Source organism: Elaeis guineensis, chromosome 11 (genome assembly GCF_000442705.2).
Source record: "Elaeis guineensis isolate ETL-2024a chromosome 11, EG11, whole genome shotgun sequence".
Lineage (NCBI taxonomy): Eukaryota > Viridiplantae > Streptophyta > Magnoliopsida > Arecales > Arecaceae > Elaeis > Elaeis guineensis.
Genome location: NC_026003.2, coordinates 99,326,749 through 99,398,837, shown reverse-complemented (window position 1 = coordinate 99,398,837; position 72,089 = coordinate 99,326,749). Strand labels below are relative to the sequence as shown.

At 40.0% G+C, this 72,089-nt stretch overlaps 2 protein-coding genes across 6 annotated transcripts; one reads left to right on the top strand and one right to left on the bottom strand.

The window, feature by feature from the left end:
- The first annotated feature begins 9,020 nt into the window (after positions 1–9,020).
- On the top strand, positions 9,021–11,058 carry LOC105053586 (uncharacterized). Its single transcript, XM_010934811.3, is given in 4 exon segments — positions 9,021–9,441; positions 9,984–10,069; positions 10,242–10,665; positions 10,668–11,058. Coding segments are annotated over 4 exon segments (918 nt in total). The 5' UTR covers positions 9,021–9,249; the 3' UTR covers positions 10,884–11,058.
- A 13,756-nt stretch (positions 11,059–24,814) lies between these two features.
- On the bottom strand, positions 24,815–51,729 carry LOC105053585 (probable protein phosphatase 2C 68). 5 transcript variants are annotated; one of them, XR_012135263.1, is made up of 6 exons: positions 51,085–51,729; positions 50,034–50,369; positions 49,519–49,624; positions 27,693–28,052; positions 26,802–26,970; positions 24,815–25,076 (listed from the first exon to the last, which is right to left on the bottom strand). XR_012135263.1 is itself a non-coding variant. In XM_029267169.2 (5 exons), the coding sequence occupies exons 1-4, from the start codon at positions 51,610–51,612 to the stop codon at positions 27,706–27,708; spliced, it is 1,317 nt and encodes a 438-aa protein (XP_029123002.2). In that variant the 5' UTR covers positions 51,613–51,729; the 3' UTR covers positions 26,741–26,977; positions 27,693–27,705. The 5 variants fall into 5 exon arrangements, 4 of the variants coding, with proteins under 4 accessions (XP_029123002.2, XP_010933108.2, XP_073101511.1 ...); XM_029267169.2 differs by lacking the exon at positions 24,815–25,076 and having other exon boundaries at positions 26,741–26,977; XM_010934806.4 differs by lacking the exon at positions 24,815–25,076 and having other exon boundaries at positions 26,741–26,970.
- Between the last annotated feature and the right edge of the window lie 20,360 nt (positions 51,730–72,089).

Here is a 72,089-nt window from a genome sequence, read left to right as displayed (position 1 = left end):
TTGAATTATTATTATTTTTATATATTTCTAACAAGCTGATTGATTGTTATAGCTGATGAGAGAGGAGATGATGCCCACTCATAGCATCATCTTCCGATCCAGTCGTATGGATAAGAAGGGTAGGCCGATGAACACCACAATCGAAAGAATTTTTGTAAGTAATAACTAGAGTATGATTAGTATTATAGTATTTTTTATGAGATTTTATTTGAATTTACAATTATAGGAATAGTTAGATGCACTTGCGAGCAAAGGCCCAGACATCTCTGCCCCTATGATCATTTGTTTCGGGTCTTAAGATCTAAGCACTTTGGAAGGATTCATTACAGATTTGGACATATGTCGACGAGCTACTGATCTGAGACGAGTGTCTCCTCACACGCTTTCGAGGTCGTCAATCGAAAGCAGCTTGACGAGATCTTGATGCAGGCAGCTTAAGCTTAGGAGCGCACATCTTAGGCTAAGGAGCACATGTCTCAGCTACAGAGCATCATGTCCACTAAGATGACACAGCTCTCGCTCATCTTGGAGTTGATTTTTTGAGTATTCAGGATATGTTGGCCAGTATTTCAGCTCCAGCCCCTCCAGTTCATGCTCCTACCCCTCTCTATGATAATGAGATGCTTGGAGAGGAAGATTTAGATTTAGTAGATTTTTAATATATTTTATTTTTATTTAAAAATAATTATAATACAATTTAATCAGTAATAAAATTTAAGTATTGGAGTCATATTCCTGCATTATTATTAAGTTTCATATGAAATTTTTGATTTTTTTAAATTTTAATTTGAGTAATAATATATTAAACTACATTTATCAGGTAAAAAATGATAAATTTATATATTTTTTACCGTCCAACAGCCTATGACAGCAATTGCACAATCAATATCATATTTGTGCCAACCGCTGCCATATATCCGTGCCAACAACTATTATAATTTATGACAGTGGTTACAAAATTATTGTCGTAGAAGATATAGGAGTGGTTGGCACAGATATATGGTTGTCTTTCCTAAACTGTTGCTATAAAAGCTATAGCAGCGATTCCTAAACCATTGTTATAGAAGCTATAGCAGCAGTTTAGGAACCACTGCTATATATGCTATAGCAGCGGTTTACCAACCGCTGCTATATACCACTGCAATAGATCAGATTTTAGCAGCAGTTTAATAATCGCTACTATACCCCTGTACGGTAGTGGTTGTAGTAACCGCTACAATAACCACTGCCATAGACCTACGGAGACAGCGACAGTAGCAGTGGTTGTAAAACCATTACCGTAGGCTGTGGTAGCGATTTTTTGGATTATGACAATGATTTCGAATCGCTGTCGTAGCCCTATCCTGTAGTAGTGGGAGGTAATTCTTTTGTTAATAAAATTGATATAAATTGACAATGATATAAACTAAATACAACCAATATAATCTCTCTTTTTTCTCTTTTATTTTTTAATGATATATATAATTTTTCAAAAAATTATAAAATCCAACTTCACCATATGTTTAAGAGTAATTCTACTAGTAACAATCACCATTTACAAATGACTGAGACTTTGCATCAGCTATCTCGCATCCCATAGGATATAACATAAATCTCTTATAGAAAAAATATTTTAGAAGACCTAGTTTACCACTTGTAAAAATATTCTTATCAAGCAATATCATAGTAGATTAATAATAAACTATTGATCCATATATTACAAAATTTTTACTAATAGTCTGGTGATTTGTTAGGGAGACTCGACAAAAATATATTGTTTCAGCATTTTTCTAGCTAGAAATATCTTGAGGATGGTATATTGATTAGTTGGATTGATTACTTGGATGGTATATTGACCATGAAGCACTGAAATATATCAATAGTCAAAAGAAGCTGAGCCGCAAGTATGTCAAGTGGATGATTCTAAAACACAAATCTAATGCTCAGAATTGAGTGATGGATCCGCAAAGCAAGGTACAACAAAGCTTCTAGATATTCTTGAAATGGAGGTGGTTGGCTTTGATATTTTGAGAGACTTTTGTACCAGTGATCCAGACTTTGCGACCATTCTACAGAAGGTTTAGACTGATGATTGAGTTGACTACTACTTGCAAGATGATTTTTTTTAGGAGTGTAGTTCTGTATTTCAATTGTTCTTTGTGGGAGAAGATCATACAAGAGCTCCATGCAAATGGCCACTTCAGAAGAGATAAGACTCTCACGTTGATTTATAGCAAGTATTATTGGTCAAAGATGAAGCATGATGTGATCTGACATATGTAGCATTGCCAGATATACTAAGTGTCAAAAGGTATAGTGACTAATGTAGGATTGTATACTCTTTTGCCTGTTTCTAACCACCCATGAGAGGAGATTAGTATGGACTTTATGTTGGGACTACCTGTGACCGAAAGACAATGCGGTTCAGTACTAGTGGTGGTGGATCAGTTTTCAAAAATGATACAGTTCATAGCTTGTCGCAAAACTCTAGATGCCACTAATGTTGCTTAGCATTTTTTTAAGGTGATTGTGCATCTCCATGGAGTGCCCAAGACCATTACATTCGATCAAGATAAGAAGTTCATAAGCCACTTCTGAAGGAGTTTATGAAAAGGGTTGGGCACATCTCTGCAATTTAGTTCAGCCTATCATCTTGAGATGGATGGTCAGACTGAGTCCGTTAATAGGAGCCTGAGGAATTTATTGAGTCTTGCTGGTGAATGATCGAAGTAGTAGGACTTAGCCTTAGCACAGGTTGAGTTTGCCTTCAATGATTCAATAAATCGAACCATAGGCTACAATCTGGTCTAGATAGTTTATGGATCAAATCCAAATAGTATTCTAGACTTGACTCCAATCACTTCTAGGGATGATCTAATGTGAAGGCTGAAAGCTGGGCTGAAGAAATCAAGGCTATCCATCGGTCCGTCAAAGAAAAGATTGAGGACAGTAATGCCAAGTATAAAGAGGCTGCTGACAAGCATAGAAAGAAGTTAACTTTTGAAGTTGGTGATTTCATATGGCTGTTCTAACTAAGAATCGATATCCCATTGGTGAAAACAATAAGTTGAGCCAGCAAAAAATTGATCCTCTCGAGATAATCAAAAAGATCAATGATAATACTTATCAGTTGAGGCTACCTATTCATCTTTGTATCTTTGATATGTTCAATATGAAGCACTTGGTTCCCTACACAGGTGATTTGTTAGAGAATGAGAAGACTTCTAATTTGAAGACGAGTTCTTTCTAGTATAGGGAGGATGACATAGATGTCTTAGTTGGTAAATACATTGATTTGATGGACTAAACTCGAAAGGATGAGAAATCAAGCTGATGCACCAAATCCTATCAGGTTTTGACCTCGCTGTGTCAAAACGAGCATAACTCCCTCATCTAATGTCAGAATTACTTATAAGATCCTAATTCGAAAAGCTCTTTTCGTGTTCTATGAGCTTGATGGCTTTGCCATTATAACCAATTTTGGAGTCAGATTCTATCATTTGATAGGTCAATAGGAGCCAAAGAATTTTAGATGAATTAGAAATCGATCTTGATTTTTTTTATTTTATTTTGGATTACTATTTTATTTTGAATTGCCTAGGCATTAAGTTAGGTTATTTTTATTCTATAAATATGGCCCTTTTTGCCAACATTGTAGTCAGTCTATTTTCTAGATTATTGAATCAAAACTCCAGAAGAGAGTTTCTTCTTATTTTTGCTGTTCTCTTTGTTTTGTGCGTTTTCCTTCTCTCTTTTTCGTCGAAGCATGGCTTTAGCTATGTCAACTTCCTACAATCATAAATGAGTAATTAGAACTCCAATTGACAAAGTCTGCTCTTCCACGAGTCTATTATCAAGCACACTATCCTCAAAGTTAATCTTGAGGAAGCAAAAGAATCGTAGCACCCATATAAAATGATTTACAAGAGAAGATAAATATAGAAGCTACAGAATAAAGCCACAACTGTCCTTATTGTCACAGATTGCCATAGATTTCCCTTACTATTTAGTAGCAATAGCTCATTTGAGTTATGAAGCTTGTAGAGAAGCTTTCATCAGAGTTAGCCTAGACTTCAATGAGTACTTTAAATTGTATACTTGTTTCTAGCTAACCAGATATAGTAAGCAATATGATATATAAAAATTACCTCACTTCTATCCTTTCTTCTTGAAGATTCTCCTTTAGATATTGAATAAGGGTTTCTAATGAGAAATACTAGATTATGGCTATATTAAGGATAGAAGCTGACATCTATACTTGTGCCACCATTTGACATTCGATGGAGATGTATGTACTCAATTCCTCTCCACCCGAACAAAGAACATAAAGAGCGGATATATGCACACTATATCAATGAGAAAAGTACAATAAGAATGATTTTATCTTATAATTTTTTGAAAAAATGATGAAGTCTTTCAGTAAATATCCATCTTCTAAACCCAAGTGATACTCTAGACTGAGGAAGAGATGAATTAAAAGAAGTGGTAGAAGTCTCTCACTTTTACAGATGTGTAGGAGGAAGTACCAAAATATATCAAAATTATCAAAAATTAAAACCACCATTGACAAAATTTTGCTTGCAAGTTTTTCAACAAGATCCTGACAAATAAACATAGTGTTCCACTGCCTTTCTCCTACAATAAATAGCTCTTTTAATTGATAAGATGTCCAGAGTGCTGACATCTACCATCATATATGGATCATGTCGAAAATCTATGGATCATGGAGGACATTTATATATAGATCTCCCATCTCTTGTAGATCATCTAAGGTTGGAAACTATATTAGATGTACAAGAGCAAATTATTTTTCATATAGAATAATCATTCTAGGCTGACGAAGGAGAAGAGGATGTAGACCAAGAGCTATACTTTGCCCTCAGAAATAAGTACCATAAGTTATCCGCTTCTAGTATAAATCTAGCTATCTTTTGGCTATCAAGTCCTCATATATCACATCCAACAAAGGTATCATTGAGCCTCCAAGTTGGGTTGATAGAAAAAATTTAACTTAGGCTAATAGATGAACTCTTTTGGAGTTGTTAGTGGAGCCCCGTAAAAATTTCTCATGACTTGGTTAAGCTTCTAGAGAACATCTTCAGATATAATAGAGCTAACCATCAAATAGGTGGATAAAGCAAACAATACTGACCTGATGAGGATAATTCTACCCGTCATTGATAAAACTTCTCATTTGTGATACTTAAGTATGTCAAGAAACTCCTGTAGTAGTAGATTACACTTAGATACGGTTCACCTCTTTTTAGTAATAGGTACTATTAAGTATTGCTAGAAGTTGTTGGATTCCATAATTTGCAAGTAATTCTTTATTGATGCTCCACCACTAGATTTATTCTTGGCCTAAATCTCATTTGCAGATTTGGTTAAGTTCACTCATTGACTAGAGCCTTCATAGTAGTACTCTTTGACAGTGTCTACTAGCATTATGGTATTATATATAGTATCTCAAGCAATCAATATGGTGTCATTGCAAAGAGAAGATATATAATCTAAGAAGCAGAGGGAATTGGTTGATAAGTAGATGAAGAATTATTACTTATTATAGGTTTCAATATATAAGAGAGAGCATCTATATAAATTATAAATATGTATGATGATAAGGGACATCCTTGTATCAAAGCAATGGTCAAGCAAAAGATTCATTTTCATGTCATTGATTGGTAGAGCAAAGGATGAGAAAATCATGAAACCATGCACCCATTTGATCTAGTCTTCATGAAATCTCATCCATTGAAGAGAGTTGAACAGGAAGTCCCATCTAACTCGATCACCAATTTTATAGCTTTTTAGCTTCACCGATGATGAGCTTTGTCCAATTTATGCATTATTTTATGAGCTAGTAGGATGTTATCAGATATACATCTGCTCTCGATAAAAATCCATTACTTTGAACTAATTAGAAAGTTTGACACTAAACTGCATTTTATTTATAAAAATTTAGCAATGATGGATCAGATGAGAAGAGAGGAGGTAATCCCTTCATTAAAAAAAATTGATATAAATCGATAGTGGTATAAACTAAACACAACTAATACAAGCTCTCTTTTTCTTCTCTTAATTTTTAATAATATATATAATTTTTTAAAAATATGTAAAATCCAACTTCACCCTATGCATGAGAGTAATTTTACTCAACAATTACCATTACAAATAAATGAGACTTTGTACCAGCCATCTCATAATAGATCAACGATTATCTATTGATCCACATATTGCAGAATTTCCACTAATAGTCTGGTGATTTGTTAGTGAGACTCAACAAAAATATATTATTTCAGCATTGCTCTTGCTAGAATACACCTTGAGGAGGGTATATTGATTACTTGGATTGATATCTCCTCTCCTTTCTTCTTTTTCCTTCTTCTTCAAAAATACCAATACTTACATCCCAATTAATGGTGAGGTAGCAATAGAGTGAAAGAGGTGGACTAAGGAAAGAGATGGAGAGAGAAACAACAGAGAATTCTTACATGAGAGGAGAGATGAAGGTTTGGATGTCTTGGTGTTAATTAGAAGGAAAGAAGGAAAAAAGAAAGAGAGAAAAATAAAGAGAGAAGGGAGAGATGATGGAGGAACAGAGCACTTCATACCCGGTGTGGGATTAAAAAGATAAACAAGGAGAGGGTAGAGTTTGACTTAGGTTCTTGGATTTTCCATGCCCCCATTCATCCTTCCATAAGAGCAAAAAAAGGTGGAGAAATTTGACCTAGGTTGGAGTCCTCCCCTCTGCTGCTCATCTTTCTATTTTTATTTAAAAATTATTGTGCCATCTAACTTCATAACTATGAATAAAGGTAAAAATAAATGTGGATCTGATTTGTATAAAATAAAAATTTTATTTTGGAAAGATCTCAATAAAGTTGTACATAAATTGGGTTGGACTATAGATACTGATAATCCGTATGTCTTACCACAACCCTGCAATCCCGATGAAAAGTCTCTATCTCCCTTAAAGAAAAAATATTTTAGATCATTTTTTTTGGATAGGTTTTCCTTTGAGGTTGGGAGGGGTGGGGGGGGGCGCTGGGGGCGACTAAGGGGTTGGTAGAGCAGATAATTATGTTCAATCTATAAAACTTAGTTATGATAGAGATCCATTTTTATGAGCAAGATGGGTTTAGATCCAACTTCTAATTTGAAGCAACGAGCCACTCTATTGAAAAGAAAAAAAAAATGTTTCGCAAATTTGGTCTAATGTGAAAAAATTTAGAGAGAAGAAAAACTTGTATCCATAAAGAGCAAAGTTTTACTCTTCTATCAAAAGAAAAAGAGAAAAGTTTTACTTGTAATAATTCTTAATAAGAAACATAAACAAATTAAGATATAATAGGATGGTTGCAAGGAGTTGATAGCTTATTTGACAGGAGACTTTGTAAGGTGGGCCATTATAAAAGTTAGTCCACATAGAGAGCATGGTCTTGCTTGTTGATTATGAGATAGCATTGCTTAAGGAGTTGATACAGTATAAAAAACTTATATTGTAATAAGCTAACAAGGCAGAAATTTACCAAGCACAAAAATTGAAGATGTTATTTAGAACAATTTATGGATGTTTAAGAAAAGATAGAGTGATCGTTGAATGTATAAGGGAAATTTATAAGACATCAGTTTGTTGCTAAGTACAAAGTCGATGTGAATCAGATTCACAAATCAAATATGTTTATTATGCGTTCTTTGAGGGCCAGTAAGTAGGATGAATAAATGCTCCTTGGTGATCCTAAAGTTGTTGTAGGGTGGTTAAGTAGGAATTTTCATGATGTGTTTTTAGTGGCAATTGGCATGACAGTGGATCTTGAATCTGGCATTTACAACAGGCATGCATGTTGATTAACAGACCACCAGCTATGGGATAATATTTGCATCTTGAGCTCATACCCATTTCTAAGATGGTTTCAGTTTCAAGAATTCATAGTACATTACTAGTGAAGGTGCGAGTGGGTTGTAGCCTAATGTCTCAAGTGGGATGGCCTTCAATTAATGAGCAAGCTTAGGTGGGTCTGGTAGGCTATTATGTTGGGCCGAAGGTTGTTGCACCATCAATGACACCCAAGTTTAAGAGCATGGTGCAAGTGCAAAGGCAAAGGATGCAGATTAAAGTAGAGATTTTAACCCATTTGATTTCTTGCAGCCCATTTATGCCTTCACACTTATCATCCCAAAGTATCATCTTTAATCTATAGCGGTTAACATGTGCAAAATTGCAATAGTCTGAGTTGGTCTCTATGGCATGAACTAAGAACCTAGAGAATAGCTTTAGAAATATTTTTACGAAACTGAATATGTTACGACTATCATGCAACCTCGTCTTATCATTGGGACATCAAGGTCTAATAAGATACCATTTGATTGGGAAGAATCCTATTTTTATTTCGATTTTAGAGCGGAACAAAAATGTCTAAATCTCTAAAATACAATGCAGACTCCCATCTAATATTCAAATACCATTTCGATTTTGATTAAAATTTTAGTCACGAACCAAATGTATCGGAGAATATGACAATTCTGATTTTCATTTCAACCCATTCTGATTTCAATTCTGAATATAACAGTAAATCAAATATATCATCAATTCAATAATTAGTAGAAAGAGTTTCACAAACCATAGCTCTCAATTTGTAGAATTAATGGAAATTAGAACATCATATGGGCTCATGATGCAAGCAAAAGGAATTTCCGATATAGAGAACTTCAATATCTTAATGTTAGTGTAGGTAAATGCAATGGCTTTTGTACAAAGCAGGTTTGAGTTACGACTTATGAGCTCCCTGAATCACCCAAATGGCCAAACAAAACCAAAAAAACCTCCTGGCCACAGCCGAAAGCAAAGAGGCATGCACCCAACCATACCCCAAGGTGCTCAGCCGTTGCTTTGGACCGTAGTAGCTGTATGGTTTCCACGCGAAGGACATGGTGTTGGGAGGACATTCCCGTAGTTTCTGCCATTTTCAAGGGCATTTCTCCAACCCGCCCTCGCCTCGCCTCCGAGTCTATGCCCAAACCTAATAAATCGTATACAAACACCAGCGAAAAGGGTGAGAAGAAGAGGCTCCAGAGAAACCAAAAAAAAAAAAAAAAATCCTTCCTTCGCCAAGCCCCTCCCCTTACCATCGATCTCCCATCTCGTCTTCTCGCTCCACCAAAACCAGAAGGAAACAAAGAAGCCATCAGATCTCCACTTCCTTCCATCCCACTCCCTCGCTCTCTTCTTCGTGCTTCTCTCGCTGCTATCCATCTTCGTTCGAGACGAGCATGAGGATTAGAAAGTGCGCTTCGAAGCTTCTGGGTTCGGCGAACGCGTACGCTTCGCCGCCGCTCCGGTCGCCGTCGTCGGAATCGTGGGACTCGCAAGCTTCTGCCGCTGCCGGGCTTCTCTGCGAGCTCAACCGCTCGCCTTGGGATTTGATACCCAATCTCCACGACAGTAGCATCATCGCATTCCAGGTCAGATCTCGATCGATCCATCCCCTTCTCCATGCTAAACTATTTCCTTCCTTTCCGCTTCTCGCTCGCCCAACTGCTGTTAAGCTTCGTTTCGTTCTATTTCTCTTTCTGTTTGGGGAATGCTTCATGCCACTGTTAGGGTTTCGCAAGAAGCACCCAATGAATCCATGGAAGACATGGATGCTACTCGATTTGAGCTTCCTAATTCTCTATTTCTCTCTGCCTGTTGTATATCGGCTTGGTTTTTGAATTCTGGCGAGAGTGTTAGGGTTCGCATCCATATGGACGAGGGTGGTCGGAGAGGAAATAAAGAAACCTCGATATCGATCGGTCGATCGATCGCAAATGGGGGGCGGGGAGGGCTTCCCTCGCTGCTTCGATTCAGGGCTCATACTTAGCCCCTTTTTTTTTTTTTTTTTTTTTTTTTTTTTTTTTCAAATCACTTATCTTTTTTTTTTTTTTTTTCTTTGGCGCTTCTTTTTATCCCTATTTCTACGGGCATTTGGGACTCGAATCCTTTCTGGGTCTTGTCTTGTTAGCAGGAGGAGGAGAAGGAACAAGGGTTGGATAGGGGCATTATGGGAAATAGCATCAAGCTTGAAGAAGAACCCATCCCTCTAAATAAAAGGTAATAAGCCTGTAACTCTTCTTCTCCTTTTCATTTCTTTCCATTCCTTCTCCTGGCTTCCCACCCTCCCCTTTATATCATTCGAGTTACTGCCACCAATTCCAAACCCACCCAAAGAATAACGAGAAGGAATAGTTGGAGAGCAGCAAGTTCTTACTTATTATATTGACAGTAAGGAGGAGATGGAGGAGAGAGAGGAGAAGGATAAGAGGAAGAAGAAGAAGATAAGGAGGAAGAGGAAGGAGAAAGAGATCGAGACGGGCTCTACGACGGCTGCTGAGACCACTGTTAGCTGTAAGAAGAGTGATGGTAAGGGATGGCACTGCAAAAGACCGGCGAACCTACCCCACTCCCTTTGCCTCTACCACCTCGCGCAGCTTCGATCATATAGTTACAGCCATAGTAAAGTCGCCAACCCAAGAACCGGAACCCAGTTTAGTGTTCAGAATAAGAAGGGGGATGCAAGTGGTGATGGTGGTAACTTGTATTACTACTACTACTACGCTGGGTTCGGACCTTGGCGAGGAAAGAGGAGAGGAGATAAAACTGGTGATGTTGTTAATGGCGACGATACTGCTATCGAACCGGAGGAGGAGGAGAAGAAAGGGGGAAGGAAGATTCGAAGTATGGCGATGAATGTGATGCTCCAGTGGCCGGCGACGACGAAGAAGAAGGTGATGAAGATGATGGGAGGGTACTCCATGGAGATGATGACGACGGCGAGGAGGATAGCAGTGATGAGGAAAAGAAGAGGAATCGTAGGAAGAGAGGAAGGAAGCCCGTGAAGGCTCGCTCTCTCAAGTCTCTACTGTAGCCTCTAATTCTGATTATGTTTGTTGGTGTCCTTGTTGCTACTGCTGCTGCTGTAGTTTGTTTTTATTCTGTTTAGAGATAGTTAGTTCAGTTTCTAGTTGTTTCTAAAAAAATAAAAGCATTGTTTAGTTTCTAAAGATAGATATTGTTTTAATGGATTAGCCTCTTTAAAAGTTTGCAGATTTAGTATCTTAATTACTACCATCCCACCCTTACGCCAAGTATAGTCTCTTGCTGTTAGCCAATGACTTTGGTACGGTTCAAGTAGCTTGGATGCAGGCAAAGAATCCAATGGGCATGGATGCAACGGTTAGTTCAGTATTAAATAAATAAAACAAGGATATGGAAGTATAATTCGTTCTTCTTTAAAGGTAGCAAGGCAATACCTGAAGACGATTGATACTTGAACTGGATATGCTAGCTGGTCAACCAGCATGGCTTCATATGTGGGAAAATTTGACATTGTTAATGTAGAAGATAGCGATGGTATATGGAAACTAGTGGATGTTAAATTCGGTTCAACTTTTTTGACTGGATGTGCTAGTGTCTGGATCATTGTGGACCAGATTAAGGCATCTTTCAGGCCTTTTTCCTTTGCCAAGTTCTGACAATTTGGACACACCTGTTTCATCCAAGCAATTTGGCTGCGGAAATCTTGGGACAACGGGAGATTATTTCTCTGAAATTTTCTTTGGAAAGATGTTTCCTAGCTCTATGTAATGTTGTAGTAGCGAAGTTGTGGAGTGTCTCTCTTTTTTTGTGGGACTGACAACATCTTTAAATCGAATAGGAATACTAGAGAAAGGTGCCCATAAGATTCTACCAAAGTGCTTAGCAACAAAGACAGCTATTCAATTAGCTGTACTATTTACCTCTCTATAGATACGAGTCACAGTAAATAATTCTTTAACACTGATAATTACCATGAAAATTTGCTTATACAAGGATTAGTTACGCAATCATCTGCTTTTTATTTCAAAATTTTTTTATTCAGGATATAACGTGGTTATTACGGAGATTTTGCCATGTTAGCCCTCCACTCTAGTATTCTATTTGGAGCATACAAATTTTTTTCTTTTCTTTTTTTTCTTCTTTTTACAAGAAGTACATATCAAAGAAGGAGGTGATACTTTTCTCACATCTAGGACACTGGAATGGTGAAGTCAATGTAACCATTTCTACCTCTGAATTGTCCCAAATTACGCCGCATCTTCGGTCCAGTCTACTACGAGCCGACTTGCATCAACATGTCACATTGGCTGGTCGGCCCCGTTGGCTAACATGGATCCATGGAGTATAACATACAAAGCCACAAGCAAGGATCACAAAAGTCTAAAGTCTTAAGGATTCGTGATGGGCCAATGAGATTTTAGATTTTATATCTACTTAAGTTATCATACTCTTTTCTTTTATTTTTTATTTTTTAAAACAAATCCTAGTTAGAAGATAATAGAAAGGAAATAAAAAGGATGTTTTGAGAAGCAGAAAGGCAGGTTTATAGTTGTTTGAATGTGAACGTAATATGCTTTTGTTGATAATAAAATGATTTAATGCAGGTCGAACCTTCTCGGCTCACATTAGTTCACTTCTTTTTGAGATAGGATTTTGCGATTCTTGTTGGCTTTTTTCATAATAAAAAATTTCCACGAGTAAAAGGGTTAACCAGTTATAAGCCAGCTCGTTCTTCATTGAGAAGTAAGATTGTACTTGTAATCAAAACCGGATCATCAATTCCAAAAGTATTGTTGTGCACTGGGGCTTTTTCTTTCCTTTTGTGTGAAAAGTAAGAAATTGAATGCATGTGTTGGTTGTGTTGGGTGGCAGCGTACAGCGAGTACATATTAATGAGATTAGCTACTCATGGTTTTTAGTCCAATGAGTTACTTCAAAATCAAGTCATATGCACAGTGTTTTTCGGTCCCTAAATGCTCAAAATATCTGATTATACTTTAGGGCATATTTGGTGGGAGGACAATTCCAACTATTTGATTGGAGAAAATTCTGATTTCATTGCAATTTCAAAGAGAATGAAAATATCTCAATCTCTCAAAAATCCAATCGAGACTCTTATCTAACATTTAAATCTGACTCCGATTTAAATTATAGATCAAATATATTAGAAAATATAAATATTTTGATTTGCATTCTAATCCATTTGGACGTCGATTTCCATTTCAATCACGAATCAAATGCATCCTCGGCGTATTAGACATGAGTTGCGGCTGTTCTTCAAACCCAGCGGCGAGTAGGTCTGATGGTTGTGGCTTGACCAAGAGGCATCAAAACTGATTTGCGGCCTCATTGCAATGCCACCGGCTTTTAGAAATTTGCAAACTAAATTGTGCCCATTCTACATGGCACAATATATATGCCATTGTTAGTTTTGTACCTCAACATGCACATGTTTAGGATGTCAAGAGATGGTATTCTTTATGGTAAAATGCCATAACAGGATGGTTAATACGAAAATTCTGGTCGATTATAGCAGGAACCGTCTAAAATCTAGCTTGCTAATGCTTAATATTTTGCAATTTAATTTATTTCCAAAAGTTTCTTGGACCTGGACAGGTTATGTATTTTTCACCAAAAGCAACGTCCGGCCAGCTATGTCAACAAGGTCATTTACCATTGCCCACCATACGGCGGCGGACCATCTGATGTGGGGCCCACCTAAGATGGTCCAGAATGGCCGATAGGTGATAAACTGCAATCAATGGAAGCATAGAAGGCCCATAAAAGCCTTGGCCATATTTGCCCATTCTTCTATTTTCTTTTACCAGTAATTATTTGTACTCCACGTATGGCAGAAAAAATATACTATCTCATCTGATTGGGTCATATAGCCATCACTTTTAATATGCATTTAATGCTTATAGTTCTGCTTTTTCATTTAAAATTTTGAATGACGAAAATACCCCTCTTCTTCTGAGAAAATTATGACATCCTATAACTATATTATAATATCTTACGGCCAAATTATGATTTCGTGTTCATATTTGACCACAGGATGTCATAAAAAAAAGGAAGGGATACTTTCATCATTGAAAATTTATAAAAATTTTCAATGATGAAAATACCCTTCCCTCTTTATAACTTTTGAAAAAAAATTATGATTTTTTGTATGAGAGTCATAATTTGACCGTAGGATATCATAATATGACCATAGGATGTCATAATTTTTTTAGAACAGAATGATATTTTTGTCATTCAAAATTTTAAATGAAAAAGTAGAACTACAGGAATTAAATATGCTTTGAAATGTGGACGTACTCCAAAGTGATTGAATGGTGTGCTCCACGCCACTTTTATTGCATCGCATGTGGTGTACCAAAACTCTCTTTCTTTTATTTGCCCCTAATTAACCAGGTAGTAGAAATGATTCTTTGGTTCCATTTTAGGGTTATTACAAACTAGGCACACAGGATAGAAGAGGAAGAAGGAGAGAGAAGAAGAGGAAGGAGGAGATGAGAGAAGGAAGGAGGAGAAGGTAGATGGACAAGCAACTCAATATTATTGAATTATAATAATGCAAACTTGTATTCTCAATTACATAGCTATGAATTTATATAAATTCAAAATCATAATAAGAATTTGTAAAGGAATAAAATATGAAATCCTCATAAAATTCTAATCCTAAACTCTATATAAGGAATAAAATATTTTTAATTTCTAAATAAAATAATTTTTTTTAATTTTATATTTACATCTAATAGAAGTGTGCCTTAGGACGATCCTCTGTCATTGAAAGAGGTGGAAGCATCGGGTTTATGGTTAATTTCTTGTTAATTATCTTTTATTTTCTTCGATTGTATCATGTTTGATAAGGTTAATTACTAAGGGATTTAGCGTCCATGGCTGCGCAGAAAGGGCGGAGATGATAAAAAAAGGGAAAACCCTAGATTGATTAAGTTGAGCACAAAGGAAGGAGGAAGTATTACAACGGCAGAAGGGGGCTTTGGTTGTTCCTACTTGGGGAATCCTCTCTCTCAGCCCATCTTTTTATTGTTTTCCTTTTAATTTCTGTTGTGGAGCTCTATTAATCTTGCATATTCTGAGAAACAATAAAGGAAGAAAGAGGGAATAAATATTGCTGCAGCAAGTTACAGTTCTTACCTTGCCAAGGTTATTTATGTGAAGATAAAGGTGGAGGAGAGTGGGATGATAAGAGTAACAAATTTCAATTACTAGTTACTATATTGTAAATTCACGTAACCTGAAGGGTGTGAAATTGTCCAATAATAGTTGGGATCTAGATCCATGCAAGCGACATCGACGAGCTTAAGCTAGCGGCAAAGTAGGGGTCTAATAATGCAAATGGAAAGTGGTTGCTTGTGGAAACTACAGTGATAGTTAGGCTTGGTCCAACTATTTGATTGGATGAGCTAGCTGCCGTCTGGACCAAGTTTAAACCGGTCTGGACATCCTTTAGGCCTTCTGTCTATTCTATTGTGGACTTTGGACAATATTGAGTCATGGTTTTAGATCATTTGGCACGTTCTAAGATCAAAAGTTCTAAGAAATGGACTGCTTCAGATGCAAGCAATGCTGGAGGAAAGCACTCGTCGGTTCTACTTGATCTCCAAGTCACCACTGGATATTCTATCCATGAGTGGATCAATGTTCAGGACTCAGGAGCTTGGATTTTGCAATGCCATGCAGTGGATGTGATTTTAGAATTTTTTTCATCAAATTTTTTGGCAAAAAATATGGCCATCTACTATTGAATGTGCTTTATTATTATTATTATTATTATTATTATTATTATTTTTTTTTTTTTTTTTTTTTTTTTTTATACAAATAGATGCCACACCATTCTGACGTGAGCCTAGCCCATAAAGTCAAAATACAAAAGATCTCCTAGGGTTGGCCGGTACATCTTCTCCAATCTTTAGATCTAATCTCTGAAATGTTCCATAATATAAGATGCAATCCAATCTACCGCACTGTTTATCTTTTGAAAGACATGCCAGATATATATCGCGACAGAGAGATAAAGAGCAGTCTAAATGTTACAAAGAAGTGGAGGAGTCTCCAGCTACTTCGTGTCATCCCGAATCCATTCAATAATCGTTGCAGAGTCGCACTCTATGAAAATCGTCTCTATCCAAAGCTCCTATCTAGCAAAGATACCATTGGATGTGCTTGGGAGATGAGCCAAACTAACTGCATGGATCAGCAAAGGCCCCATGTATGAATGGATTTCCCAATAATGCTGAAGTTGCAAAGATTTTGTCTTTCTTTTTTCTTTTTTCGAAAAGGAAAATTTATTCTTTGACATCCTCAAACTTTCAGTCATCAGCAAAATTTCCTATTTGAAATTTTCCATTAGCCTTCCGTAGTTTCCATTTGAGCCAATGTCACCCTACTGTCCCTCACTATCTACATGACTTGACCATTATATGTCCATATTAACAGAAGTTTCTTCCACAATTACCTTCATTGGTGGGAGACCTTATGATAGTAGAGTGTGCTGATCCCTTTCTGTTTACCTGAATTCCTAGTTTTTTGATCAATAATTTTTTTGCAGCAGGTTGATAGAAGCTATAACTACATTCCATGACACAATCCTTCAGAAAAATAGAATAATTTTTTGCACAACACATGAAAAAAAGGAATTTACGAGCTTATCCCAAGAAAATAGAAAGCTCAAGAGTGAGCTCAGAAGATTTAAGGCCAAAGGAAAGTGCATTACCTACCATGGTGGTGGGGGAGGGACCTGGCACTAAGCGAGGATTGGAAAGCCAAACTCACAGAGGGCACAACATCACCATAGCTTCTGGTTGATGGATGATTTTAGGAAACAAAAGACTAGTTTGGGTCACGGAAAAACTTTTCTTCTACAGAATGTTATTTCTGATAAGTTGATTTCTTAGAATATAATATTTGAAAAAATGGTTTTGATTTTTTTGATTGATTTTGAAAAAAATAACTTATATTTGATTGAGTATTTATTTTTTTTTTAAATTATGTAAAATTTTTATTGTACTCTTAATACATATATGGCCATACCTTTTTGACTCCCAAACATTGTATAAATATTATATAATATTTATATTAATATAATACTAATTTTTATTAATATAATACTTATTAATATAGTTATTAATATAAATATTATATTAATATAATATTAATATATTATAAATATTATAATCTTAATATTAATATAACTATCAATATTAATAATAACTTATTATATTCTAATTAATATAAATATTAATTTAATATTATATTAGTATAAATATTAATATTGTCGCCGCAAGACTTCGGGAAGGCGCTGATGTGGCTAGGACTGGATGCCATCCGGGATCCGGAATGCCAAAGAAAACCTACAAAAAGAGTCTACACTTCGATGCTTAAGTTAGCCGAAATTTGAGAATAGTAGAAATGAGAAAGAAAAAGAGGGCCGCAGAGAGACGAACTCTCCCCTCTTCCTTATTTTTTTTGTTTAGCTGAGTTAGCCTATCTTTATCTGAGGGTCCCTATTGTACTTCTTTTTATATAGAAGTTGAGTCTATAAGCTATTAGCCGAAATTTGTAGATTTATTAAGTCTGATTTTTCAGGTCATTGGGCCACAGTTTGGCCATTCATTTGGAGGAAGTTTGCTTGCTAACTATAGAATCCAAGTTGTTAGTCAGAGGCATTATCACGGGCTTCACCTGGGTGACCAGTTGAATTGCTGGTTTGAAATGAGTGTGGGGTCAAGCTCTTGAGCCTGCATCTAGAATGGCTTCGCTAAGTTGTTTTGGGTGCCCACCATGGGAATGGTGGATCCTGTTGGTGGGTCTTTTCCCTAACAGATGCTCCCACTTTCGACTTCGAAGTGGTCTTTCAACTTTGGGCAAAGGAAGTAATCACCTTAGTAGTTGAACCGCCGGCCCAACTCTCATGTCGATGTGCCTGCTTTACCGTTCCTTGAAGGAAGGAGCTCCTAGGGATTAATGATGCATTATTTTGCAGTCCGCATCGCCATTACTAAGAAGGGAGTTTGAGGAGTCATGGAGCGACACTCCAAGAGGAAGAAATTTAGGGATTGTTCTTGGACTTGCCGGGACTTGTCACATGTCAGATGATGGCAAGTTTCGAGGTACATTTTATCGATTGCTTTACATGACTTGATTGGAGAAGGGTATGATGAAGAGTCACGAGATCCGTCATTTTCAAGGTTGGCCAAGTGGCATGATTGGGCGATGTGATGGCCAAATCCATATCGTCGGTGATTTATATAAATAGACCATCTATTCGGTAAGATTTTCTATCGTCTAATTGCCAGTTGCTCTTACGTCATTATAGTCATCGGAGAAAATTTTTTTTTTCTGTCCTAAAGTAATGAAGCTGTTGTTGTTATCCATCAAGTTAGTGGTGAAGAAGAAGAAGAGCTCTCAGACAGAGAGTCCTCATCCAAGAGGACGAGGAGTGCCCAATTGGAGCCTCCTACTCTTAACTTATCGCAATCCCCGTGGGGACTGGGGACAAGTTGGTCATGGTCGGGTTACCATAGGTTGCTACATTGATTGCATCGGAGTCACTTTCGGATTGGGCCTCGCCTTCCCCTGGAGGGTCAAATGGATCGGCCAAGCTCGGGGCAGACCCTCCTTTGCCTGAGGCCAGAGGAGGGTTTGCCGAAGTTGCAAAGGATGTTACCGTCGAGATTAGGTATAGATGCATCGAGGAGTACAAGGATTCAACAGATTTTGAGAATGAGCTCATCGAGGTATCCTCAGTTGCTTTTATCCACAGGTTCAAGGACTGCAAGGCATGCCTGCAAGGGAGGGTCCTAAAGCCGGACTAAGATGCCTTCACTCTGGGAATAGTGATGAAGAAGTCGGGGTATTTTTTTCGGATGAAGACTAGTTCTTCTTCCTTTTTGTATTTATTTATGGTGTCTTTTTTTGGCAACACTCTTTAAAAAAAACTTTTTGTTTAATGAAAAACATATTTTTACTATGTTTATCTTTCACATGAAGTCTCTTGCTTCTTTGTGATGTTTCGTACTGATTAGCTCTTATCACAGTCAAGGGCTCGAATAGTTTGAATGGATTGACCAGATCAATTTTTGTATCCAATCTAGGTCTCCTTTGACCTTACCTGAAGTGCTTGTTTCATCAGTATGTTGCGAGCAAACTTTTGAAAATTGTAGACTTATCTGCATGCTAAGTATTGATACTGATGGATGTCATATCACCTCCCACAGACCAGAAAAGGTGATCCATATCTAGAGTCATGCAATGAGAAATCTGTCAGTCTGGAGGCTTAATGGGGCTTTGCCTTTAATGCTGGTACCATCCAATAAGGATGGTGTTGCCCAACTAGACAACTCAAGAGAAGGAGTGAATTGGATTATTAAAAATTTTAACTAAGTGGTGTAGATTGTGTAGTAAATAAAAGATAAACAGTGAGCAAATACAAGAAACAGAATAGCAAGCATACAAACACAGTGAATTTATAGTGGTTTGATGCACCTCAAGCACCTACATCCACTTCCCAAGCGATCTCTTGAAAATTTTCATTATAATCGATTAGATGATAGTGTATTTGTTTTGATTGAGCTCACAAACAAATTCAATTGGTTTTAACACAAGTCAACTAATCAAAATCTTTATAAGCCTCGTCCCAAAGCTCCCAAACTAATCCAAGTTTGAAATAATTCAACCCTTCAAGTTTCAACTCCCACTAAAACTATTACAGCAATTTACAAAAAAAAATCAGTACAACAATTAAAAACCCTGTAGATGGTTGATTTATTGTCACTGAAGCTCTCTCTGAAGAAGCTTTGAATGATAGCAATGAATACTTTGCTTCTCCTTGAATGCACTCAGAAAAATCAAAAGGAATTTAGTTAGAAGTAGGTGAACTCTTTTGAAAGCTATTGAATACTTCAAAGTACTCTTTTCTCAAGAATAGTATTTCTCTTCTTTGTTTCTTGCTCTTCCTTTTAATTCTTGATCATTCCCTTTAAGTTCTAATTGATTTGAAGCCAAAACTAGCTATTTCTAACCGTTGGAGGTAGAAAATAGCCGTTCCAAATTTGTTTGAACAAAAATAGACTTATTGCAGAACTAACCGTTATACCTGTCAGACGGTATCGAGCAACTCTAACTGATCTTGAGCCGGCTCGATTTACATTCGATCCTGCTCTGCTGTATTTCAGGTTAGCTCGACTTCAAAACTCAAAAATTTAGCATTTTGTCCTTCTGAGAGAGCCGGCTTCGATACTGGTCAAGTCAGCTCGACTCTCGGATATCTGAATTTTAGCCTTCTATTCCACTGAGAGAGTCAGCTCTGATTTGGATCGAGTTGGCTCAACTCTTAGAATCTGAAAAATATCTTTTTGTCTTTTTGAGAGAGCCGGCTCAGTTTCATTTTGAGCCGGCTCGACTGTGTGCCAAGTCAATGTTTCAGTTCTGTTTCATGATAGAACTGGCTCGATTCTTTGGTGAGTCGGCTTTGATTCTTTAAGAGAGCTTTTCTTGTGCTGTTTGTCTCCAAAATCGATTTTATTTGACTAATTGATCTTCAATCATACTTAGAGTCTTCCAACAGTAATTTTCTTAACAAAAATATTTTTTGAAATATTGAAGCGATTTAGTATTTTTTTATGCTATAATATTTTGTAATCATCAAAATCATTCTGAGATCAATAGATGGTACATTGAAAAGGATCTTTGGTACTCTTTTCTCTAGGAGGCACAATCTCTGAGGTCTTTCGGACGATGACACTTGTCATGCCATTAGTGAGCTATTTGAATATGCTTGGTCTGCTCCCCTTTGATAAATAGGATTTGGTTGCTTGAGGTTTATCTCACCTTGGTCATCTTCTAAAATGTCATGGTGGCATTGTCTCATCGGGCATCAAAGGAATGACGGAGCTTTTCTCCATCTGAAAAAGTCGTCTTCTTCCTCTAGCCAGTCAGAGTGCATCGAGGGAGTGCACTAGTGAGCATTTTGCCTTGGCATAGGAGGTATTGGAAAGTCCCATCACTCCGACCATAGAGCTATGATGACGGTCGTCTGGGGACCGCTGATGCATTGTCTTCCCCATAAAGGTCTTAGACCTCTCTTGGGGGCCATCCTCTGCCTCCTCCAATCTAGTCTTCTAACCCTCCTTAAAGGAATATCCTAGAGGTAGATGGGTTTTCGAAAAGAAATTGATCATGCCATCCCTGATATCTTTTGGTGGGGGTCGGTGACCATAGGAAAAGGGCTCCACTTTGTGTGCATCGCTAGGGACAACGTCCGATGGTCCTCGGCTCTTCGCCTGAGGATGCCGGCAAATCTTGATCTTTGTGCCTTCTTTTCTTTGTTGCAGCGAATTTTGCTCGGATGAAATCAATTTATAACAAACTTTCTCTAAAATGAAGTATCTCTTCATTGATATTCTTTTCATGTATCTTCTAAAATTTTTTCTTCTTTGAGGGGGGTCTCTGAAGGTTTAACCTCTTTATTGTCGTCATTGCCGGCTTCTACTGATAGTTTGGAGTTCTCAGAGGGTTAGCCCCTATCGAGTTTAGTGGGCCACGATTAGCTTCAATGGGCCATGGTTGGCTTCAATAGGCCATGTGAGGTCCTTGGAGGGTTAGACCCTATAGGCTTCAGTAGGCAATGGTTGGCTTTAGTAGATCATATGGGGTCCTCAGAGGGTTAGCCCCTCTTAGTTTCAGTGGGCTATATGAGGTCCTCAAGGATTAACCCCTATTGACTTCAGTTGGCCATGTGGGGTCCTTAAAGGGTTAGTCTCTGTTGACTTTAGTGGGCTATAGTTGGCTTTAGTGGGTCATGTGGGATCTCTAAAGGATTAGCCCCTTAATCTTCATCATTGTGGCCTTTGCTTCGACCTGCTCATGGGCAAGGACCATCATGTGGCCTGACAGGATGAGGCATTGGATGGGGTGTCCTCGGGTCCTAGCATTGATAGGACCTCTAGATTCTAGAAAGCCTCGAAGAACTTTTTATCTTTTCTTAGATATCGAGCCAACTTCAGTCCCAAATCTCCGAGGATTCAAGGTTCATCCATGCAGGGGTCTAGCAAGGGACCCAGCTCTTTTGGTTGGCTCGAGGTTAGCTTCACATTGAGTCATCGCAAGCCCTATGAGCATTTTGAAACTACCTCAGAGGCACCATCTTGTTTGACTCCGCCTTAGCTCTGTCCTCCCTTGAGTCGGCTAGCAATTTAACCATTCAATGAATTACAAAACAAAATGTCAATCAAATTTTTATTATGAACTGAAATTATATTTACACTATGGGTGGTTATTGTCGTTAGTACGATGACGACATTGTTGCAAAGAATGTACTCTCCTTAAAAAAGAAAGAAAATGATGCCCCTTGAGTATGGTCTCTTAATTTTCTTTAATGTGATCTTCTGTCCCCCACACCATTGATGAGGATGGAGATGGCGTTGATGATGCCAGCGGTCGATTGGTTGCCATTGTTCTTCTCATTGGATACTTGATTGCATTCCTCCCAAATATACTTATCGAGATAACTTCTTTGGATCATTGCCTTAATCTCGTCTTTAAACTGGTGGCATTCTTTGATGTCATGGCCATGGTTGTGATGGAAACAGTGGTACTTTCTTTTGCTTCTCTTATTTGGAGGGGCTTTCATTGCCTTGGGTCGCTATAGATATCTCTAGTCCTTGATCTCTTTAAAAGATGGGATCGGAGAACGGATAGAAGGGTGTAGCTGCTAAATCGACGTGATGGGCTTCTGGACCTGTAGCCCTTCGGTGGTCGGGAAGACTCCCTTTCGACTTGGACTACTGGAGGATCTTTTTGGCCCCTCTTCTTGTCGGAACTCTTTTTTCCTTCTGTCTACTTGTACACCACCTGGGCTTTTTTAGTTTGAATGTACTTTCAAAATCGGACTAGTAGATCAGTGTAATCCCTTGGAAAGTTCTTATCGAAGGACAAGATAAAATGCTCATTTTACAACCCTCGCTTGCACCGACATTGCCACTAACTCATCAAGATTGCAGACCTCGAGAGTGGCAGTGTTGAATTGCACGATCTCACAGTTGACTCACTCTCCTCCTATCGGAGAGAGAAGAGGCTATCAAAAATTCCTTGGTTGAGCTCGGCTATTGTCAAAGTAAACAACGAATAGCCTACCAAGTTGCTTGAATGAAAAATAAATAGATCCGAATTGGAGTCCCGAGTACCACGTCTGTGCCAAGTTTTTGAGGATGGTCGGGAAGACAAGGTAGAGGAAGGCATTAGAGGCATCCTGCAACATCAGGAGGGTTCTGTAACATTGCAAGTGATTGAGTGAATTCGTGGAGTCATCATACGGCTCCAGCTAACGTACCTTGAATCGAATTGAGTTCGATTCACCCAAAATGATCTAGGAGAATGGTGGTTGAGAATGAAAGTTGAGACCATCGTTGCTCTGGTGAGGCCCATCCTAGACTTTACCAAGGCAGTGCTCGATGTCTTGAACTCTCTTCTTAAGCTCCGCTTCCTTTAGATCTCTCGAGTCTAGGAGAGTAGGCTAGGGCTGAATCGCTAGTGGAGGAAGAGCTTCTCGAATGTGCCTCCTCCCTTAAGCTTTGATGGGAGGAGGAGCACACTGCAAAAGTAGGGGAATGATGAGAGTGCCAGCAGGAGGTGGATCTCAAGCTTTGATAGCGAGATTGCCAACCACGATAGGAGAGAGCCGCTTGGGGGTCCAACTTCAGCACTATCATTGCTGCTCTGTCACTTGCTGGAGTTACTGCATAGTAGCGATCAGTATTTGGATTTAGTAAGTCAGGGCATCGAACAGCGATGGATTTATTATTACTGGAGGATGCACTGCAACAGAACCATGAGCAGCATTGATCTTGCTACGATGGATGGATTGCTAGTGAGAGATGGCAGAGTTCTACGCTCTCATCTGCATCATGTTTTCTTCTCTCTCTCAAAAAAGGGCTAATCTTTCTCTAATGCCAATCTATTGCCACGAGACTCTGAGAGAGCACTAATATGGCTGATGCTAGACACTGTCTGGGATATAGGATGCTGAAAAAAATCTACAGAAAATGTCTACACTCATCGAGGGTGTTCCGACGAGGGACTCTAATACTTAAGTTAGTCGAAATTTGGGAACAGTAGAAATGAGAGAAAAGGAGAAGGCCATGGAGAGACGAACTCTCCCCACTTTTTTTTTTCTTTTTCTTGTTTAGCTGAGTTAGCTTGTCCTTACCTAAGGGTCCCATCATATCTTTTTTTATATGGAGGTTGAGCTTGTAGGTTGTTGGCCAAAACCTGTAGATTTGTTAGATCTGATTCTCCATGCCGTTGGGTCACATCCTGGTCATTTGTTTAGAGGAAAGTCTACCCGCCAACCATAGAATTAAGGTTGTAGTCATGGGTGTTGTCACTGACTTCACCCAAGTGGTCAATCGAACTGGTAGTTTGAAATGAGCGTGGGGTTGAGGTTTGAGCCGGCATCTGGGGTGGCTTCGCCAAATCGCTTTGGGTGCCCATCATAGAAATGATTGATCCAGTTGGTAGGTATCTTCCCAACAAATATTAATATTAATATCATATAACAGGATAGCATTAAAAGAAATTATTTTTCAAAAAGAAAATGAGCTTTCAATTTTCATCCTATAGAAATTCTAAAAACCTACGTCCCTCATGGATTTTTTTTTTTTATGAAACATGAGAATTGTATTCGCATAGGAAGATCTCTTTGAATTTGTCTCCTTTAAATACTCCAACCAGGTGAGAGGAGCTTTTTCCTACTCAAGAATTACACTTTTCTCCTTCCAATTCCCGTGAACCAAACGAGACCAAAATGTTATTTTGGGAGTTGATGTATGGTTATATGGATTGTTTCTGTATGGAGTTTTTGTTAACTAATGACCTAGTATTTGCAATAACCAAGCCAAGTAACTTGGACTTTTTGTTTGCTATAATGAAAGTCCGATTCTTCCTACATAATATAAATTTTGCTGCATTACGTGGATATTACTATAACATCGTAATGCTAAGCACTATGCTAGACCAAGCATACATGACACAATGCAAGCATATCCAAATCCTAGAATCTGTTGCACTAAATTCCGAAAGATTCTCATCAAGGCCCTGGTTCTATCTTCCATCATCTTGCATCCGGAGTGAACCGGTTACAATCACAGTCATGCGCTCTGAATGGTGACTAAGCTCGTGCGATTCTTTACTTGAAACGATGATGAAGTATGAGTGATCCCTTGTATCCAAAAAAAAAAAAGGAAATATGTGAAACTATTAATAGTTTTTTAAAGATTTTAAACATAAAAGATTTGAAAATATCATAAAGAATAAAATAAAATTATTCTTTTTTCATTTTTCTTGAAATAAAAAAAGAATTGGATTCTTATGAAAGGAATTGATTATTAAATTAAAAAAATATCATAATAGATTTCAAATAACCATATTGATAATATAAATAAGCTTTCGATAACAATAATAAACTCTAGACATATAAGAAAGCAACGTTTTGTTGTAGTGACGGAGGATATGGAAACAGATACCGCTGGATAATATCTGATTTAAAAAAATCTCTCCGAGGACCTTTCAAATTTAATAGCTTTTATTTTATTCCTACATTAGATTGGTAGTAGATCACAAAATCTGTTTTAGATATAGTACATCATCAGTGCATAATGAATTGAGGGCCAATATAAATGTGTCCAATTAAGCATATCAATTTTGTACGTGTTGGTGTGCCATGCTTAGATTCAATAACTAAAATCCTGGCGGCAAATCAAGTCAAGATACCTAATCCAAAAAATAGCGAAAAGCATCTGGCCAAGAAAGACAAGCCTGTTACATTTGATCCAACTTGATTATTGTTTACCGCACATCCCAACTAATAATGATATCCAAGGATGAACGTGTGTACAACCACGTGACAATTCCAAGACAAGCATTGATAAAGAGGTCTTGAACCAAGTAACTAAAGGTTGAAACTTCTAAATAACTAGTGAAAATATAGACTAGGATTTGCCCATCAGCCTATAGAGATTTGCCCATCAGCCTAGCAAAAGAATTGTGATACCATATAGAATGTGATGGTTATCAAAATATGGACAGTGAGGATGGTTGACTCTGGCTATTAGATCCTCCGGATAAGTGGAGGCCAGGGATGGACAAGTAAGACCCATTTGGTCATGGAAAATGAAAGAGAGAAGAGGCAGCCTAGGAAGTAAAGAAGACCTCCTGTTTGGTTGGAATTTTAAGAAGGAAAAAAATAAAAAAAAAAATTCATGAAAAGTTACTTTCCATATTTCATAGAAAGTGAAACCCATGGAAGAAGGAGTTTTGATACTTCCATGCGATAGAAGTGGTGATATTTTTTTCTTTCCCAAAATATTCTTTTAAGATCTATAACCAAGATTTTATAAAATATCAATAGATGGTTGGGATAAATATTGAATAGTGATATAATATTATATTAATATAATTTAATATTTATATAAATATAATATTAATATTAATATTATATTAATATATATTAGTATTATATGTACACAATAAATTATCGTGATCAATGTTATACTATAATATATTAATATTATATTTATATTTATAAAAATATAATATTTATATTTATATAAAATTTAGAAATAAAAATATATACCTTATATCTACTAATGGTATAATAGGTATTTTATACTGTTTTTTGAAAAAATAAATACTCGACTAAACATAAACTACTCTACAATAAGTACTTCTCCACGATCAACCAAACATATCAAAATACTATTTTTAGAAAGTAACTTTCTGAAAAATTATTTTATTCTTCCAACAACCAAATGAATCCTGAAAGTAGATGATTATCAGACAATTCAAGATATAATATATAAATACTAGAATATACTTCAGAATAAATGATCTTTTGGCCAATCAAATACCCATCATTTTATTTATCTTTATTTGTCTTTACATTTACCTTTATTTGCATTGCTTCAAGGTTCTGAGCTTAGATTTGTAGCTCTGGTTACTGCCGCCACCTCTCCTAAGAAAATGGTGTTTTGACGGTGAACATCTTCCGAAGCTCAAAGTGTTGGGGCAGATGCACGTACATGTATCCGCACGATCCAGTTAGAAAGCCTGCGCCTCTGCATACTGAAAAAGATTACCCACTTTTCAAGTAGACCTGATGGAACTATACAGATAGCTATCGAGATGCTGCTACGAAGGAAAGGAAAAACAATGCTCGATCATCCAAACTACCACCAGGAAGTCTACTTTATTACACCACCGAAGAACCTTTCCTAGAAATTTGTTCAAACAGAAAACCATAAATCCCCATTTTTAAAAGAACAAATTTTATGGAAACAACTCGAGATGTATTTTTCTTGAAAACTCAGTTTTCAGATTTATGACCCTTTTTTTTTTTTTGCTGCATCATAGGTTTTAGATCAAGTCCAATATAATTCATTACTGCAAAACCTGACAACCCTTTTGTTGATTAGAAGTTTTGTTCGCAATGCTCAACTAACATGTCCTCCCAAATCCTGATAACCATAAAGAATCTGGGATACAGCCTCTGATTTTTCTGAGACGCTCGTCTGCATTCACGCTAACTTGGCAATGTTCAAAACTAACTGCAAAATAGAAAGATACACATGTAACCCATAGGAAGAACAGAACCCTTTATTCCTTCACCTTAAAAGCAGAGTCTTTGGAAGAAGAAAAGCATGCTTCTATAAATATTTTCATCAATATTCTTCATTTTTCTGTACATCTGCCCTTCCACATTTCCCACTTTGACAGCTTGAGTTGTAACAGGAAATTCATATAAATAAAAAGAACCAACGCTTTGAATGTAATATCAAACCTTTTTTTATCCTTTAGCTTCTCCTCAGATCAATAACGATCACGCTGATATTGTCAGCACTCTTCCTTCCCAGTGCAAGCCTGGCTAGCAATGCCGCCGCAGCAGAGCAATGTTCTTCAGATGCTTGCTGCTCTTCTTGAACACCAGTTGCACCCTCAGCAGCTCCAGTACCAAGATCTTCTGTACCCTTAGCTGTATCAGCTTCCTCAAGGCACCGTCGAGCAACATCACATGCGAGATCGTTAGGTAGAACATCCCATAGCCCATCGCTAGCGATGATAAGGCACTCATCTTCAGCACTCCTCTGCACTATGCGGACCTCTGGCTCCGATATCACTGCAGGTTTCAAGTACCTGTCTCCTGTTCAAAAATAAGTTTGCAATAAACCTGCACTAGTTCTCCATAACAATTTGGAATTCAAGTTGATCAGCATACAAGCATCAACTTCCTATTGTGCCAATGCATTAGAATATGTAAGCATAGTAAAATTCTGCTTTTTAGAAAGGTAAGGCTAGTCGAATTTAACCTCAAGGAGATTCTCTATCCGCATGACATACCTAATATATTTATAAGCACTTACCATCTAAATAGGGAAATACCAATTTGGATGATTAAACATGCAAAAGCATTATATACAAGGAGCTTCATCAAGTACTCTAGTTGCAAAACACATAGATGGTCTACTAAATTATTGCTTTTTAGAAGTGTTTGCCAGGTAAGCTGAGGAAAAGCTCAAGGAACCGATGCTAAAATAAATTTGGACCTGAACCTGGGCTTGAGAAAACTGGAGATTTAAACTAAGGCATGACTCTGAGCCTGGCCCAGCCTTCAGGTCATCTCCAAGCCAATACCCTATTTTGGCTATCCGACCTAGTGGATTTTTTTTTTTTTTTTTTGATACAAGCGGACGATCACACCATTCTAATGCGAGTACAATCCAAAAAATCTGAATACAAAATATCAGTGTCCGTGGGCAATTGTCGCTTTGATGCTCAGTCCAGTCTCCGATGTGCTCGGCAACTAAAAAATGCAACCCAATCCACATCACTGTTCGCCTCCCGAAATACGTGTCGAACAGGCATTGCGGTGGAGTGATGGACCTCCAAATGTCACGGAGTAGCAGATGAACTTCCAAATACCTCTTGTCCCGAATCCAGCCGATAACTATAGTTGTCACCCTCAAAATAATCCTTTCTGCTCGTAGCTCCTCCCATGCACATAGGATGCCCATCCAAGCAGCACGGAGCTCTGCTCCGAGCTCGTAAAGATGAGTTTTTGTAACCAATAGCCTGATATTTGGGCCTCGGATAACATAGCCTGCACCATCACTACCCTCCCTAGCACTACCATCAAAGTTGATCTTGACAAATCTTTAGGGAGTAGGCTCTCATGAAAATGAAAAGAACCCTCCGAATCACTACAAGCATAGCAAGAAAGTCCCAGAATCTCGGGGTGACAAAGGACATGTCGGCAGTGTCAAAATGATTGTATTTAGCTAAACAGCACGCTCTTTGCAAAATCTGATGCGTAGACAACCTCGGCTTTGAAGACCAGCCTATTCTTGGACAGCCAAATCTGATATGCAATATAGGCCATCCTACCACCTCAGGGTGCGCTCTTGGTCATACTTCGATGGATCGCATCCGAAAGGAAAGCCAAGGACTACTATTCGCCCCCCAAGACTGACCATCCGCCATCTCTCAAATCAAACACACCCTCGGATAATGAAGCAGGACATACTTCATTGACTCAACCTCTAGCCCACAGATCGAGCAATCAGTCAAAATCTCCATACCTCTGTCCTTGAGAAGTACCCATGTCGGCAATCGATCCTAGGCAACCTTTCAGAGAAAAAGTCTTATTCTGGGATGGACAACCACTCTCCAGATCCAAGCAGCCTCGATCCTCATCTCTGGCACTGATCTACTCATCTTAACGAGGTCCCTAGCAGGAAACTTAGGGCAGCAAGACTAGTCCCACACCCTCAAGTCATGGCTCCGATGGGCAGGGATCGGAATAGTAAAAATCCTGTCAGCTAGCTAACCATCCAAAAGATAGATAACATCCTAAGCCCTCCAATTTCTGTCATCGGCAGCAATCAAATCATAGACACGTAGGTGGTCGTCCACCTCTGTGCTAACGTAGATCGACCAACATGAGAGGGGTAGGTTGGAAATCTAAGTGTCCTAGCTCACATCAACCAACATCCTATCTCCAATCAGTCATCTAACCCAGGCCACCATCATTGGAGCGCATATACAAATCTTCCTCCAAATGGAGCAACCGCGATCAGTTCGGATCTAGGACCCCTGACTCCATGCCCCATATCAGACCCTCATCATCCTGCTCCACAAGCAATCAGACTAGATGAAATTTAACAGTATGTCTAGCAATCATAGCCTTCCTCCTAACTAGTAAAGACTAGATTCCCAAGCCCTCATCCCACAGAAGCTAGCAAAACACCTCTCAAGAAAGCCAATGAAGCCCATGACCGCCCTATCTAGATCCCCACAAAAAATTTCGAAATTGTTGCTCCAGAGCCCTTAAACAGGAACATGGCACAACAATGTCCATCAGGAGGTAGATCGGAATGAAACTTGGGACTGATCTCACGAGGATAGTCCCCCTATCATGGATAGGATGTTGGCTTGCCAGCCCTCGAGGAGTTCCCATACCCGCTATTCCATAGGCTTGCAATCAACCTTCGAAGTCTCTACCCCATGATAGGAACCCATAGGTTGGTCAGGATCCTGGTCTGCTCAGAAATCTCATCTTTTTCGAGTCACCTGCTTCACCTGGACCTTCATCTTAAGACTGAAAGTGACCATAGACTGCATATTCATGAGCTAGCCAGAAGCTTGACAATAGACCTCAACAACAATCGCGAAGCATCTTGCATTCCAGACGGAAGCCTAACTAATGAGCAAGCAATCATCCGTAAAAAGGTGCAAGAGCGATTGAATCCCAGGGGTAGGCCAGTAGGGCTGCAGCACTACCTTTGAACCACCATCAGAAGAGCACAAGACAGAACATCAGCACTAGATAAATAGATCGGGGGAGGGCATCCTTGACAAAGACCACCTGTCAAGTGAAAAAATCGGTCGGAACGTCATTAATCAGGATGGCAAAACTCGAAACCTCCACATAGTCCATGATCCAGTCAATCCATCCCAAAAGCCAAACTCGTGGAGCATCCGATGCAAAAATCACCAGCTCATCCGATTGTAAGCCTGTTTTATGTCCAGTTTGATCACCATCAGATTTTGACAAACAGAGGCATGCTACCAATCATGCATAAACTCATGGGTGAGCAAAACATTGTCCGTGATGCAACGACCATTGACAAAAGTACCTTGCTCCGAGCTAATTAGACAAGGAACAACCGGCTTCAACCAACCAACCAAGACCCTCGCACACTTTATAGAGTGGTGTAAAGACTGATCGACCTGAAATGCCCCAGACTGATGCATCAAGTTTCTTCAAGATGAGGGTGATCAATGTTCTCTTCCATTCCTCTGGAATGCCTTTGGACTCAAAAACCACCTACACCGCCGCAACCACCTCTCCACCGACTGTACGATCGAAATCGAGCTTGGACTAGGCCGTATTCGAATCAAATTTTGGACTAGACCTGAAATAGTTCAGACCGAACTCAGCCTAAATATAAGATCCGTTTGTCTTTTAAGCCGGACTTGGGTATATCTTTGACCTGGCCCAGGCCCGAGCCCGAATTTCAGTATGAATTTCGGACCCGAGCCCCAATCCATCTATTCCTATTCTGATGTCCTTGTATGGATGGAGCCATTGAGGAGGTTACAGGAGAGAAAGAGATGGGAGAGGGACTCCAAGGTGCCGATCTCGATAGGGATGGGGCCGAAGTGGTGGTTGTGGGAGAGGTCAAGGGCGGTGAGACTTCAGAAAGAGATGATGTCAGCGGGGATGAGCCCAGAGAGGCAGTTGCAGGAGAGGGAGAGGGTCTGAAGGGTGGAGAGGGAGAGCTTGGGGGAGGTATCCCTCGAGGGAGTGGCTGGAGAGGGCGATGGCGGTGATGCGACCGCAGCGGCAGGTGATGCTAAACCAGCCACAAGGGTCTCGATTGGAGTCAAGCCAAGCATTGAGGGCATCGATCGGATCGGAGATGGCCGACTTGAGGGCAAGTAGGGCAAGCCATCAGTGGTCAGCGACGCCACTGGCAATGCATTGAGAGAGATATGGGTTTCCACTATAGCTAGGGTTTCTTCCTCTTAAGCCAGAAAGCAAAACACTAATAAAGATGGGTCCCCACCTCCATCTCCTTTTACACGTTCTCATCTTCTCCTTCGTCAGCTGGCTCTCTACCGCCGCACCCTCTGACAATATCTGGTCCCTCCTAGAGTTCAAGAAGGGCATCCACATCGACCCCTCCAGCATCGTCAACTCCTTGAAGCACCCACCGGAGAGATCCTCCACTTGCCCCCACGATTGGGGTGGGATCTCCTGTGACAACTCCGATGCCGTGGTCTCCCTCATCCTCGACGGCCTCGGCCTCATCGGCAACCTTAAGTTCACCACTCTCATCGGCAGTCACTCCACAACCTCTCCCTTTTTGACAGAGGTGAGGAGAGGGCCGATGATCGGGGAGGGTGGAGAGGTCCGACGATCGGGGAGGGAGGCAAAGCCGTATGAAAGTTTCGAGAGAGAGAGAAAGGAGAGAAATGGAGGGAGAGGGAGGGGGTTTGGGCTGGGCTCGAGCCGGGCTCAGGCTTGGGCTTGGCTCGAGTCTTAAGTTTCAATCAAGCCGAGCTTGGGTCTTCAGTTTTAAAATTTATTCGGGCCTAAACCCAATCTGAAGCCCAAAAAAATATTTCGAGCCAAGCTCAGATAGGGGTATGGCCCAACCTAACCCAGCCTGTTTCGAGTCCTAACTGATAGTAGATCGGTACCGATGAAAAAAGAGAGAGGGAAGACCTGGTGGTTTCAATTCACTACAAATCTCATGTAAACTGCCACCTAACCTGGCTAAATCCATTGATAGCACTAGCCTCTCTTCGATACAAATATTCATCCACACTATAGTTCATACTAAATGTAGCTGTAATTATAAATATACCTTGTAAATATAACCAATATAAATAAAATAGTTTGTTAATAAGCCACTTTAAGAATTACAAAATTCTTAGTGACGTGTTCGCATATGACTCTGCCTGGGTTCCTTGAAACATGTAAGGCAGATTCATGTGCTAATTACATGTAAAAAAAAATCAACTTGATTGTAACTAGAATTTCTAAGGTACATTCTTCTCGAAAAGGGGGCAGCCTACCCCTTTCAATATAAATCTAGGAGACAATCACTATCACCCAAATTATGTCATGCTCTTGGAAAGTCTACAACATATAGAATGCATGTAGTACTATAGTGCATGCACCCTAGTTATTCAAAAGAAAAATAGATCTAGATAATTACTATGACTTAAAAAGAGTTGGCATTCAAATAAGAAGTGATAAAATTGCTGACTTCTTAATTTGTACACAATTTGAACAAGTATACATAATGAATCTGGATACTAAGCCAATCCATGTGTCATGACAATATGAGAAGATTTTATGCAAGTGAATAGCATAAAGAAAAAGGGAATCCTAGTGTTTAAGGTTCCTATCATTACAGTGTCGGAGAAAGTTAGATGTACACCGCCTTATTCCCATGAGGAGAGAGACTATTTCAGGCTATGTACCCATAACACTCATGGAGCAAACTTATTGTTGCACCAAGGTTTGCCCTCTAAGAGATTTTACATAAACTAAAATTTTATAAGATAGCTAAGCACCAACTATGACCATTATAGGCACTAAAAGTTCCTATTTATCAAATCTTTTCTAAAAAATTCTGATAGTTTATCTTTTTTACGCTAGCTAAGAGCATACAAATACATACCTGTGTTATATATGTTTTAAAACAATGAAAGCTGATAATTATATCAACCGCTTAAACTTACACAAGCGACACAGAATCAGTACCGAGATCCATGCCAGCCGGATGAAGGTACAAGTCAGTATGGATTTGTACCAGATTGGACTGACATGAACCGACACAAGCAAAAAAAGAAACTGGAGAGGAGGAAAAGAGGGGAGGCGGAGGAAAGGGGAGGGAGAAGGGGGAGAGAGGCCGGAGGAGATGCCGATGGTGGCCACAGATGGGCCACGAGCACGCTCAGAGGGCGGTCAAAGCCTCAGCTTTCTCCATCAAATCACAGCCAAGAGAGAGAGAGAGAGCTAAGGAGGAAAAGAAAAGAAGGGAGGGAAAGCCAATGAAGAGGCTGCCGGACGATGAAATAGCATTCCGCAGCTCCACCGACGTGAAATAGGGATGATTGCCGCTATTTCATGAAATTTTTTAAAAAAAGCCGACCACAATGAAGCCAGCAATGGATTTACTGGCTTCACTATTCATCATTATTTAGAAAAATATAATGAACAGCGGTTGTCACCCCTGTTTCCCATCGTGGCTCTGTCCGTGCCTTGTCCACCATCCAGTAGCCACCGCAGCCACCCGATGCCCTCCAACGGCCTTTCTGCCGGCTACACCTCCTTTTGGTACGTTACTCTTTCTTTCTCTCTATCTCTCTCAATTAAACGTCCTATTGGATGACATGGAGCCACAGAGGCCTCCACGACCTCCGACGACCTCGATGGGCCACTGTCGGTCCTTCGACGGGTCAACCCCTTTTTCGCTCTCCTTTCTCTCTTCCTCTCTTTCCCTCTCCCTCATCCAATGTTCCGATTTGGAAGGCCGAACCATCCCGATTATGATCGATATGGCTCGAAACGTCTGGAACCGCTCGGTTCAGGATGGTTCGACGAACCATGCTTACACGTGCTCTTCATGAGTAATTACAAATGTTATTTTCCTCTTGGGACTCTTTTGACACTCCTTCAATTCCTAAAAGATTATACCTATGCATTCAAAAATAATAGTTTTGATAAAGAGATAGCCAAGCCATACATTACCGATGGATTGTGTAGTGAAATTTTTTTTTCTGAACAACTACATAAAGTTTCTCTTAAGAACTGTAAATTTAGACCTCTACAAAGATTTTTTAAAAAATTTATCTATATCGAATGATTTACAAGTGAGTGCAATACTAACAGAACTTTATTAGTGATGAAGACCATGGGGTGTCAACCAAATTTCACTTAAGAAACATGTAGATTTCATTCTACCTAACAAAAACTGCTCATATTTAGAAATGCTTTCCTCAATTTCACACAGCCTTGATCCAACAACACCATGAGGTGTCAACCAAATTTCACCTAAGAAACATGTAGATTTCATTCTACCTAACAAAACATAAACTGCTCATATTTGGCAATGCTTTCCTCAATTTCACACAGCCTTGATCCAACAATGCCTTCATAATAATTTCCATACCCACCAACCCAACAAAAAAGGCATGATTATTACAACAGTCAAAATAAAAAAAAACTTAAATAAATGAATTGCTTTTAGACTTCTTTGGTAAAATGGCAACATCTCTTTTTTCCCCTCCTGAGTCAAAACAATTCTTAAACAGTGGAAAGATTATTAAATAAGTTGCCTACTAAGTCTAGTCCATGGTTTCAAATTCTGTTGGGACATCCCACGAGACACCGGATAGGGTACTGCCTCAGGTGTCAAGATTGGACTGCCCTATAATAGTCCCAACATCCTGAACGACGTGCCCTAGGACATCTCTTTCCCAAGTACTAGGATGAGATGGGACAATGGTGTGTCCCATTCTACAAAAAGAGGGATAAGCCCGCTCCACAATTAAAACCTTGTTTCCTAGTCCTTCAAAATTCTTTTCAGCACTGTAGTCTTACCAAATCTTTTTAGTTATGCGATCTTTTGGCTTTTACTTCTCCTAACCTATACTGACCTTCATAGGCTCTTTAGTTCATTTTGAAAACCCACCAAATTAATTTTGCTATTGCAAAGAGAGGATTAGATGCAAGAGCAAAGAAAATAACTAACAATTATGATTTGACTATTCAAATCTCTGGACAATTATTAATACCCTCTGTACATGCCCTTCAAATGCAATTGGGCCCACTTGACCCCTTCAAATGCCAAGGTAATATCTAGTAGAGCATGAATATAGTGCATATCGTAACATGTCGGATTGTTAATACTAAATGCAAAATCAAAGCCTATGGACCTTTTCTATAATCCCTGGTAACTATGTAAAGAAGAATTGTAGCCATTGGATCATATGCATTAACCCATAACCATGCAAACTTGAACGTGAAAAAACCAAATCCAAACGGCATACAAATCTTAGCTACAAGCTCCCTTAACCTAATACAAGAAACTTCTTGCTGAATTGGAACTCGAAAGCAATTTCATGTTAGCGAGGTTCTCCCTTATATTGTATGGTCAATGACCAAACCCAAATCCAAGTTTGCATGAGAGGTGGGAAATGCTTCCTTGCTTTAAACAGATTGGATCTTACACCTTGTATTACCCAAGCCTTCCAAGTCTACAACCTCTATTGCAAATCCAAATCGTCATTGTCTATAGGTTTCGCAATTTGCCCTTACAAAGAAAATTTTTATCATCATGCCACCTTGGGATCTCTCTTCACCATTTTCCAGCAAAAACCTTTATTAAGGGGTCTCAATAGAGTTTAATACATGTTAGCAAAATCCAATTGAGCCTTTGGGCAAACTTTACTGAAAAGATGACTCCTTTTCTCTTTCTCACAACCAATCACCCTCCCGACCATTGATGATATGTAACTCCAAGATTTTTCTATAGGAAACTCTATGATCACTTCGACTAGCTCTAACTTGGAAATTTTTATATGGCCTCATAAATACCCTAAGAAGCATCACTTGTTACCAATAAAACAAGCCATACTTGGCACATCATAACCATTATAGATTGCTGCCTTGCTAAACCTTTTCCTTTCAAAGACAGTACTAAGGTTGACTATGCTGTTATTAGAGGCCGACCGGCCGGCCACGGTTCAATATGCCCCCATGTCGTTCCACACCAGGTCTAAACTATAACATGGCAGAGAGGGCGGTGGAGAGGAAGAACGGGAGAGAGAAAAAGAGGGAGAGAGAAAGGAGGGAACAAGGGAGGGAGAGGGATGGTGAAGGCTGGCAAATGCTGGTGGAGCATGGCCCGACACAGCAGCAAGGAGGAGGGAGAGGAGGAATGTGAGAGAGGAAAAGAGAGAGAGAGGGAGAAAGGTGGTGAAGGCCGATAGAGAACAGCCCAACACAACAAGGGTGAGAGAGAGGAAGAATGTGAGAGAGGGAAAGAGAGAGGGAGGGAAAGAGGGACAAAGGGCTATCGAATTACTGCTGGGAGTTATCGGAGGGCCACTGAGATTGTCGGAGGACCAGAGGGCCGGAGGAAGGTCTCCGCTCTCTTCCTAATCGAAACATCTAGCAGTTGAGACCGCCAAAGGGCTAGAAGAGGGGCTCGGCTCTCCTAATTGAAACAAGGGCCACCTGTCCTTGTTTCTTTTTTATTTTGCCAACTTTTAGTAAAATCGGCAACCCCTCCTCCCGTTGCTGACTTCACTTAAAGTCAACAAAATTAAAAAAGAAACAAGGGCCATCCCCCCTTATTTCGACCAGAAGGAGGGCAGAGCCCCTCCCGTAGCCCTCTGGTGGCTTTTACGGCCTTTTGATGGCCCTCTCTCCCTCTCCCTCTTCTTCCCTCCCCCTCCTTTGCACTAGTTTCTCGTTTCGAATACCGAAACGATCCCGATCTACCACCAATATTGGTGGTATGCTCCAAATTAAGGAGTTCGGGGCGATTATGTAATCCTTGAATAGTACTATATCCCCTATTTGGATATTCACTTCTGCTCATCTTAACTCAAGCATGCTTTTGCTTTTTCATCAACACCTCTGAACCCTTAGCAACTTTTAATAGTTCACATTTTGCTATGTAATCAAAATTCTCAAGAGTCCAATACAGCTAGCAAAATTATTTTTTTAAGCTTCAATACATGTGTAACCTAAGAAAATGCTCACATAATACCATTAGGCATGTTCATCTTGATATCCACAATTTCATCTATATATGACTCATCATTTTCCATCAAAAACTTCTCGCCATTATAGAGCTCATTGGTTTTGAATCACTCCTCATATGGACATGTGAAACATTAACTCAAACCAAGAAATCCATGGAAAGAATTGTAGCTTGTGGATCCTAACTATGAAATCATAACCAATTAACCATGGTTAAAGACGATCTTAAAATTGCCTAAGAATCTTTGACACAAACATTTGCATAGAATTGTTAACAAAGTAGAACATAGAAGTCAACCAACATGAGAGAGATTCACTTTCATTTACAAGCCTTCTTTTGAAATCCACATGTGAATGAGAAAGTTCCTATTTGTCTAACATAAGAATTGTCAAAAATGGAAAAACTTAGTTAGAGCCTAACCTACATCTTAAAACCCAAGTTCAAGTCTAAACTTCACATTACTCACCCAACAGCAAATACTAAAAATTTCAAAACCTTCATAAGATATGAAAATGATTTGCGATATTTGTACATTTTTTTTAGCAAAATCTCCATAGGCCACTAGTTCTATTAATACCTTTAAAATGAAATATGAACTTTGGTCTTCAATAATCCTGTAGTTCTTTGTTTGGGTTGTATCAGTTAACACTCTACAATCTTCTACTGATTTGTTTGGATTGTGCCAGTTAACACTATCAAAAGATGAAATGAAAGATAAAAAATATTGACTTAATAGTTATCACATCCTCGATGTCATTCTTTAATTTGATGACAGGTTGTTCATAGAATTTTAATTGAATGTAATAAATGAAGTGAAATTGACAACCTTAACATCATGCTAAATATAGAACCAGGTTTTTCATGGCATTTCTTCACTTCTATACAATTACATTAATCAAATAGGAGTAAGCGCATAAGGCTTAAACCCTAATACCCAAACATTTCCTTGCACTAATGGCCGCTCACCAATAGCCAAACCATAACCTTCGCCACAAAATTGTGGAGAAAGTAAAGATTACAGGAAATAGTAGTGAGAAGAAAAGAAAATACCACAACAAAGTTGCCAACTACCATAACCACCATTCCACTAAGCAAATGCACTACCAACTGCCAAGCACAATATTGTCATTCTCCTTTCTTCTCTCCTCAATCCCTCTCCACTCTTGATATCTAACGTCGGGGCACGGAAAATAGATAATATTGGTTTAACATTATAACTTCATGGATTAGGTTTGGGGTTATGAATATCCAACTAGGTTCAACCTAATCCAAAACACTAGAGGCATTAGCTTCATGGTCTTCACCTAAGGCATGGATGCATGCCCAAGCACAAGATTTGTGACGGGTCGCCTATTTGGGCTGCCCAAGGCTAGATGAGGCACCCGGGTGCCTGACCCACTTAAGCAGGCTACTTAGGTAGGTACACAGCCCATCCTTTAAAACAAGGAGTGTGATTCATGAGGAGGGTGTCATTCACAAGGTATTGTGTTATAAAGCACCAATCCTCTCATGCTGTGTGGCATGCCATCAATGCAAAAAAAGCTTAGATAATAGTTTTGGACCCTACAGCATTTCCAAAATATAATGATACTATAAACTATTAAATCACATCTTGTCCTAAAACTTTCTCATTGATTCATTTCAACTTTTTGATTTCCAATCACATGCTTCTTTCACCTGAAAAAAAAAAGGAGATAATTCCTCAATACCTCAATCGATGCTTCTATCCTTCCCACTATATTAAATGTGAGCCTCAAACCCTTAACATCACAACATAATTCTTTACATAGTTCTCTAACTTAGCACAAAGGTACCAGTAATCATATATTCAATTTTTAAAGAAACTATAAGCATGAGGTTCAGTAGGTTGGAATCAACCAAGGTTCATGTCAAAACCCAACAAATCCAGGTCTACGGTACACAACCTAGTATAATTTCTCATATGACCATGAGGTAATTCAGTCCATTGTAAACTTGATAGAGTCCAAGTCATCGCCAACATATGCATAGGTGGAGATAAGGGCAATTGTAGGGGTCTTTATAGGATTACTCCCAAAAAAGTATGGGTCTTGTTATTAGAAGGCATTAACTTGATTGGATTTTACCACAATTTGCCATGATTTGGCAAATTTGGAAAATACTTCTCTACCCAAGATAATGAAAAAACATGCTATACAATATGTTGCCCATCAGATATCCACAAGAACAAAAATTTTATTCTAGAAAAAAGGATCATCCAACTATAATCTCAATTTGTTGCTATCTCATGACTCCATAATTCAATTCCTTCCAAGCTCCAGTTACCCATATCCACTGCATTCCAAACCTGATCAGAATTTAGATCTAAACCAAGATCAAGATAAGAATAGGAAGAAAAATGAAGGTGACTTGTTCTTTAGAATTATGGCATTTTCCATTACTCAGACTCAAGGTTCGCGGACTTAGTACCAAAATCCGTACCGATTGCCGACTGGTATGGTACCATATCGTACCGTACCGATAATAAAAAAATCAAAAAAAAAAAATCCCACCCACAAGCACTAAAAAAAAAAGAAAATCAGACCTAATCAGACCTAATCGAGTCCGAACCATACCGAACTAGACCGAATCGAGTCCGATATCGAACGGTTCAAGCCGATACCGTACCGAACCAATTGGTTCGATCTGATTCAGCACACTTTCTGAAAATCCAGTCTGAACCAGACCGATTCCCTGGCAGTACGATTTGATATGGAATGTACCATCCGGTTCGGATCGATACGGAATACCATACTCAGACGTCATAAAAATGTCTTCGATGACCTCAAAAAGGATGAACCCAAAAGTTGTCCAATGGTATCAAAGCGAGGCATCAATTAAATGAAACAATAAAATAAAAAAAATGTATTTTTAGATCAATGATATTGTCTTGAACATTTAATGAATTTTAGTTTCTGAGGATTCGAAGCATTTCCCATTTCTCATCATTATTTTTCCATGCTTATGTGATACATATCATATATTGCACTACCATGTCATTTTTTTTTATGATAATGACTAGTATTTTCATCCATCAACACAATAACATGCAAAGCTTTTATATACTCCCAAGATTTTTTGGAAGCCTCCATATTGTCAAATCAAGGTTATCAGTGTTTTATGTACATCCACCAAATGTGCAACCTTTATTGGTTTTAGAAGTCGATCCATTCCCAAAACAAAACTCTCATCCACTCATCACCACTCCTAACTATCAACCATGAAAGAAATTTTAAAGCTAAAGCCCCTAAATTCTAGAAAAGTCATGAGATGACTTTTTTATTAGAAACCAGTGTTCTCAAGTCATGATAGGATGTCAATTATCCAATTGTTATGAAAAATACAACATCAGAATCTTTGCAAAATCTAAGAACACATCTTCAGCTTATATGTGTATTTAAATATGTAGGAAGTTATCTTTAAAATGAATGATAAGTTGGACCGGTTGCAGTTTACTTACAAAATTTTATGTTATACTGGAAATTTAATGTAGAATGCCAAAGTAGGCATATAAAGAGGGTCACATTATAATTTAATGAATTGATGTGTAAAAAGAGTATCGTGAAATATCTCAAGTGTCAAGTGTTTCATGCTCAAAAAACCATAAAATTGGAATGAAAATGTAACTGCTACAAATGTATCGCAAATTAATGAAGCCATATCTAACAACAATATTGTCATTGATCCATAAAGGCTATTTCCTTTTGACAAGTGTTATCTTCGACAAATTATTATTAATTAATTCATTTGGTCTTTCTTTCAATAGAGATTCATCAAATCTGAGGTTGCTTCAATATTTGTGATGCCCATATTAAACGTGTATTCACCTATATCCCTACTCTATTCTTTGTAGTGCTTCGTGCATTCATTTCCAAAATTGACAGCTACATTAATGTTGCCTTGCTATATGACTACCCAATATTTTAATATTATGGATCCTCTATCTAGCAATGTAGGATGGAAGTTCATTGTATCACACAATCAAGAAAACTTTCCACTTGACTTCAATGCAATGCTATTGAGTTTCATCATTCACACCCATAAGTAGATCATTACCACCATGGTCAAAATGGAAACTATATCAACCAAATGATATGCTAGGTGTACAATCAAGGTACGTCGTCTCGGCACTAGGCCACGTATCGATGCCACTCTATCACTGTGTTGGTATGCCCGATAAGGGGGCTAGCTTGCATACCAAGTGTCGGTATGCACCACATTCCATATACCGATACCGAACCAGTACAGTACATCCCATCCTACCCGATTCAGAATGGTATGGCGTATCTTGTGTCCAATAGACCAATCTGACATTATTAAATAATGGAACTAAAGCCCATCATGAATGTTCATTTAGATGTTACAATATACATAACGATGTCAATCAATGTTGACAAAATCCTCTATTATCATAAACATTATAGCAATAAATCCTCGATATCATCTTGCAAGAACATTTCCTCCTTAGCATTAGAAACACCAATGCAACAAACATTGCTTTTGACAATGGTAGAAGATATTTGTTTGCTACCTGATGGCAACTTCATTTTCATTAACCATTTGGATTACATCCTGAATTTTTTGCCCTGAATCTTCGACATCATTGCTCCATTTGACATTAAAACACTCCATCATACATGTTGCAGTTCTCGATGATGAATCTTTAATCGGAGACACAATAAAAGATCTTCTTTCGAGGGCAAGCTCATCATGTTCCAACCCTTGTGACTACCTTTGTTGCTCAACAAAAAAAAGGGACCTCAGCTTGGGCTTAGGTTGGAGATGGAAGAGATTGCATATGCCATCATCCTTCATTGCTTACTAGCCCCTCTCAAGCAACCACAATGAGGGGCTCTTTTGCCAAAGGCAAGAGTAAACATGATTTATTACTCAACAAGCACAACCTTGGCGTAGAACTCAGCTTGGGTTTGGCTCGTAGATGGAAAGGGCTGCATAGTTCCTCATCCTTCACTCCTTACTCCCAATGTCAAAAGAGCTTTAGTACTAAAGGCTAAGAGATGACGTTGAGAATGTAGATGGTGTCGATGGCATCAACATCCGCAATGAAAGTCAAGGTTATTGAAGAAGATAACATAATAATATAGGCAGCAAAGGAATAGAACTTTTAAAGGAGGGGGGTTTCAACATAATGGCTTATAGAAGATCCATCAAAAACCTTCAAATAGGAGTATGCATTAGGAGGTTCATGTGCACTTTTGAGGTCTTTAAATGGTCCACGAAAAAGAAGGTCAAGGCATGCACTTTTTGAAGTTGTGTAAATGGTGAACCAAAACTTAGATCTTGCATGCTTTTCCTACAGGTAATTTTATTATATAAGAGCTATCCTAGCTCGTGATCCCTCCTGATCCCTATGAACAAGGTACTGTGAGATGTTATATCTTTTGCACCTTTATTGAAAGTGATTGCATTCCTAGCTTCAGATCTAATACATATTCCATATGGACACATGTAACTTGACTATCATGCTTTCCAGTTTGGATCCTTGTGGCCAATGCCAATCTATTGCTCAATGATAGAAGAAGGTTGCTAATCTTAATATTGACTAATGTAGCAACCAGTGCTACAACAACATTCAATTGGGCTTTCATGGCATTGATTCAGTTGGTGGCAATTATTCTCTTCCCTTATAAGAACCTCTAATCTTATATCCAAATTCTAGCTTAAATCTTAACATAATTATCTAAGCTCATAATTATTTTATCTTCATTAGCAAAACTTTTGACCGAGGTTCACCATCTCAATATTGGATGCCATACCAATACCATCCTATTATAGTATCAGTACATGATTAGGTATGGGACAATTGTGTTGGTATGGTACGGTATGGTACAACATATAAGTATGGTAGCAGTACGATACGGTGCATCCTATACCGAGCAATAAGGCAAACACTACTTTTGACAGCCACTGACATCATAAAAATTATTATCTAAAGTGCCACATTAATAGAGCAAGCTTTAGGACATTATGATGTGCTTGACAACAAGTTATACAAACAAAAAATAGATAAGTAGTTTAGAAACCTTCAGTTCCAATAGTTGCATAGTCAAAGAATCAAATACAATTTATGTAAAATAAAATAGAATAGGAAGATAACCATAATTATCTAACCTTATATGGAATGGTGTATCTCAGCAACTTGTTTTATGTTTAATTCCTACCTATACAAATTGATGTAATAGGAACTATTAATTCATAACATTGTTTGAAGTGATCACTAACAAGCCTTGAAGTATCTTAAACTAATCATTTATTACTTGCCAACATTCTAAAGATAACAAGATGTATCTTCTATTGGTCTTTCCATGTATACCTAGCTATGTAGTCTACAAATACCCCATGTATTGTGTATTTTGTTTTCAAGCAATACAATAGAGTTGTTATTTCTTCAATTGAATTTATTGTTTGACATGGTATTAAAGCCAATGGTTCATCATCGCCAATACGTTGTACAGTGATTGTTTGTTGTCAATATGTTGTATAGTGATTGTTTGTCACCAATACGCCAACATAATCCAACTCCAGTTTCAGCCTCTATGTTGCTCAACGAGCATTGTGCAAGTATTCCGATCGGTGTCCATCACCACATTACCCTTCATCACCTCACACGTCAAGTTAGAACCACCATTTATTCGCCCCTCTTTTCCTCACATATCAGATAATGACTTCCATTCCCCTATTTTCAATGGTGACTCCCAACATCGAATACAACTACTTTGTCAATGGGCTCGCTTGGGCAATGGACGATGCCTCCCTTGAGAGGGCTTTCAGCTAATTCGGTGAGGTCGTTGAATCCAAGATCATCAATAATCGAGAGACGGGGAGGGGCTTTGGATTTGTGACCTTCAGGCACGGGCAAGCGACAAGGGATCCTATCGAGGGAATGAATGGGCAAATCCTCGATGGGAGAAGCATTACTGTCAATGAGGCCCAATTCTGAGGTGGTCGTAGTGGGTTTCGTAGTGACTGAGGGTATGATGGTCACTATGAGATTGGTGGCAGATACAGCAGCGGAGGTGATGCCTATGGCCATGACCGTGGTTACGGAGGATCCCATCTCTCAAGGAGCTACGATGCATCGAACAAGGAATATCGAAAGCTGAATCGTGACCAGCAAAATACTATTCAGATAGCTGCTATGGCCAATGCTGAACCTTCCACATCTAAGTCTTCATCTCAACCTACTATCTTTCCCCAACAGATATTAAGGCAATTGTTAATCAAGTTTTCTCTTGTACAGATTTTCCTTCTTTACCTACTTTCTTCGTCACTCCAAACAATTTCTCGTGAATTATCAATTCTACTTGCTGTAATCACATGAACTCTGATTCTTCATAGTTCCCAACTAAAACTGTAGTCACTCATTTACCAACTATTCGCACTGTTGATGGGTCCCCCATGCATGTCAGTCATGTTGGAACTATTAGAACACCTTTCTATTTCTGATGCATACCTTGTGTTATCTTTGGATTGTCATTTCTACTTGCTATAATCACATGACCTCTAATTCCATCCGATCTTTCCACTGCCTTTCGTACAAGCACTTCAACTCCTCTCAGTTTCTGGCGCACTCATCTCGATCATGCACTATCTTCGAAGGTTCAAATTTTAATCTTTAATGGTTATTTAGGTCATGTCACTAGTAAATCCTTTTGAGTGTATGTCTTGTCAACTTGGAAACAAAAGATCTTACCATTTAATAATAGTGTCTCCTTTGCTCCTTATGATCTTGTTGATTCTGATATTTAAGGGCCTGCACCTGTTCCAAGCAAGGGTAAGGTTGTAAATGGGTCGGGTTGACTCATAAACCGACCTGATCCGACCCGTGTAGACCCAATCCAAACTGCTTTAAAGGATCTGCGGATCTGGATCAGATTCTAAAATTGGACCTATTCCATTTTTCGTGTCAGATTTGGATTTACTAAATTTTGATCCGATCCATTGAGACTTTTGGATTGATTTGGTTCTTGAAATAAATGATCCGATCCAATCCAACCCAAACCCAATACGAGATCTGAATGCTCCCCTGAACGACTGAACCCAAACCCATCCCTCATCTCTCTCTGTTCCTATGTTACATGAATGTTAATTTTGATCGAGACTATTTTAATATCTGTTGCTCTTGAAAGCACATTCTATTGATTTTTAGATCCTTATCTTTTAAAATTTTATTAGAATATTTTAAGTTTGGATTAACCAAGTCAAGAGTAGTGGTGAGGAAAATGTGATTAGACTTTTTAGGTTCTTGACTGAAGAGTGTAGGATACGAGGGCTCTAATAGTTTCATATATCAGGATCAAAATTTGTAGTGTAAATAAGATTGTTTATAGATCTTCTACTTATTGATCTTATTATTTATAATCCAGATCCGAACCGAACTAGATTCAGATCCGAATCGAACCTGAATTTCATGGATCGGAGCCGGACTATACATGGATCTGATCCGACCTGAATGACCTGTTGGATCAAGAAATTTGATCATGGACCTGATCTGATCTTCTATTGAGCTGGATTTGGATCCAATATTCAGATCCGATCAAGGAATCAGATCGGATCAGGGTCACTCATGACCCGATCCGACCCGACCCATTTGCATCCCTAAGGAAGGGGGATCAAAGTATTTTACGTTATTTATTGATGATTTTTCTCGTTATACCTAGAGTTATCTTTTGCATAATTGATCCAAATTACCTAAAGTTTATCAAGATTTTTCCCATATGATTCATTCATAATTTTCAAAATATATCAAGATCTTTAGATCTGATAGTGCTAAAGAGTATGGTGAATTGTTCTTTGTTGCCACTTTTATACATGGTACCATCTCTTACAAATCTTGTCTAGATACTTCTCAACAACATGTCCACGCCAAGCGAAAGCTTGGATATATTCTTGATATTGTTAGAGCTCTTCTCATTTTGCCACTCTCCCTGATGACTTTTAGAGAGAAGCTACTCTCATAGCTATATATACCACAAATTCTTCTTTAGAATCAATCTCCATATAAGCGACTTTATAGGGAGCTGCCTAACTATGACCTTTGAGAGTTTTTGACTATTCATGCTTTGTACTTCTCCAACCTAATGAACATACCAAATTACAATCTAGAGCTTGTCTTTGTTGTTTCTTGGGGTACAGCATTGAACATAAGGGTTATAGATGTTATGATCCTATTACTAATAAACTTTAGATTTCTTGTCATATCATCTTTTAGGAGCACAAGAAGTTTACTACCTTATCTACTTTTCACTCTATCTTTCCTAGCTCTCATCATCAATTATTTACAAATTCTTCACTTGACCTTTTTCTCGAGTCTATCTCTTTTGATACAGATTCTCCAAGCTCAACCAACAATGCACTTACTGCTACCCTTACTGAGACAGATCAATCTATTGATCCTCCTCACATGCCACAAAAGGTCTCTCCTCCTGTTCCTCACATGCCACAAGAGATTTCTCCTTTTGATCTTTCCAACCTTTGTCGTTCCACTTAGATAAATAAGCCTCCTATTCATCTTCATGATTTTCATTGATACTCTACCCTTGTGACCTTATATGAATCTACTACCTATAGAGAAGCTAGGTCTAATCCCTGTTGGCAACAAACTATGTCCGAAAACATAAAAGCTTTAGAGAAAAATTGTACTTGGGATCTTCTTGATTTACCCATCTGACAAATATGTTGTGGGAAGTGGATCTATAAGATCAAGACTAAAGCTGGTGGTTTAGTTGAGTGCTGCAAAGCTTGTCTTGCAGCTAGGGGTTTCACCTAAGAGTATGGGATTGACTATAAGGAGATCTTTGCCTTAGTAGCTTGTCTTACTTCTATTCGCTCTTTGATTACTGTCACAGTCACTCACAAATGGCAGCTTTCTAGATAATGTTAAGAATACCTTCTTAAATGGTGACTTCATAAAAGAGGTGTATATGCAACTTCCTCATGGGTAGTATCATCTACCTCATAAGATTTTCATCTTCGTCGAGCTTTATATGGTCTCAAGCAAGCTCCTAGAGCATGGTCTGCAAAATTCAATATCACTACTGCTCGGCTCTGCTTTACATCCAGTCCTCATGATAGCTCTTTTTACCCATGTCTAATGCTGGTGCTAGTCCTCTCCTTTATGTTGATAATATGATTATTATAGGAGATGATATTGTAGGTATTCATGACCTTAAGATTTTTCCAAGTCACCAGTTTGAGATGAAAGATCTCGGCTTCCTCGGTTATTTCTTGGGTCTTGAGGTCTCCACTAGGTCAGATGGATATTTTCTCTCAAGTCAAATAACCTCTGATCTTGTCTCTCATCCAAGCTAACTATTGGTAAGACTGTCTCAGCACCTTTGGAAGCTAATGTTAGGATGACTCCATCTGATAGTGCACCCCTTTGAATGTCACTCTCCTATCGCCAGCTTGTTGGGAGTGGGGTTTACCTTATAGTCACATGCCTAAACATTGCTTATGCAATCCACATTGTTAGTCAATTTATGGTTGCTGCTCGATCCATGAATTATGTTGTTATTTTTGGGATACTTCACTACATAAAGGGGACTTTATTTCATGGCCTTCATTTCTCTACTTAGTCCTCTTTAATTTGCATGCCTTCTCTGATGCTGATTGGACTGAAGATCCTACCACTAGTTATTGCTTCTTCTTAAGGAACTCATTTCATGGCATAGTAAAAAGCATAGAGTGGTAGCCCACTGCAATACTGAAGCAAAAAATCATGCTTTTAGCTAATACTGCATCTAAGCTTCTTTAGCTTCGTTGGCTTCTTAAGTACATGAGAGTTACACATTCGAGTGTTATTACCTTATATTGTGACAAGCAGAGTGCCATAAACATTGCTCACAAGTAATGTTTTTCATGAGTGATCGAAACATTGAGAATGATCATCATTTTGTTCATCAGCATATTCAAGATGAGGTTGTACCACTACAGTCTATCTCTTCTATTAATCAACCTATGGATATCTTTACTAAGTCTCATTCTATTGACTGATTTCTCGACTTGGTATCCAATCTCAAGTTGATTTCCAAACTACCATTTCGAGTTTGAGGGGAGATATTAAGAATATTCTAGAATATCTCATGATTCTAGAATATTCTCTTATATATTCTCCTATATATATTATGTATCTTCTATCGGTCTTTCTATGTGTAGCTGGTTGTGTTGTCTATAAATATCCCATATATTGTGTATTTTGTTTTCAAGCACTACAATAGAGCTGTTCATTCTTCAATTCAGTTTATTACTTGGTAGTTCCATTCTTCTACATGTTATCCTTAATTCCCACATAAATTCTTCATTCCACTCTCATGCACTACATTAGGTTCACCAGGTAAAACTGTTGATTGATCCAACAGTTTCTGCTCCAAGACATCTCTCATGATCTGCCTCAACAGGTGCATTCCTACAAGCCATTAACCAATTTCTCCATCTTGTTCTCTCTCCATAATATCAACCAATGGCAGAAACCACAACGGCCTTAGGAACTGATTCTTACAGATAAATCTACAATCTTATTTTTACTTCTGTTGTACCAGCAAATTACAGCCATTCTGCAGCATTTATATCTTTTTCATTTGACATAAAAATATAAGAAAGCATACCAAACAAAAGAACATAGTGAACAAATGAACAGCAATGTGGCAGTACTATCTTTTTCATTTGACATAAAAATATAAGAAAGCATACCAAACAAAAGAACATAGTGAACAAATGAACAGCAATGTGGCAGTACTATCTATTTCTACCAAAGAAAAGGCCAGACAGTGAGAAGTATACCTAGGGCCCGGGACATTGCGAGGATTCCATGGACGCGAGCACCATTCAAGTAGATCACCCGCCCGCCCGCTGCTTCTATTCTTGCCAGCTCGTCTGGCCGGTCAGGCTGAGATTAATTTACGGTAACAAAACGACAACGTCATGCGTTACCAAAGCCGCATATAATAAAACAAACTGAACAAGAAACCCGAATTCTAAAGTCTATACGGCCGCGCCCACAGACCCAGCTTCCCCCACACCAACCGGGACGTGTGGCAGCTTGTCGCTGTCCCCCCCAGATCGATCGAGACGTAGATCCCGTCACCCTCACCCTTCCACTGGGCCACGTGTCCCTCGGGAACGATACACGTGTCCCCCGGACGGAGAATTGATTACGTAACAGAATCACACCTCGTCCTCACTCCCACGTGGCGGACGCTCGCGGCGGTTGGAACGTGGTCCAGGGGGACGGTACAGTGAGACATATAGGAAATAGGGCACGGGTATTGGCGGAAATTACGGCGAAGTGCCACTACCTTGTGGTCGGAGGAGAGCGGAAACGCACGGCCCGCTCGGCTGAGCACCGCCCGCGAGTCGCCGCAGTTGGCGACGAGGAGGCGGTCGCGGCTGACGAGGGCGACCACCGCCGTGGAACCCACGATGTCCGATTCGATTCCCGAGCGCTCGCACCGGCACGGCGGGTACCCCACGTTGCCGCACACGCACGCCGTCAGCGCCAGCTCGTCCATCCGCTCGAAGCTCCGCGCCGTCGCTGCTCTCCACCGGTCCTCGTCCGTCGCCTCCGCCACCCCCGCCGCCGCCAGCTCCTCCGCCAGTATCACGTGCATCCGCTCCTTGCATAGCGCAGACACCTGCATTCAAAAACCCCAAACTCCATTCAGTGACGATCGCCTCGATCGGACGGCTGGCAACCGCCCAGCCTCCCCCCCCAACCCCCCCGGGACAAACGCCATGGTTGGCTTATAATGGTTCGCAACAAGTGGATGTACGGTGGCAGCAGCTTTTTGGTGCGACCCATTACCGTCCAGCTCCGATCAGACGGCCTACGTAGTAGGCCCTGCTGCTCCACGTACTGCGAAACGGCTTTTCCCGGAGTTCAGATTTACGACAAGACAACCCGTGGAACGGCCAAACCAAGATCTTTTCCTCAGAGTAATGAGGAAAAAAAAAAATCATACTGGGAAAGAGAAAAATTTCTGGAACCGTGCAGCTTAAATTTTCTCGCTAACGTGGCCATCATCGCGGAAAGTAGCAAACGTTTCAATGCCAAAAAAACAAAAGGAAAAATTTTCTCCTATGGCCAATTTAGATGTTTTTGTTATCCTCCTCCAGTTATTATTTTTGACGTTATCTGTTCCATCCGACCGATCATAGCGAGATGAATTAAATTATTACGGACACAGTAAAATTATTTGTAGCAGCAGGGAAATAAATAAAATAATGGATCCCTCGATCCTCTTGTGTTTACGTGTAAGTATTGGTTTGTAAATAAAATGTTTATGGTTTTCTTTTAAAATCAAGAAACGGAGGAAGACATGCGACTGCGGTGAAGGTGTAGAGAGTTACGTGCGAGCCGCCGTGGCCGTCGAAGACGGCGAAGAAGTGCAGCATCGAGCCGCCGCCGGGAGGAAGGAAGAACCCCGGCTGGACGGAGACGGCGTCCTCCATCTCCCTCGACCGGCCGGAGAGAGAAATCGAGCCAAACGCCAGCCGAGGCTCCACCGCCGGTGCCGGGGACGATGCGGAGCACGACGCGATCGCCGGTGCTCCGCTTGCTTCGCCTGGCGAGGTAGGAGTTGAAGGAGAAGAGGGCGTCGCCGAGGATGGTGGAGGAGGCGGCGGCGTCAGCGAGTCGTCCCGAGCAGGACGGCTCCGCTTCTCGCCGCGGCCGGTGGCAGGATCGGACTCGGCCGCGTCCGCCTCCGCCTCCGCTTCCCGCTTCCTCTCCGCGCTTCGCGAGAGGCTCCCCGCCCTAGAGGGCGAGTCCCCGGCGACGACGGTGAAGCGCCGCATCTCGATTCTCCGGCGGCGGGCCTCGCGGCATTTGTCCGGGGAGTCGTCTTCGCCGACCATCTTGACGTAGATATCCGCCATCAACGGCTGGGATCGGAGACGGGTTCTGGCGAAGCGCGATCTTCGCCGTCGATCATCTCCTCGGAGGGTGCGGGGTTTGGCGAAATGAGACGGAGAGGGCCCCGGAGGGCTTTTATAGGCGGAATTATTTTGGGGGGATTTTTGGAGAAAGAAACGGCTCGTGCTGTTGTTTTTCTCGTGGAAGAGGCCCGGGCAGCCAACTGGCCATCGGGCAGGGTTTGGGGCTGCCCGGCACCGACCGCGACGTGTCGAGTTCGCGACACGTGTACCAGGTTCCGCGTCATCTGCCTCTCTTTTTTCTGAAAGGCTGCTATCGCGTGTTTCTCATTGAATTATCGTATCGTCTCGCAGCTTATCATTAGCACATGCTCCGAGATGATTTTTCTTTAATGTTTACAACTTCTAATGACGGAAGCCAGTTTTGTGCATGCACAAACCTCATGCACCATTTGATTTAGTGACAGTGGAGCTTTGACTGGCCGATCAAAGATGCCAATCTATTTTTCAAAATTACGGATCTATTTTGTCTCTATTTTTGATTATATTAGTCTACAGGCCAAAGATTGCTTATTTTAAAGATTTAATGTGTTGATCAATACAATTGGATGGTACTTGATCCTCTAAAGTATAGAAGTGGTTGTTCTTCTGGTCGTTGGATCCTACCTACAATTGAGTTATTTTTTAGAATAAATGAGTTATTACATAAAAAGATAATTCTTTCCAGATCTTGCCGGCATCTCCGGACTCACCCATGTTGTCATCAACTGTGAGATTATTTTGAAAATTCTAAGAACACATTGATATTTTTTGATCTTGATGTGTTTGATCAAAGACACCTCCCATAGTTCAACTTATGATAATCCAATAACATGAGTGAGGCTTGAATGCTAAAAAGAGGGTGCTCAGAATGTCTCACCCTTCCTGAAATTTGTAAGAAAATACATTATGCTTTCAATATTTTTATTAAAGAATGTTAACATTGTTAAATCTTGAGCCATAAAAACAAATAGAGCCTGATCAAAAATGAATATTATAAATCTAGATTATTGATGTCTAGAGAAAAATATCCAAACAAGTTGGTTCACTCATAAGAGTAGTCGAATATTCAAGTCACATTCATTTTGTACAAACCATATGATTGATAAAGCTCATCATAATTTAAACATTGAAAAGAACTTTTTGTTTATAACAAAAGAAGCCTGACCAAAATCAAATGAGGGCAGGATTTGAGTCCATATTGACATCTAATGATTTTGTCAATAGAGATAGCTGGTGTCCTCAACTCAAAAGAATTATATACTATGATTAGAGAAAGTTATGAATTGCATGAGCTACTTAAGACTCTCGAGCAGCTCCTTGTTCATCTGTAACTCCATGTCTAACTATCCTGATTTTCTAATCTTTTATAATAATATAAGTTTTAAACTAACAATTCTTCCCATTGTCAACAACTACTAGGAATTAGAAAAAATAAATAAAATAAAAAAGTGTAAGCTTGTACTAAGAGAATAGCATGTGGCGAAGAAAAATAAAGAGGACTCACACAATATTAACACATTATTGTCAGACTAATAAAATTAAAACTTCACAAGAAGCAATACATCACCTAAATAGAGTTAAATCGATGTATAATTAACTTAATAATATCAATCAAATCTCATATTAGATGGGCACTTGCGTATTCTAGCTTTATCTGACTACAATTTAAATATTCGCGATGTATTTTTGTGAGCTTATTCTAGTTTGACCCGATATTTTAATTCTAAAATAGAACTCTTATATTTAATATGTTAAAAGAAGACTCTTTATTGACCTAACATGTATTCAATTTCCATCGTATCCTATTTAGAAACTTTATGATGAGAACAATGCGGATATACAATCTATCCTTTAATTTTTTGAACTTGCCAAACTATGATCCGGCTCAAAAGTTTCAAAGTATACTAAATTCAGTCAAGCTCTTTGTTAGCTGAATCAGATTAATCTTTGATGGCCCATGGATTCTAAATCAGTCCTTGCCTTGCTTGACTTTATATTTTAGTTGCATCAATATCCTAGTTAGTAGCCTTCCTTGACCGAGTAGCTTATCCAAGCTTGTGACATTTCTCACATGGGCGGCCAAGGTGAATGAGAAGGGAAAAAGCTGAAGGGACTCGGATGGATTCTGGCTGATGTGGGTAGCATGAAGCTATGCTGGTTGCTTTCACTTCATTTCCTCCACCAGTTCCAAGCAACGAATAAAATGATGAGCCAAACGGCACTTTCTAATGGAGAGTTTGCTCACATGAGTCTAATAAACCGTAGCTCATAGCTTGCGAACCTTAACCTTCACGATCACGTTATTCTCACGAGCGGTGATGATACCCCGCGTAAAAACGAATAATATCGTCGCGCCGAGTTACTCAAAGTTGGAATTTCTCGCGTAAGAGAGAGAAAGCGGCAGCGCCGATCCGAGGACTCGCCGCGCCGGCGGATGTGGGACACGTGTGAAGCGATTTCGGGTACGGGGATCAGCCAATGGGAATCTTCCACGAACACGGGCACGAGACAAAGGCCGTGGGCCCCAGCGTCCACTCCAACGGTCGACCGATTCCGCTTTTCGGGGGGTACGTGGCGGCCTGCGGAAGGGTTAGCGTAGCACGTCTACGAGCCTGGGACGCGCCGCTGGCACGTGTGCCACGAGCGGGAATCTCGACGATGTCCCGCGGCTCGAGAGTCGACACGTGTCAAAGAAGGAGGGTGATGGGCGGACGATCTGTGTCGAGCTTCTTTATTTGGGGCCCCGCGGTGTGGTGGCCGTCGTCGCGGGATAGGGAGGGACGTGCGAAGGCGGTTTAGACCGGAGAGGTGGGGTTACGGTGGCTGGGGATCGCGTAAGGAGGGAGCAGACACGTGTGCATGTTGGAGGGGCCAGCCGAAACATCACGTGGATGGTCATGCGCCGCTGCGTAGAGAGGATGATGGTCCCGTTGGAGTTACGTGCCGCTTGTGATTCCGTTTCGCATTTTTTTCTTTTATTTTTAAAATTCATTTAATATATAATAAATAAATAAATAAATAGGTAACATCGCTTGCACATTTTCACTGGCATGGATTTAGGATATATCCGGAGAGAAATTTGTCAGATCCGCCGCCACCGACCCTTGGATAAAACATATTCAAGTCTAGCACAAAATAAATCCAGATATTGATCCACATAGCTCATTTGTTAAAGGAGTCAAGTTTAATTTTAGAATCCTGTAAACAATTTCGGTCTATTAAAATCTTATTTAACCTAAGAGGGATGGGTTAGGTTATTTATTTAATAAAGAGGCCGAATTGGGCATTGAATTTTGACTTGTTTATTTGGTCAAATCCAATAATTAAGAGATATCCTCTTTATCCCCGTCTAACCTTAGTGCAACTCAACCCAACCCATTGCCACTACTTATTATATTTGATAATATATTGATAAAAAAATAATACAATGGCTATGTTAATAATTATCTTAAATTTAATTTAGATTCATGAAAGCGAAAGCGGTTTACATGCAACAAGAGTCTTTGTTGCACTTAAAAAAGAATCTAAAACTATTCCCTTGGGGGCTAATTTACCTGCCCTGGTATTATAGAATTATAAGAATAAAATGTATATAGAAATATAAAATATTAATTAGGGTTGTCCTTTAGCATCCATGTTGTTATTTTATTAAATAATCTCTATTTTATCTAAAATATTATGAGTTCTCAAAAATATAATAGTATAAAATATGTGGATATTTTATTTGTTTAAAAATAAATAAATAAATATAGTTGTTCTCATCGATGCTAGAGTATGATAACTTTACGCTATCATTATATCTATGGCATAATTATTATAGAAGTATATATGGATATACAGTTCCACAAGCGATGGCTTGATTTGTTTGAAAGCTCGGGCCTCGATCTAGATGGGGTTGGGGTGTAGTATAGGATAGCAAGTGAGTAGTCCACTGAATTCTTAAAAATATACTACAAAAGCATAATTCAGTTAATACCAAGTCTACTAGAATGGGGAGTAATGGTAAAGTTGGATATACAAAACTTTGTCACATGTTAAGTAATATTAACATCTAAACATGATCTATTTTGCATGCTTCTCTATTTAAGATTCAAGCCTGAATGAGCTTAGGAGGCCCCCAAGTTGATAAAATTAATCCTTCTTACAATATATCTGCTCTAGTTCTCGTGGCTATCCCTAGCTTACTTTCTGTAACAGTTAATATTTTTTTTAATGAAAAACAAGAGGTTTTCCGTCTAGAGTTTTGTATTAAAAGATATAAGTATTAATTATATGGGAGAGAATTTTAAGAAAAAGAAAAGAGACTGAAAGGCCTGCCCATTACAAAAGGAGATCGTAACAAAAATGGATAACAAAGGTTCTTTAGCTTCTAAAAGCAAAAACTCAAGAAGAAAAGACTATGTCTAGAATTACGTATTAAATTATAGGACAATATGATTCTTGTCTTCGATTGGTTCTCTTCCCATCAGTTTCTTTCAGAGTTTTTATCATTTCTATGAGTGAGTCATTCTTTCTCTTAATAGCATGATATCCAATTTTTAAGGAAGATGATGCATCTGTTATAAATATTGATCATAGAAATAGCTTCAAATTAAAAGATTTGTTAGGATTTGACGTCTCGAGATTCAGTCCACATTGAGCCCACAGCGAGGTTCGCGGCGAAAAACGGAGTCCAACGAGATCAAGATCACCCGAAACGGAGCTCGGATGGAGGAGATACGAGCTTTTGAAGTCGACACGAGAATCGAGGTGGTGGAGGGCGCGGTGGGGGCAGGGACCGCGGCCGGTGCGGACCGGGATCCCCCGGCATCCCAGGCCCGCGGCCCAGGCGGGGCGGGCGGCGGCCCAGGCGCGCACAGGCCCGCGCGCTGGCGCGGCCCAGGCCCGCGCGGGTGGGCCGGCCCAGGCCAGCGGCCTGCTGGCCCCCTTGCCCCGGTCCACCATGGATCGGGTGGTCCACGGCGCGGCCTGTGGACCGTGTGGACGTTTCCCACGCGTTTCTCGCGGTCCACGGCACTATTCCATGGACCGGAGCGCGATCAGACGGCCCAGAGAGATCCCGGTCTTGATCCGACGGTTCAGGGGGTTTTTTGGCTTTGTTTAGGACTCCTAATCTCTCTCTAATCAAGTTTAAACCTACGTTTAAACCTTTAAAAAGGCCTGAGACGAACAGAGAAGGAGAGGTGCTCGGGTTTCTCGCCGTACGAAGGCCGTACGAACCAGAGGAGAGAGAGAGAGGCATGAGGCTGCTGTGAGAGAAGGAGCAGGAGGCTCCTGGACAGCGGTCGCCAGGCTCTTCAGGGGTTCAGGGGGGTCTCGAAGAGAGAGAGAGCTTTTGTGAGGGGAACTTCAGATGAGAGAGAATTGGGTGTACAAGGGTTGAGGGTGAGGTCTCCTCTTGTAAAATTTTTTTTTTATAGTGAAGTTTGCATGCCCCATGGAGGCGAGCCCTTTTGTGGCTGATCCATGTATTTTGATTATTTTTTTTTGTTTTGTTTCTTCTTTCTTCCTGTTGCATCGCGTGGTACTGAAAGGATCTTGGGAGGTGGTGTCCTGGCCAGACATCCACCCAACAAGTGGTATCAGAGCAAGGCAGTATAAGGACGCAGATTGCAGTGGTGGTGAGCAAGACTGAAGATGGAGAAAACAGGAACAATCAAGATGGAGATCAACAAGTTCGATGGTAAGAGCAATTTCTCCTTGTGGCAGGCAAGGGTGAAGGACGTGCTCATCCAACAGGGGTTGATCGATGCTCTCTTGTGCGACGAGAAGCCGACCACCATGGAGGTGCAGGATTGGAAACGGCTACAGATGCAGACGGTGAGTTCCATCCGCATGTACTGGCAGATGAGGTGGTGATCCATGTGCTGAGCGAGACTTCCCCGATGGTGCTGTGGTCGAAGCTCGAGGAGTTGTATATGACGAAGTCTCTCACCAACACACTTTTCCTCTGGAGGCAATTTTACCAACTGCGGATGACTGAGGGACAGAGCGTGCAGGAGCATTTGAGCCACTTCCAGAAGATCCTCACCGACCTTCTCAGCGTTGGCGAGAACGTTGAGGAGAAGACCAAGGTGCTGGTTTTGCTGGCGTCGCTTCCCCCTTCGTACGATTCCTTGGTGACTGCTCTTCTAGTAGGGAAGAGCACTATCAAGATGGACGAGGTCACCGCGGCGATACTCCAGAACGAGGTTCTCAGGAGGGAGAACCCAGTTTCGAGCTCAGGTGTCGATAGCTCAGCTTTGGTGGCTTCTGGAGGTGCAGGAGGCAGTAGACGGAGCGACAGGAGATCGCAACGAGGGCGGTCTAAGTCCAGGAGGGACTTGAGCAAAACCAGATGTTACCGGTGCGAGGAGTTGGGGCATCTAGCCAGAGATTGCCCTCAACTGAAAAATCGGACGGTGGCTGCTGTAGCGACGGCCGGCAGTGATTCAGATGGAGATGTCCTGGAGATATCTGACGAGGTATCTACTTCTTCCCAGCAGTGGATATTAGATTCTGCATGCCCCTATCATGTGTGTTGCAGAGAGGAGCAGTTTGACTCCTGGAGAACAGTGAGGGCACTATATATCTGCCGGATGGATCGAGCTGTGCGATTAGAGGCATTGGGACGGTCAGCTGGAGGACACATGACGGTGCAGCGAGGAGATTGGGGGAGGTCCGATACATACCCGATTTCAGGCGGAATCTTATCTCACTTAGTAGACTGGATTCGAGAGGCTACAGGACGGTAGCTGGTGGAGGAATCCTGAGGGTGCTACGCGGCGATAGGATTGTGCTGGAGGGAAGAAGGGGAGTAGAGGACATTATTACCTGGTAGGGAGCCCAGTGCGAGGTGGAGCTTCGGGAGCCAGGTGGAGCCCAGAGCGAGGTGGAGCTCCAAGAGGTGGATCGGGCACGAGACAGGAGACTCGGGAGGATGAGAGGCGACGTTGCAAGGTGAGATTCCTATTGCCGCAGGATGATGCCCCGAGCAGGTCTTAGGTCAGGAGGAGCACAGCATATGACGGAGATGGGATCGAGCAGCCTGGCTCGACTCCCATGTTTGTCCATCCATGATCAGCAGGCGATTGCCCCAGGGCATGGGGGCGAGGAGATCCAGAAGCTCTCGAAGTTTGGAGGAGGCCGAATATCGAGTCGAGGTGGAGATTGTTAGGATTTGACACCTCGAGATTCAGCCCACATTGAGCCCACAGCGAAGTTCGCGGCGAAAAACAGAGTCCAACGAGACCAAGATCACCCGAAACGGAGCTCGGATGGAGGAGATACGAGCTTTTGAAGTCGGCACGAGAATCGAGGCGATGGAAGACCGCCGGCGACCGGCGGCGGGCGACAGCGGTGCGGCCGCAGGCGGCGGCGCACGGGACGCGGGATCCAGGCCCGCGCGGGACCCGTATCCCAGGCCCGCGGCCCAGGCGGGCGTGCGGCCCAGCCGGGCGCGCTGCCCAGGCGCGGCGCGCGGGCCGGCCCAGGCCAGCGGCCTGCTGGCCCCCTTGCCCCGGTCCACCGTGGACCAGGTGGTCCACGGCCGGCCTGTGGACCGCGTGGGCGTTTCCCACGCGTTTCTCGCAGTCCACGGCACTATTCCGTGGACCAGAGAGATCCCGGTCTTGATCCGACGGTTCAGGGGGTTTTTTGGCTTTGTTTAGGACTCCTAATCCCTCTCTAATCAAGTTTAAACCTACGTTTAAGCCTTTAAAAATGCCTGAGACGAACAGAGAAGGAGAGGTGCTCGAGTTTCTCGCCGTATGAAGGCCGTACGAACCAGAGGAGAGAGAGAGAGAGGCGTGAGGCTGCTGTGAGAGAAGGAGCAGGAGGCTCCTGGACAGCGGTCGCCAGGCTCTTCAGGGGTTCAGGGGGGTCTCGAAGAGAGAGAGAGAGCTTTTGTGAGGGGAACTTCAGATGAGAGAGAATTGGGTGTACAAGGGTTGAGGGTGAGGTCTCCTCTTGTAAAATTTCTTTTTCATAGTGAAGTTTGCATACCCCGTGGAGGCGAGCCCTTTTGTGGCTGATCCACGTATTTTGATTGTTTTTCCTTTTGTTTTGTTTCTTCTTTCTTCCTGCTGCATCGCGTGGTACTGAAAGGATCTTGGAGGTGGTGTCCTGCCAGACATCCACCCAACAAGATTCTTCTATTTCTCTTTTTTCAGATTGTCCAGAAAATCACAATGATTAAATGATCCCATGCATCTTTCTTTGGTTCATCTATTAGGTTGTTTTTCTATCAATTTCATAAATCATCGATAGAACTAGGCAGTTGGAAAACTTTCATTTTTTGAGCTATTTTCTGTCAAATAGATGCAGAGAAGTTACAAAAGAGGGGCAAATGATCAGTCTTTTCCTTTTTAGTGCCACATAGTGGACAGAAAGCTGCCCTTTTATCTTCTTTTTTTTTCAAATTTTCTCTTATCTGAATCCTATTATAAAAATTTGTTATGTAAAAAATTTTATTTTTTTCTCGTAGTCTAATTTTCTATATGTTGTTAACCCATCTAGATCAAGCTCCTCCACTGCTTAAAAAGAAATAACAATTTTTGACTGAAAAAATTTATCTTTACTCTATTTCTTTGCCATTTTATCCTGCTCTGTTGTGAAGATTATTTGTTTGAACTGTGAAAGCATTGATTCAAATAATTCTTCACAATTCAAATGCAATACTTATCTAAAATGACTTCTTGCCTATTAAATACCAAAAAATTCAGCAACGAAAAGCTTTTGCTTTACAAGAGAGGGTCTTCTTGTAACAGTTATCATAAATTATCTTCTAATGTCCATTTCCGATCTTCCGGCATTATTTAACAATGTGATAGGAAGGACAATGTGATAGGAAGGACTGTCGCTATATACAAAAATTAGTACGAGGGCCTGTGGGAGGCAGGAGGGGAAACAGCCCTTCCAAAAATTTATTTGTAATGGGTGATATTCTATTACACCCCTTGACATCTTGCCCTTTAATAGATGTAACTAATTTTGAAAATCCTTTTTAAAAAATTGCCACTAATATTCTGAGATTTTTATCAAATGATTTGTGAAATACCCACCGATAAAAATCCTTAGCTGTTTAGTAGAATTCAAATTATCAAGAAACTTTTAACTGTTTCCTAGACCAATGTGAAATCCAATACATCCAACTTCCCCTTCTGTACTTCATCAATTTTTATGATTGTTCTCTCTTGCCATGTGGAAGAAGGAACATTTATTTTATGAGCAAAATAGGCATCCCCTTCATTGCTTATTACGAAAATTGGAACAGAGGCATTTACATCATTTTTATCACACTACCTTTCCCCAAATAAACTATTCTTATTAGGATGTGAACTACTAAACTTTCATAGATACATAAATGATAAAGAATGAAAGGAGTAACTAAATGAAGAGACACTGAGTTTTTTTTTATCTTCCTAACTATCTAGCTAGATATTCATGCAGTTTATATCTTTTCTTTTACCTTTTTGGTTTCACTTTGTTTTCTCTATGATATTTTGTGGGGGTGTTGTAAGTTGATACATCTAATTAATTATCTTCTCCAAATTGATTTTTTTTTTTTTTATTTTATACTTTCTTCTTCGAGTTATTGCATGCGATAGTTGCATAGCTAGCTACGAAGAAGTTGAAAAGATCAAGATTAAAATCCTAAATTGAAAATGGCCACAGCTTGGATCGGCGAATAATGACATCATTAACAATTAATTATGATAATCCTACTAGATCATTGATGATCATTATTAATAAGATATACAAAAGTGTTAATCAAAATATTGCCCATAAACATAAACATGGAGCTTGAAGCCATGATTGAAAGTTAGGCAAATAGTGGTTGGCCAGATTAGAACATGGACACATGTCAAGAAGCTGATACAAAATGACTCTACTTTATGAGTCTAACTTTATCTTGGCTTCCCTTGGTTTGCCTCAGAATGCTCGTTAGAAAAACTTTTATTGATGGAATATTAACACTCTCCAAGACATTGATTACTTTGCTAAAAGGTCCTTTACAACAGTTTAATTAATACATATGAGAGACAACTGTCCAAAGGTGAGCCTCTCACCATATTCTATATACTAACCCAATATTCCATGTGGAAGGCATTTTGTGTCCCACAGCTTTTCTATTTCCTCTTCGACACGTGCCACTCCTGCTTTCCATCAGTACGAGATGCATATAATTAGAAAAAGCATATGTTGCTTAAGTTGGCTCAACCTTTTTCATTGGTCAAATGTCCATTAAAAGAAGGGAGGATTACTTTACCAAAAAAAGAACGGAGGATTGAGACTGCCATGGCCACAAATTTAGCAGCCGCGTTGCCCCCAATACCCCTGGACTTTACGATGACCTACCCTCCAAACCAATGGTATTCCCATAAGGTGGGAGCCCTTTCAGGGCCATTTTTTGTCGTGGCTATAGTTTAGCTGAGAGGATGCAAGTATATAATATTGCCTTCTTCTTGGTGCAACAAGTATTATATATTGTGATGTAATTATAATTATAAAGTATGAAAGGTAGAGGCCAGGATTCCTTAGCATTGTGGAGCCCAATCCAAAATCCTTTTCTTATTCTTCGGATACGGTTCGTAGTTGTGAATCACCAGCAATAGTTTAAATAGTGTAATGCATCCTAAATTATATTTTTATTTTGCTAAAGATGACCTCGTTGGTTGCTCCTAGGATGGACCACACGCAAGAGGTGACCACGAATGCCATTTGTTCGAACCAAGCGAACGCGTCGCTCTAATTCATTAAGCCGTATATTCATAAGCAGTTTCTAAGATTTAGTTGAAGTTAGTTTAAATTTCCCTAAAATATAGGATGCCATCCAAAAAGATTAGCTACAAGATGTATTGTCTATGATGAAAAATCTTAACTTGTAAATGATGGTATATATAAGAGTCATCTTCATGCCATTTGTTTAGTAAAAAAAAATAGTCACTACGATATAGGATGTCATCTAAAATAATTAGCTAGGAGATATAGGACTAAACTCATGTTTGCTTGAGTCTTACACATTCCTTCTATTTAAGCTCAAACATCTTTGCTTGTGGTTAGTCTCAAATAAATTAGACTGCAGTATCTCTTAATCCTATAAGCTATGGGCTAGATTAGCTGTGATATTAGTGACACTAAATTCTAACACCTTAGAATCATGGCCCACATGACCACTATGGGATGAGATCTAGAAAGCAATTCCAACTCAAAGATGGTTTTAAGCCAAATAAGCTTGAAAGCTTTGACATCATTTGATCCTACCAAAAAGCTAAGCAAGAGTGAGACATGGCGCCTAACAGGCCAAGTTAGAGAACCATCAGATCGAACAGCTATTAGAAAGCCAAATAAGAACGAAACTGAATTAGCCTCTACGCTGAACAAAAGAATATTATTGGATGAGAAGGATGATGGCACAGTGTAAGATCGCACGAACAGTTATAGGCCCTGGCGGCTAATGAGATATGGTGAGTAGGGGAGTGGTAACCTCGATGGATAAATTATCATAAGAAGTAGGAGTTGACGTGGGCTGCTATCACTAAAAGTGGAGGTTACCATATCATTTGCCATAATATATAAATAAGAAGTAATCTGAAAAGAGCACCCTTCTGCCAATCAAATAACTAGTTATTACTTTTATCATCATCTTTAATTTATCATGACTTGTATTCTTTAAATTTCTAATTTTTAATTATCTAGTTCAACTGTAGTTTATAATTAGCTGTACCTAGGCTCATACTCCTGGCTAAACTCTACCTCTTCTTTTAGGCAGGTGGCATTATGATAGCGAAAGTCCTTGATGGTTAAAGCACATGGATCCTCTTTTTCTCATATCTTCTCTCTTCTTACTTGATTTTGGTGGCACGCTCGCGCACATGCAAGAACTTGCAAAAGGAGCCCACTCCATCCATATCCCCTATTAAGTATTTCCAACTAACAGATGTATACCTTATAAAAAAGACTATCTGAAAGATATTATTTGAATTTTTAATCTTATATAAGCATATAAAATTTTCAATAATACAACTAATAATGAATTAAATATATACTAGAACCTCACCTAAAGAAACCGACCGAAAATATTATTTGGATCCTTTGATCCTACATAAATATCCAAAATCTTTCACAATTTGAATTTATAACTCCTTCACCTAAGAAAGCTAGTCGGAACATAATATTTAGATTTTTTGACTACATATAGCAACTAAGATCTTTCCAATGTAGATCGGACTAAACACATGCTTATACTCCTCCGTTTAAGTTCTATCGTCCTTACTTGATTGTGGACTAAGATATAGTCAAATCTAATTACAAACATACATCAACCTATCACAATTGCTTGTGATCAGTTCCAAAAGAGTTCATGCTACAATATTCCCTAGTCCACATGAGTCATAGATGGATATACTGTAGTACCATTTGTAATAACCCAGAATCTATCTAAAAAGAATGGCCTTTAGCTTTGCATAAACATCTAAGATCTCCTTATCTTACATAATATACTTCCAACATTTAATGGAATCATTCAGATCTACTAGTTTAATATATCATTATAAAATTTAAGAAAGGGGGAGTAACATCTAAATATACCAAGGAGAAAGGATTTGATAGCATGCTTTAAACTAGAATGAAATGTAACCCTTAATGGAAATAATTGGTGAATAACATTTTACAACCTGCCAAAAACATGTGCAAAAATATTTGATCGTAGTGATTAAGGTAAATTTATTATGTTACAAACCTTAATTTTGGATTCAAATAAATAATGCTCAATCTATAGGCATTCCTATATGTAGGACTTCAACTTACCTTCATCTATATCCAAGCTGAGGATCAGAAAGAATTGTTCATACCAGGTGGCATATTAGTTCTCGATCATGCAACCTGAAGGAGTTCACATATTGTTAAAATATTTGCAAAAAAAGAGAAAACAAGTGAGAAAGAGAGAGAAATAGGGACTTTAATATCTCTATTTCAATTTTATTCAATACATCTAGTGTTATTTATACTGCATATAGACTCTATAAAAAGAAAATAATAACAATTGATACAGAATCATGCTAACAAAGAAAAATGATACATAATCATACTAATAAAAAAAATACTATGGGATCAAATTAATAAGAAAATTATTATAGGTTGATATATGAAATCATGCTAATACTCCCTCTCAAACTTAAGGTGTGCTATAGGTGCCTCTTGCATTTAAAAATTATTATTTTTTTATAAATAAAAATATTATAGAAGAGAAAATTGGGCTCAAAGAGAACATAGCTAAAGATTGATAATCCTTCCAAATAAAAATACCACAGAAGAAAAGATTAGCAGCTCAAAATGAAGGCCGGGTCGATGATCCCTGCGGACAAAAATACCATAGAAAAAAGGCTGATGCTCAAATAGAGATAATCGAAGATTGATGATCCTCGCAAATAAAAACACCATAGAAGAAAAGGAAAAGACCTCAAATAGATGGCAAAAATTCTAAAGACAGAAAAATAACCAAAAAGAAGAAAAAGATCTCAAACGGGTGGCAAATTAGCTAGGACAAAATATCCAAACAGAAGGAAAAGGCTTTAAATTGGATGATGAAAGAGTAAGACGAAAAAATATCTAAAAAGAAGAAAAAAAGATCTCAAACTTGGTGATGAAGGAGACAGAGGTAGAAAAATATCCAAAGAGAAGGAAGAGTTAGCGAAGAACAACAGTGGATTCATCTAAAAATAAAAAACCTTTGCATCTTAATTTATCCAAAAATAGATGATGTGCAGATCCACTAAAGAATAAAGATCTGTAGAAAATAGAGATTATAGATTGGCAACAGTGGACACAACAAACATGGAAGAGATAATGATAGCATATTAAGTGATGGTGGATCTGATGCCATGTTAATATATTGCGAAAAAGAGGGAACAAGAGAGAGAGAGAGAGAAATAGAGGCTTTATTATCTTTATTTTAATTTTTTCTATATATCTTAGAGATTATTTATATTAGTGTATAAACTCCATAAAAGAAAAAAAAATAACTGATACAGAATCCTGCTTTAAAAAAAATATAACAGAATATACTAACAAAAGAAAATACAATAGAACTATGTTAACAAAAAATTATAGGTTAATATGTGATCCATAAAATCATGCTAATGTATATGAATTCAACAACGAGAATTACTTGGGTCAAACTGGATCCTCCAAGAAGGTGATCATAGATGAGGAACCAAAGAGGGTCGTAGAGGTGGAGCCCAAAGATGATCTTGACTATGACATATGGGGGGTGCAGTATGTGATGCCCTATATCAGAAACCAATTCAAAAATCTAGTTTGTAATTACACTTCTTCGTTAGTAATTTATCAGACTTCTTCCCTACAAGACTCAAATCTAGTTTTTCATCAATACGGTCATATATAGTCAAATGAATGTAGTGTAACTCTATGGTTATTTCAATGGAGTCATAGGACTAGTTTATAATTGCAAGGTCTTGGATGCCATGCAAAGTTTTATTCTGATGGTGTTATTTCTCAATCATTCTATTTCTACTACTTTGATTTTCCTTCAAACTGATGAGCTCTGTTTTGTGATATTGTGTAGGAAGCTTTGCTTTTGGCTTGCTTTCTTAAATTTATAGTCTCAAACAACTCTTCTAATCCACAATCTTAAGGCCCCACAGCATACTAACTAACAAGGTTTGTTATCTTGATTATAATTTTTTTTTGTCAACTTTAATGCTTATTTTCTTATTTGATAACTTGATCTTTTGTTTAATTTTTTTGTTTCTAATAGGACTACAAACCCTTAGTATTTGGTTTTCCAGTAGCCTTGATGGAATTTTGGGCAAGTGTCACAAATATATATTGCATGTTTTGTCTTTTGTCAGCTACAAGTAGATCGACATTACTTTTTTGGTATTTCATCAAAAAAGAATTACTTTCTTGGTATGCTAGTATGCCTTTACAATTTTTGATTTACACCAATGAATACTAAACTAGCATTTTTTTTTGATGGAATAATAATAAGGTACTTCCCCCACTTAATTTAATTAAAGTAAGTATATGTACAAATGGACAAAAAATATAAGGAGATACATATGAAGAGAAAAAAAAATTAAGATGAAGCTAAAGAGGATACACAAGTCCAAATTTGATGATATTCTTCAATCATTTTCTCCAACACCAGGTGTTCCCATAGATGAAAAGAGTAAAAAGCCTTTTGTAGAACTGAAAAAATAGATACTTGTTGATGAAAAAGATACTTTCATTTTTTCTGAGCCAAATATGCCAAAACATAAACAATAACGACTAATCCCATATTTTTTGTATGGTTGGTTGAATAAGTATTTTCCTCCAAGACATCTGCAAAGAGTAAAAGATTAAATGCATGGCCATCCTCTAATAGCTAAATAAGTTTTCAAAATAGTCTATATTCTCTTGGTGAATGGGCATCTAATGAGAAGATGATAGATAGATTCCACATTACAACCACAAAGAGGCCAGCTGTACTCTCATCCCTTCTTAGCAAGGACCTCACCCATGTGTAGTTTGTTCTTCAAAGCAAGCCAAAGTAATATCTTGACCTTCTCCAGCATTGTTGCTTTCAGATGACTTTATAATAAGGACAAATAAGTCCATTGCTACTGAGATATCTATAGTAAGAGTCAATTATCAAATAGTGACCTTTTTAACTATTGTGCTCTAAGATTATCATTACAGTCCTTTTCTGTTTGATCATCTTGGATCTAACCAGCCGTAGTAACTGTTGGCACCGGAGAGGATGGTGGGCATCCCTGGAACCACCCGAAGGTCTTGAAGGTAGGAGAGGGATCCGATGCAAGCTAGAGGAGAGTGGTGCAGGGGTGTATTATATGGATCTCGCTGGAGCCGTCATCGAAGGAGGCTGGGGAGCTCATGTGGTCGTTCTCAGAGATGGTTAAGCTTTTGAAGAAGGTTGAGGGGGGCTTAGAGCAATGAGTGCATCGATAATGGTGATAAGGAGTCTTGGTTGGAGAGTGGCAATAGAGATGGTGGCGAGGGAGTTCCCACTATGGGTTGGGCTGAAAGGGGAGGTGTTGGGGTATGGGCTTGAGAGGGTTTCTGCTCTTCAAGTTTAAGGAGGCTGGGAGAGGGATTTGGTTCTCCACCAGCGTGGGTGGAGCCAGGTTTCTTCCCATCAGAAGGGGCCATCCAATTGGCCCTAATTTAGGTCTGATTGCCATGACTTCCGATGCAGTTTTAGGGAGGGATGGAGATCTAAGAAATATTTTATCGGTAGGGGAGCTCACCTTACTGGATGAGTGCACGATGGAGCTGAGGAGGCTTGCTTCACTCGGGCCTGCATCAGGATTGACACCCCTTGGCCGTTGCCATCGATGATGCAAAACAAGGGCCCTAAGGGCCCCTTTGGCAGTGGTTCATTTACGAGAACATTGAGGGCGTTTGCCTCTAGTGTGGCTGACTACATTCTCTGAAGGATGTATGCCTGGCTAGAGGGGAGGAGAAATTTTGATCGTCGGTTTGAGCTCGACGATAGAGGCTCAGGTTGTAGGGGTGGAGCTCAAGGGGGTGCTAACGGGCCACTCCTGGTGCTATGGCTAGTGGTTGTCCGACGGTGGTAGTCCAGGTCGGAGGTGTCGGCTTGTTGAGGAACAAGGAGGCCGAGTCAACCCGCCCTCCTGAGTTCGAGCCTAAAACGAGTAAGACAGGTTTGAGCTGGCTAACTCGGTGTCAGGATCCGATGGCTGGATCCAACCAGCTAAGATCGCACGACGGAGCTTGCCCACCTGACCTAGGCCTAGGTCAATAATGAATCAGATTCTTTAGGCATTGAGATTGGTGTAGGGAGTCTGAGCCAGGCATAGGTTGGCTTGCTAACTAGTTCGGCCTGTTGGTGCAGGGCGAAATGCTGGAGCTGGGTCTCCATAGTCGAGTTTGTGGGTGTTCTTGGGGTGGGCTCAATCCAGTCCAAAAGGACCGGCCCCCTAAGTTTGATGTGGGTTGGGCACCTGTGAAGCCCAATGGATGGATTTTTGGGCTTGTTGGGTCTAGAAAGCCCTTGACAAAGACTAATAGGGCCAAAGGCAAAGCAAGGCCTTGGCCCTCTCGGAGGCCAACTTGGAGTCTGCAGCTAATGTTGGAGGCTCGGGGGTCTTCACTTTCTCTGCCAAGACCCCGGGGAGGGGGAGAAGGCACGGTTCAACTGGAAGAAGTGGTATGTGATCCTGAGGCCCAAGTTAAGGAGGGGCATATTGAGCGGGGGATGGAGCCTCTAAGGGAGCATGAACCCATACCTCTCAGAGAAGAGGACCTTATGCATATGGATGAGGTGGGGGGAGGTCAGGACAATAGCCATGAGGGTGCGGTATCCATCTGAGATGGGTCATCCAAGGGGAGGGGAGGGGGAGGGTTCAGCAACGATGGATCTAGTGGCAGTTAGGATAGAGGCAAATCTTCAAGCAAGGGGGGTGCTGGTGCGGACCCCCTTTCCCACTAGTCTGTTCTATGAGGATGCTGATCTAGAATATTTGAGGGTGAGGAAGTCCTCGTTTCGATCGACTTTCAGTAAGTCAATCCAACAGCATGTTTCGATTTTGTGTCCTTCTCAGAACAACTTTTGGAGGTGAATTTGTTTGTACCAGATGATGGATTTGATGGCATGGAGTACCTATGTGGTGGAGTCTAGGGCCTATCTAGAGAGATCCCTATGATGTGGAGGTGCAGCTTGGTTAGGATGGATGCCTTCTACAGATGCGAGCAGCAGGTGGCTTTGGTCATCTCGAAGTAGACTATGACCTTGGCTTTTTTCTAGGGTGTACGCGAGCATCGAGTACTGGGAGTAGAGGGTGCTTTGGTCCGAGATCTTCATGATGGTGTCGTAGGGCATGCCCTCTCTTGTCGTCAATGACTTCAACTACATCATAGGGTCCTATGAGTAGAGGAGTGGTAGGCAGCATACTAATGGTATTGAGTCTAGAAAGTTCAAAAAATTCATCGGCAATATGGGCCTGAATGACCTTGAATACTCTAGACCCATATTCACCTAGTGCAATAATCGACAGAGGATGGTTAGGGTTTGAGAGAGGCTTGATCGAGTGCTTGCCACGGCTGACTAGATCCCGTACTTTGCAGAGCACTAGGTTTAACACCTCCCAAGAATTGCATCAGATCACTATCCAATTTTCATCGCCATTGATGGACTGTGCTTGTCCAAGGGTCTGATTAGCTTTGAAAAGTTCTGGACCTTCTATCCAAGATTGTGGGACTTGATCAGGGGGGTTTGGAGGATGCCGATTCATGAAGATTTGAGATATCGGATGACTCAAAGATTGGAGCTGGCCAGATGTAGACTTCTTCAATAGAACCAACCTGAGGTTGATGATATCTTCAGGTGGATTGAAAGAGTGGAGGTGGACATTGGAGAGTTATAGATGAGAGAGGACTTGGAGGGGGATCTCCAGGAGCTTGACTTGAGGGAGCTTCATCATAAGCTTTCGATGCATCTTTTTTTGCTAAGACAATATGAGATGTTGTAGAGGTAGAAGTTTAGGATTTAGTGGATCAAGAAGGATGACCAAAATATTAGGTTCTTTCACCAGCCTACTATGGTCCAGAGATGTGGCAACTGCATCAGGCAGCTAAGAGAGAGTGATGGCATATTTGTGGATGATTGTGAGGAGATTAGGGAATAGATCTTCTAATTATTCATATTAAGATGGACGGCATCTCTCGGCAAGGATGTCCCATTCTGGGGGTCCCAGCCCATGACTTTGTCTCCATTCAGGAGAATGAGGTCCTGAAATGTTTGGTGTCTATTGAGGAGGTACAGGGGGTCCTATGGTCTCTTAGAGAGGACAAGGCCCCTACGCTTAGGAGGGTTTCTTCTATCAGTATTGGTCTATTATCAAAAGGAGGTGGTGGAGGTGGTATAGATGGTTTTTGACTCTAGAGATCTCTCTGAGGAGTGGAAGAGGACTCTGATCACCCTCATCCTGAAGTATCCTGATGCATCTATCTTGAGGTACTTCAGACCGATCAACCTTTGCACCACACTCTATAAGGTGTGTGCCAATCTTGATCGGATAGCTGAAGTCGATGGTGCCATGCTTGATCAGTCTAGAGTAGGGTGTCTTTGTCAGCGGCCATTACGTCATCGATAATGTCTTATTGGTTCAGAAGTTCATGCATGCCCCCATCACCATAGTCTTATGGTGATCAAGCTAGACATGGAGCAGACTTATGATCAGATGAGCTGGTGCTTTCTACGTCGGATACTTTAGGAGCTCGATTTTCAGATAGGTGGATTGACTAGATCATAGACTGTTTGAAGACTTTGAGTTTTGCCATTCTAATCAATGGCACTCCGATGAAGTCCTTTCACTCGATGGTCAGGCTTCATCAAGGTTACCCTCTCTCCCTCTATTTATTCATTTTATATGCTGATGCTCCATCTTCGACATTAAAGGTGGTACTTTAGAGGATGGAGCTAGTACTTATTAGCCCACCCTAGGGTACACCTCTCTCATACCTTCTCTTTATAGATGACTACCTTTAGATCGGCAGATCTTTGGGGTATAATGGAATATGGGGTGCTTTATGTCCATTATCGAGGCTTACTATTAGACTTTGGACCAATGTGTGAATCTATTGGATTTTGACGTCTCAAAATTTGACCCATAGTAGAAAAGCCCATAGCAGTGAAGCCCAAGACAGAGGCTCGACCCATAGCTGCGCACAGGCCTGCAGGCCCGCAGGCTCAACCTATGGGTGCCTAGGCCTATAGCGCATAGGCCCACAGGTGCACGATCCACAGTCATACACAGCCCATAGCATGTGCGGCTTGCGGCGCACAGTCACAGTGCGCGCGGCCTCAGCACATGCCACCTAGCATACGCAGTCTATCGCACTATCCAGGAGGGAGTACTGCACGGTCATGCATGGTTTCACATGGTCCATGCATGGTTTGCATAGTCCACATGTGGTGAGGTGGTCTTTGTCATGGTCTACACATGGATTTGCACGATCTGGAGGCCAAGAAGGCATGCGGGCATGATCAAATGGCTGCGGGTGCATGTGGGGGGTGATTAAACAATCAGAAGGGTTTCTTGAGTCCTGTTAAGACTCTGATTTTGACTTGAACTCGATTCGGATCCTTTAAAAGGGACAGACAGGCTGAGAAGAGGGAGTAGTAGCGAGTAGCAGTAAGTAGCGGCTTAGAGCATGAGCAGAGGGGCTAGCAGCGGCCAAAGAGTCTCCTTGAGGCATTTTGAGAGCATGTAAGAGAGAAATTAATGTATAAGAGTTGAGAAGGTGTGATCTCCTCTTGTATTTATTCTTTCTTTTATAGTGAAGCTTGCATGTCTTATGGAGGTAAGCATTAGGTTGATCCACTTATTGATTGTGTCTTTGCACCTCTCTCTTCTTTCTGTCTATTGTAGTATCGACATCGTCATAAGTATTGCGATCTTGGATGG

Coding starts and splice junctions, on each gene's coding strand:
- LOC105053585 (XM_029267169.2), bottom strand. CDS start 51,612: ATGGCGGATATCTACGTCAAGATGGTCGGCGAAGACGACTCCCCGGAC. Junction 49,625..50,033: donor CGCTCTCCTCCGACCACAAG/GTAGTGGCACTT, acceptor AATTAATCTCAG/CCTGACCGGCCAGACGAGCT. Junction 28,053..49,518: donor CGCAATGTCCCGGGCCCTAG/GTATACTTCTCA, acceptor ATTTTTGAACAG/GAGACAGGTACTTGAAACCT.